The sequence below is a fragment of the Chenopodium album genome, chromosome 18 (assembly GCF_948465745.1).
Source record: "Chenopodium album chromosome 18, dcCheAlbu1.1, whole genome shotgun sequence".
Classification (NCBI taxonomy): domain Eukaryota; kingdom Viridiplantae; phylum Streptophyta; class Magnoliopsida; order Caryophyllales; family Amaranthaceae; genus Chenopodium; species Chenopodium album.
Genome location: NC_137851.1, coordinates 12,293,350 through 12,354,297, shown reverse-complemented (window position 1 = coordinate 12,354,297; position 60,948 = coordinate 12,293,350). Strand labels below are relative to the sequence as shown.

Genomic DNA, 60,948 nt, shown 5'->3' with positions numbered 1-60,948 from the left:
GGAGGTGGCGCTGAGTTTGGCCTTAGTGTCGACCGGGGTGGAGGATGGCTTGCAAGATGACATATTTGCTCGGGCAATGATGTCTTGAGCATATGATTTCTGTGAAAGAAATAGGCCATTGGCGTGATGAGAGACAGAGATGCCGAGGAAGGAGCTTAATTTTCCAAGGTCTTTCATTGCGAACTCCGAACTTAATTTGTGCATGATTGATTTTCGAAGTTTGTCGGAGGAGGCAGTGAGAATGATATCGTCCACATACAAGAGAATATATGCAATTTCCTTCCCATGGCAATAAATAAAGAGAGAGTGATCGGCCTTGCTATGAATAAACCCAATTTTAGACACAAATGTAGCAAACCGATGGTACCATGCTCGTGGTGCTTGTTTTAGCCCGTACAAGGCTTTGTTGAGACGGCAAACATGACCCGGGTTGTTTTTATCACGAAATCCGGGTGGCCGGTGAATGTAAACAGTTTCCTCAATGTCACCATTCAAAAAAGCATTCTTGACATCCATTAGATGAATGGACCAAGATTTGGAGAGAGCAAGAGTGAGGACGGTGCGAATGGTTGCCGGTTTGACCACCGGGCTAAAAGTCTCATCGCAATCGACTCCAACCTGTTGATTTCTGCCATTAACAACGAGTCGGGCTTTATACCGCTCAAAAACACCATTAGCATCTTTCTTGTGGCGAAAGAGCCACATACATGGAATAATATTGACATTAGAAGGACGAGGCACCAACTCCCAAGTCTTATTTTTAATTAGGGCATTGTATTCATCAAGCATGGCATTTTTCCAATTAGGATCATCTAAGGCGATGATGGGGTTGCGAGGTAGAGGAGAAGGTGATGTGGAGGCATGAAGGTTAAATAACCTTTTAGGCTTGAAAATGCCATGAGAGCTACGAGTGGACATTTGTGGGGAGAAATTGGGGTTTGGATTTGGGGATTGGGCTGAAATGGGCGGCCCAGTAGGAGGTGGGGGTTGGAGCTGAGTTGAGGCGAAAGTGGGCTGGGCCACGGTTTGGGAGGGGGGAGTGCGTGAGAAAGGGGTATGAGTGGGGGGGGAGAGTGGGCCGGAGGGGAAGGGGGGATTGGAGAGCCCACATTATTGGGCTGGGCCGTGGGGGGGTTTTGCTTTGTGAGGATTTGATGCAGAATGGTGGGGGAAATGTTAGGATCCAAGAATTCATATGTAGTGGAGGTTGGGGTGTGAATTTTAGAGAAGGGAAAAATAGTTTCATCGAAGATGACATGGCGAGAGGTGAAAATTTTGTTGGTGGACATGTCGTAACACTTGTAACCACGATGATCGGATGAGTATCCTAAGAAGGCACATGGGGTGGAACGTGCTTGAAGTTTGTTTATGGTAGTAGAGGGAAAGAGGGGGTAGCAAAGGCAACCGAAGACTCGAAGATGGGAGTAAGAGGGGTCCTTTTTGTAGAGGATTTTTGTCGGTGAGTTGTGAGCAATTGTTTTATATGGGAGGATGTTGTGTAAGTAGGTGGCCATTTGTAAGGCATGGTGCCAAAAGGAGGGAGGCATGGAGGAGTGAGCGAGAAGAGTGCGAATCATATTATTTATGGTACGGATTTTTCGTTCGGCCTTACCATTTTGAGAGGAGGTGTGAGGGCAAGAAAACCGGAAAAGCATACCATTTTGTTCAAAGAATTGTCGAAAAGGACCATTATTATACTCTTTCCCATTATCACATTGGAAGCATTTGATGTCACATTCAAATTGAGTTTTAGCATAAGCACGAAATTGAAGAAAATATGAGTGAACTTGGGATTTTTTGCAAATAGGGAAAGTCCATAAAAAATTACTAAAATCATCCAAGAACAACACATAATAAAGATGGCCCGCCGAACTCATTTTAGGTGATGTCCAAAGGTCACTATGAACAATGTCAAAAGGCATGCAAGTACTAGTAGTAGAGGGATAAAAGGGGAGTTTAACATGCTTTCCTAGGGGGCAAGACGAGCATAAAGAAGAGTTTAAAGTTCTATTACATTTAACAAAATGATTCCCCACAAGAGAGCGCAAAACATTGGCGCCGGGGTGGCCTAGTCTATCATGCCATAAAGAAGAAGATAAAGTAGCAAAAGAGGAGGGGGGAGATGCTTGAAATGTGGCGGTGGAGAGAGGGTAAAGATCACCGGAGCTATCACATCGCATACGAGTTGTCCCCGTCGAAAGGTCCTTCACAGAAAAACCAAACGGGTCAAACTCTATAGAAACCCAATTATCACATGTGAATTTTCGGACAGAAATCAGATTTTTAATTATTTTGGGAGCATGTAGAACATGATTGAGGGAGAAGGGAGGGTGGGGGGAAGGTAAAGAAGTACGACCAACACCACTAATTGGAATGCCATGCCCGTTTCCAACAATTATATTGTGATTATTCCCCAATTTAAAATAAGAAGAGAGAGTACCTTGGTTTGCCGTCATGTGGGATGTAGCACCGGTATCCATGTACCATCCATCGTCCGGTGGGGTGAGAGATAGAGTATGCATAGCCTCATTGATGTCCGTCGGAGCATACGAAGTAGAAGGAGCAGTAGCATTGAAGGCTTGTTGTTGTTGATGAGGTCTCGGGCCTAGGATGCCTTGCTGCTGCCGTGGTCCATGTTGGCGAGCCCAACCAGAAGTAGGGTAAGGGCAGGGGGGGTAGCCCAAGTATGTTGGGCCCAAGGAGGGTATTGGGGCCATGGTGTCCAAGGAGCCCAAGGTTGAAATTGTTGCTGTTGCTGTCGATTTTGTTGATGCTGGTGGTTGTTGTTGTTTCGGCCGTTGTTGTTGTGGTTGCGCCCCCGGCCACGACCACCACCTCCACGGTGGCGACCACCGCCGCGAGAATTGTTGCGGTTGTGTGGTCGATTTTCATCAGAAACAGAGGAGGGACTGTCAAGGTAATGAGAGGAGTCGTTGTTGGTGGCGACAAGGGCGGAGCCGGCGGTGATTGACTCATTTTCGGCCTGATTTGCAAGTCTTGATTCCTCTAATGTTAACATGGACCGTGCTTTGTAAAAGGAGGGCATGGGGTCCGATTGTTGAAGGATTGCCGCAACCCCATCAAATGATTTTGGTAGACCACGAATGAGAGTGAGGACGAGACACCGGAGCACCAACGTTAACAAGTTGATCGGCGATCATCTTCACATGTTGACAATAAGCAGAGATGTTGGGAAAATTTTTCATCTCAACATTAGAAAATTGGCTTTCCAATTGAACGGCACGAGAGTGTTTGTTGTCTTGAAAGATATCTTTCAAGCGTTCCCAAGCTTGTTGAGCGGATGAATCGGGTTCAAGAATTGTGGTGAGGAGGTCATGAGAAATGGTTCCGTAGATCCAACCAAGCACAATAGCATCGAGACGTGACCATAGAAGGGGGTCAGCGGGTTCGTCCTTCTCTGCAGGAGGTAAGATATGGTGGAGAAGGTCATATGCACGAGTATGCACCTTGAAGAGCTCTGCCCATGAAGAATAAAGACCCTTGTTTATCTCCAAGGTGATAGGGATAATGCTTTTAATATTGTTAACTGCAATTGCAGGGTGAAAAGGGGAAGATTTTGGCAGAGGTTGGTCTTCAGCCATGGCTGCTGCCGTGGAGGGAAGAAGAAGACAAGAGAAGATGAAAAGGCAAAGAGAATAGGGGGGGACCTAACCTAGGCTGATACCATGTAGGAATTTAATCCGTGAGTAGTATTATTGCTTTGCATTGTTTATATACAGAGTATAAGCTTCCTAGGTAATACATCAAGTCCTAGGGAATGAATACATGTTTAATTACATTAACCTAATATAGACAAACATTGGATATAGTCTAATACGCTTAACAACAGATAATTATGACTCTTGGGCTGCCGACATTCAAACGGCGTTAGAAGCTCAGAGGAAATTTGAGTTTTTGGATGGCACGATCACTAAACCATCCCCTCCTTGCACGAAGTCTGATTGGACGGCGATAAATGCAATGCTTATTTCTTGGATTTCTAATACAATTGACCCTGATTTAAGAACATCCCTGACAAAATTTAGAGAAGCAAAATCCTTTTGGGATCATCTTAAACAACGCTTTGCTCAAACAAACGGACCTCGCATTCAACAATTGCGTTCCTCGATTGCAAAGTGTGAGCAAACTAAGTTAATGCCGGTCTCTGTGTATTATGGCAAACTACATACTTTGTGGTAGGAATTAGATAGACACGAGCCTTTGATTTCTTGTTCCTGTTGTGCTTCGTGTACAGCCGGAAAATTGCATGAAGAGCGACGAGCACAAGCCCGGTTACACGATTTTTTAATGGGTTTATTCCCAGATTATTACTCTGCCTTGCGTACACAAATTTTATCTCAGGATCCGCTTCCGAGTCTTGACAGAGCCTACCAGTTGGTAACTCAAGAGGAGCGTGTTCGATCAACAAAGCAGGAAGTCGAATCCACACCACCTGAGCCCGTTGGGTTTGCTGTTCGTGCAGGCAATGAAGTGGCAGCGGCGGCTCGTGGTAGAGGCAGGGGCAATGATAAGCCTTTATGTTCTAAGTGCCGCAGGACTGACCATGAAACTTCGAGTTGTTGGGCAGACATTGTGTGTGGATATTGTAAGAAGAAAGGCCATCCCGAAACCCACTGCTATGAGCTTGTGGGAAGGCCAGACAATAGAAGGCAAGGGCAAGGTCGTGGACAGCCATGTGCTAATGCAACAACCAGCGGCAGTCAATCTTTATTTACCCCCGAACAATGGAAGGCTATTGCGGGTGTTATTGGTAATGCTCAAATTCCGGACAATAGATTGACCGGTAAGTTTGATGTTTCATCTTGGATCATTGATACCGGGGCGACTCATCACGTCACCGGAAATAGCTCTTGGCTAGTTGATACGAAAAGTATCGAATGCCCTGTTGGGTTGCCGTATGGTGCAAAAGTAATTGCTACTTTGATGGGATCCGTCTGTTTATCGGATAAAATTACTCTAATTGGAGTCCTTTATGTACCAAATTTGAGTTGCAATTTACTTTCTGTTTCTCAACTTAATGATGATTCTCACACTACTGTCCAATTTGATTCTCATGTTTGTGCTATACAGGACCAAGCGAAGGAGCTGATTGGAACGGGAATTAGGAGGGACGGACTATACTATTTTACCAAACCGAAATTTGTGTCTACTATTGACGCTACATCAAAGTTGGAGTTGTGGCATCGTCGTCTTGGACATCCTTCCGAAAAAGTAGTTAAGTTAATTCCTCAAGTTAGTAGAAGTAAAGATCATCTAGACATAGGATGTGAGGTGTGTATGCATGCTAAACATCCGAGAGATAAATATCCTTTGAGTGATAATAAAGCTTCTCGTATATTTGAGAAAGTACATTGTGATTTGTGGGGTCCATATCGACATACTTCGTCATGTGGAGCTCGTTATTTTTTTACTATTGTTGATGATTTTTCAAGAGCAGTTTGGATTTATTTATTAGTTGATAAATTAGAAGTTTTTCAAATGTTTATGGCGTTTGTTGCAATGGTTGAGAGACAATTCTCTCAAACAATTAAAGTTGTTCAAAGTGATAATGGGACTGAGTTTAACTATTTGCTTGACTATTTTCGAGCCACTGGAATTTTGTTTCAAACATCTTGTGTAGGTACTCCTCAACAAAATGGGCGTGTTGAGAGAAAACATAAACATATTTTGAATGTTAGTCGAGCTTTGAGGTTTCAAGCAAAATTGCCCATCTATTTTTGGGGTGAATGTGTTCTCACAGCCGCTCATTTGATAAATCGTACTCCATCTCCCCTTTTAAAAAAAAAACACCCTTTGAAATTCTCTTTGACAAACCACCCTCTTTTGATGCCATTCGAATCTTTGGGCGTTTATGCTTTGCTCATAATCAGAAATCAAAGGGAGACAAATTTGTTAGTCGCAGTAGAAAGTGTGTGTTTGTGGGATATCCGTTTGGTAAAAAGGGGTGGAGGTTGTTTGATTTGACAACGAAAGAATTTTTTGTTTCAAGGGATGTCAAATTTGTTGAAGAGGTTTTTCCTTTTGAGAGTCCTGAAGCTACGAACATTTCACATAGTGAGTATGATGCTCAAGAAATTCATGAGGATTTTTCTGAATTTATTTTTGAGGAGGAATTAGATGTTGGAGGTAATTTGGAAGAGCAGATCGTCCAACTGGGCCCAAGATATGACCCAGCGACAGGTCCAACATCGCCACCGCCCAATGGGGCCGCTGGAAACCCATCGCCAGTTGGGCCTTCCAATACACAACCCAATGCTGCTTCTACTCCAATCGCTGGAAAACCAGTGCCAATTGGGCCTATGAACATGCAGCCCACTTCAGCATCTTCTAATGAGGCCTACAATGAAACACATACCGGTAACAATGAAGATATGGCCGGTTCTAGTGATCAAGAAATGGGTCGTGGATTTCGACAAAAGTTTCCAAATGTTAAGCATCGTGACTTTGTGACACATACGGTTTTTGGTAATAGTCCGCTCTCCCCCCCTTCCGATCGCTCCTCAGGTACTCCTTATCCTTTAGCACATTACATAAATTGTGACAATTTTTCTAGCAATTATCAGAGATTTCTTGCAGCTATTATCAAGGGTAAAGACCCAAAATCTTTCAAGGAAGCCATGAAACATGATGAGTGGCGACAATCTATGAAGGAAGAAATTCGTGCTCTAGAAAATAATGGTACATGGACTTTGGAACGTCTTCCTCCCGGGAAACGTGCTCTCGGTAGTCAATGGGTCTATAAGACCAAGTATTTATCTAATGGAGATATTGAGTGTCTCAAATCAAGATAAGTGGTGTTCGGTAATCATCAACAAGCCGGCATTGACTATGAAGAAACTTTTGCTCCAGTTGCCAAAATGACTACCGTTCGTGCCTTTCTCGCAATAGCGGCTTGCAAAAATTGGGAGATACATCAAATGGATGTTCAGAATGCCTTTCTACATGGTGACCTAAAAGAAGAGGTTTACATGAAGCTTCCACCCGGGTTTGAAAGCCCGGATCCTTCTTTGGTGTGTAGGTTGCGAAAGTCTTTATATGGCTTGAAACAAGCTCCTTGGTGTTGGTATGCAAAATTGGCGTCGGCTTTGAAACGGTATGGATTTCTTCAAGCCTATTCTGATTATTCTTTATTCACATATACTAATGGCAAAACTCAAATAAATGTCTTAGTTTATGTGGATGATCTTATTATTTCTGGGAACGATTCCGCTGCACTAAAGGTTTTCAAGGCATATCTTAGTGATTGTTTTAAAATGAAAGATCTTGGCCCTCTTAAATATTTTTTGGGCATTGAGGTGGCTCGTAGCACATCCGGGTTATTTTTGTGCCAACGAAAGTATACTTTGGATATTATGTCTGAAACAGGTTTATTAGGAGCAAAGCCAAGTGGGTTTCCCATGGAACAAAATCACAGACTTGCTCATGCTAGTGGCGAATTGTTGAACAATCCCGAAGCATATCGTCGTCTTGTGGGACGGCTCATATACCTTGCGGTTACTCGGCCCGACCTTGCTTACGCTGTTCACATTCTATCACAGTTCATGCAAGAACCTCGCATTGAACATTGGGAGGCTGCTTTGAGGGTCGTTCGTTATCTAAAAGGAACACCCGGTCAAGGAATATTGTTGCGTTCAGATAGTAAGCTCACTTTAGAGGGATGGTGTGACTCGGATTGGGCGGCGTGTCCTCTCACACGACGCTCGTTGACTGGATGGTTAGTGTTTCTAGGAAAATCTCCGATTTCATGGAAAACTAAAAAACAGCCTACAGTTTCTTTTTCCTTTGCAGAGGCGGAATACAGGTCTATGTCTGGGGCCACTTGTGAATTAAAGTGGCTCAAAGGTTTATTGTTGAGTATGGGCATTCAACACCCAAAAGCAATCAAGTTGTTTTGTGATAGTCAGTCTGCGTTACATATCGTAAGGAACCCTGTTTTTCATGAGCGTACGAAACATATAGAGGTCGATTGTCATTTTGTTCGTGATGCGATCAATGAAGGTTTAATTTCACCATCACATGTGTCTACTAAGGGTCAATTGGCGGATATATTCACAAAAGCACTCGGGAAGGCTCAATTTGACTATCTTCTTTCCAAGTTGGGCATTTTCGATCCTAATGCTCCAACTTGAGGGGGGTATTAAGATATATTTAGGAAATATCATAAGATTTAGTGAATATATTTAGATTTACTAGGATAATATTTGATTCCTTGTTTATGTTTATTTCCCTAAGCTAGCAGGACATGTTTCCGTATAGGAATAGGATTCTTCTGCCTTGTATTATAAATATGCTACTTATGATTTCAATAAGATCAAGCCAAAGTTTACGGTTTTACACACAATCCTCTAAGTTGAAGAGCCTGGACTTTGTGAATTGTTATTATCAAAGGATTCAGATCTCATCACCAAATCTCATGTATTTGCGATACAGTAGTGGTTTTGAGGAATGCCTTGAACTAGATTATATTCCCCTTTTATCTCAACTTTCTATAGGCTCTTTATACTCCCGAAGCTTCCTAAGAAATGGTGGGGGGCTTTTATCAATTACATCTCTCAACTCAAGAGGCTTAAGCTGGATATCAATTCTTGCACAGCAAAAAAACTCCGTAGATTACCTGCTGGAATTTCCTAAACTCGTAAGGCTTGAGCAGTTAATAGTTGAAGTGGTACCAGATCGGTGGAGTTCTCACCCTTACCTTTGGCTAATCATGCTGATAAATGCTGCTCCATCCCTGCAGAAATTTTCAATAAAGGTAAAATTAAAGCATTCCTTGTGATTCTTAGTTAAGATTATCTATCTCATGTTCAGAAAAGTGAGGGTTAGAGAATTTACTGGACCTATCACCCACCTATGCATTGGCATCTCTGTTCAGTGTCCACACCTACACTTCCTTGATCACTCTTTCGAATTTCATGTACTACTTCCATTTCATATTAGTTGCAACTTTGGAATATTTTATATCTCACAAATAGTATCCAAAGTTGTAACTAATTCTAACTCCTTTGATCTGATTTTATAGTTGTATATATTCATACTAATTCTGTTACGTATTTTTGGTAGCTGAACAGGGTGGAGGTGGATCCTGATCCTGATGAGGTGATCTATCTATATTCTTGGTAATAAATATACATTTGTGTTTCAATTACTATTATGTGCTAAACTGAATTTGTATTTGTGTAGGATTATTATCACAAAAACTTACTTAACATTATTGGGAAAGTACGTCATCCAAGCCTCAAGTTCATTGAGATGCTGAAATTTAGTGGAGGTTCCTTTGAAATGGAACTTGGTCAGCACTTGCTCAGTATTTCTCCATTGCTTGAGCAGCTTGTCGTTAGCGGGTTTTACAGAACAAGTAAGAAGAAACCTTGTGCTCTTTATGATAGTGTTGAAGAATATAGAATGAAAGCTCAAAAGTTCAATAAGTGGCTACCTCCGACTGCTAAATTAGTTATACTCTAACTATTATATTTAATATCTGTAATTCTTTATCAAAGAGTTGACGCTTGATTTTTAGTTGATACTGGATCTTTCACGATAGCTACTTGTATTTATGTAGCTAACTAGCTACCGGGCCATTCACGGTGATCTATTGTTATATGTAGAATATTGACAAAAGACCCACACTTTTTGTCAAAAGAGACCAAAAGTTGAGTATTTAAACTTAACAACTTTCTTTTAGAGTTGCTAAGTTTAGATACCAACTTATTGGTATACGTTGTAAAAAATAATCTCTCTCATAAAAATACTCACTTGAGTCTCCTAATTGGAGAAGGTCTAAAACCATTAAAGTTATGTTTTCTCAAACTCTTAATAGTACTATTATATCTTTATTATATGGTATAATATTTAATGCACCTTTTACATTTATAAAAAAAAAAAAAAAACAAAGTAAGATTCGAACCTACATCTTTTGTGCCAATGAAAATATACGGGGTTTGACCAATTGAGCTAATAGGCTAGAATAGGTTTAAGAAATTCAACTATAAGATTCTCCAAATCCCACCCATTTTTAAGCACATATAAAATATCACCTTTTCTTTTATACATGGTTACTCTTGAACGAGATCAGATATTATTGAGTTAAATGTGCTAAACATCAGAGCATAATCATGGGGTAATGCATCCCTTTAAACCCTCTTCATGCAAATGAAAATTTTAAATATCTTAGTTTCTTAGAAGGAAAGCAGGGAAGGAACCACAACTGCCTCCAAGAAAACCAGTTTCCATCCTCAATATGCCAATACAATATAAGAAACTCAAAATAGGCCACAGCATTACATAAAATCATACTCAATGTGACATATACTGACCATATTGGTAAAGTTGCAATTACCAATTCATATAGTGTCAAAACTCAAAAGGGAGCCAATTAAACATACTTAACTCGTAGTTTTAATGCCTACTAGCTATTACATTCAAACAATGCAGCAACTCTCCATGAATCCATAGTAAAATTTACACAACCAATAACAGTGGCTAAATGTTATTGTTGCAGTTTGAAAATCATACCTATGGGTATATTGGTATCTATATATATTAATCCATCACCGGACCTAAGATATACTAAACAACACCATAAATTAAACATAATTCTACACAAACACCAATAAATTTACATTATTAACATCAAACCAAATTAATCTGAAAAAAAATCCTATGCAAAAAGTAAACTAAAATAAAGGAAAATTTGAGTCATAAAGTCATAATTACAATGCACTAAGGAATTGCATGATAAACACTAAATGAAAATTTAGCCGCTACAACTCTGGGTAGCAAATAATTCTACATCATATCATTGAATCATATTGAATCATACTCAAAAGTAAAAACAGTGTGTCTTGTGTGCGGCTGGTCACACCATGTGACCATTTGTAAAAAGAACAAAGTAACCCTATAACACTGACCTAGTAATCCCTGTAATACTGACTAAGTAACTCCTAAGTAACCCCTATAACACTGACAAAGTAACCCCTGTAAAGTTGAACAAGTAACCCTTGTAACACTATCAAAGTAACCCTTACGGTGGATGGTCACACCGTGTGGCCAACCACATATAAGACTTTGTGAAGGAAAAATAGACTTTAATAATTTCAACTATTGCTGGTTTACTTCTAATAACTAGTTGTTGGCCCGTGCGCGTAGCGCGCGGTCCCCCAATAGTGATTTCGCTTCGGTGATTAGTGTGTAATTAGTTGTTGTTTATGTGTACTTGTAATTGGTCTCATTTTGATTGTTGATTTTTCTTTGCTTTGATTGGTTAGTGTATAATGATCACTTTAGCTATAGTTAATAAATAAGTGCACAAAACTAATGCTGCAACTAAAATTGAAGCAGTTTATAACGTAATGTCAAAGAATTGTGTTTAAATTATATGAACTGTATTAAACCAAATTAAGTAATGATGGAAAATTGAGAAGTAATACACATAAATTTATTATAAGTAAACAAATAAGTAATGTTACGGAGGGAAAAGATGAGTTGTTGGCCCGCGAGTGGTCCCCTTATTTGGTGATCTATACTCGATACGCGCGTGGTCCCCCAATTTGGTGATCTGTGCTCGGTATTAATGTGTAATTAGTCGTTAATGTATGTGTAGATTATTTTAATTTTGTCTTGGTAACGAAGTCAGGTATACCTGTTACCGTTGAATAAAGATGAAATTTGATGGAATAGATTGTTTTGCTAGTGAATTAATCACTTTGCTTTAAACAAAAAATTAATCACTTGGGGCATCAAATGTTAAAAGGATACTTTTAACTCAAATGGAAAAGCTATATGCATACAAAATGTTTTTGTTAACAATTTGCATCATCATTAATATGGTGTGTGATCCCCCAATTTGGCGATATTTGATTGGTTTTTATCATCTAATTAGCTTATGTTTTATGTTAATCACTACTTTATCAGTTTACTTGTAATAAAGTTATGTGTATTTATAAGTGTTAAACATTTTTGAAAAATCATCGAACATGTAATTCTTTATAATGTGTATATATATCCAATTTCTCTAAACAATTTGATTTAGTAAATTATACGATTATAAATTACAGTTTTGTAGACAGAGGCTTCATTGTGTATATATATATATTGTGAACAATTAGTATTGTTTGGAAACATGTTATTTTGGGGCGTGTTTATTAATTTGAATGAATTCAATTTCTTATTATGCAACAAATTTATTGATGTTTCAATTTACATGTTGCAGTTGCACTTCCAGTCAACATTTACTTAATACAATACCAACCTGGGTTAGTTAAGAGTCAATGAAATAGTCATTAAGAATATTAATAGTGATTGTAAGTCTGTGACTAAAACTGATTGATTAATGTTGAATGTTATAAATTGTTTATTTATATAGCAGGTTGAGCTATGTTGAGCATGACTTATTCATCTAAGCATTAGTGATTGATAATTCTGAGTTGCCATATGAAATATATTCAGGAGTCAAATATCTAAGACCTTTCAGCTTTAGGAATCAAATATCAAAAGGGTTTTATTCTTTTGTAACACTATACATACATTCTTCTCATAAATTTTAATTGGTTGTTATGATTAAGGAGATTAGAAGATTGGAAAACTGGGTGTTATGATCATAGTGTTTGGAGGATTGGAAAATTGGGTGGTGCAATAATGGGGATGTGAGGATTGGCAAACTATGTGGTACAATCAAGGCAATTGGAGGATTTGTAAACTAAATGTTGAGATCAAGGCCATTATAGGATTGACAAACTGGGTGGTGTAATCAAGGTGATTGGAGGATTGAAAAACTGGTGCGATCAGGGAGATTGGAGAATTAGCAAACTAAGTGGTGCGATCAAGGCAATTAGAGGAATGACTTTAAAAGTTGAGTAGTGCGATTAGGGAGATTGGAGGATTGTAAGCTGAGTGTTGCGATTAAGGAGATTAGAAGATTGGCAACATCCAATTTGCCAAATTAAAATTGAAATTCAATGATTGAAAAATAAACTTCAATTATCGATTAACCTTATAACTTTGAAAGTTTTACCAATTGTTTGTGTTGACTGAATTAAATGAATTCAATTTCTTATTGTGCAACAAATCTATTGGTGTTTCAATTTTCATGTAACAGTTACACTTTGAGTCAACATTCACTTAATACAATACCAACCTTGGTTAGTAAAGTGTCAATGAAATAGTCAATAGGAATATTAATGGAGACTATGAATAAAATTGATTGATTAACGTTAAATGTTATAGATTGTTTATTTATATAGTAGGTTGAGCTATGTTGAGGCTTACATGACTTATTCATCTAAGCATTAGTGGTTGATAATTCCGAGTTGCTAAATGAAATATATTCAAGAGTCACGACATTTCAGCTTTATGAGTCAAATATCACGGGTTATATTCTTTTGTAACACTATACATACATTCACCTCGTAAATTTAAACTGGGTATTGTGATCAGGGTGATTAGAAGATTGACAAATTGGGTGTTACGATAAGAACGTTTGGAGGATTGGAAAATTAGGTGGTGCGATAAAAAGGATGTGAGGATTGGCAAATTGGGTGGTACAATCAAGGCAATTGGAGAATTTTGGTAAACTGGGTGTTGAGATCAGGGCGATTGGAGGATTTCCAAACTGGGTGGTGCAATCAAGGTGATTGGAGTATTAACAAACTGGGTGGTGGAATTAGGGCGATTGGAGGATTGACAAGCTAAGTAGTGCGATCAAGGCAATTAGAGGAATGACAAATTGGGTGGTGCGATCAAGGCCATTGGAGGATTAGCGAACTGAGTAGTGCGATTAGGGCGATAAGAAGATTGCAGACCGGGTGTTTCGATTAGGGAGATTGGAAGATTGGCAACATCCAATTTGCCAAATTAAAATTGAAATTCAATTATTAAAAAATAAACATCAATTATTGATTAACCTTATAACTTTTAAAGTTTTATCAATTGTTGTTACCTTATGTCACTTTTGTTGTAGTGTACACTTGCTCCCTTTTTTCCCCTGATTTTTCCTTCTCTCAAGTTCCCTCTATTTCTCCCGGCTTCTCTCTATCTCCCTTTTTCTTTTGTTCTCTCAATCTCTTTCTCTCGGGCCTTCTCTCTTTCTACCGACCTATCTTTCTTTCTCAACCCTTATCTTCCTGTATTGCTTTAGTTCTTTCTCTTTTGATTTCTCATGGTCGTCACTCTCCTAGTCTCTTAATTTTGCTCTCCTTTTCTCCCAACTCCTCAACTTTCTTTGTCTCTTTTTTGTAGCTTTTCACTTTGGGTCTTTTTTCTCACTCCCTATCTCTCTCATGTCCGCTCTCTCGTCTTTCTCTCTTTCTTGACTCCTCACTTCTCCCAACATGCCTTCTCCTTTCCTCTCCTCTCCTGGCCTACCCTTTTTACGTTAGCCCTTTTCTTTCTCCTGACCCCTTTTCTTTCTCTCGGCCCCTCTCTCTTCCACATCCCTTCTCTAACTTGGATTCTTCTCCAACAACACATACCTCTATTCCTGCTCCTCTCTTGCTCTCTCGCATGTCCCTTAATTTTCTCTCCTTCTCCCTCATCACCCCCCCCCGCCCCCCCTCTCTATCTCTCCCCCTCTATCACAATTTTACATTAAGGTTGATTTTTTTTCCTAATTATATTATTATTGATCAATTTTCTTTCTATACAAAGTATCAAATATTGAGTTTGAGCACATAAAATTGGCAATTAAGTGACCACATCTCTCTTCCTCACTCCTTCCTTCCATCACTCCATCCTTACTTTATAATTTTACAAAATTCATAAAGTTAATCTTTACTTGCGTTCAATTCAAACCACTTCTCCAACCCTCACTTGTTCTCCTCTCCTTTTCCATATTCCTTTACATTTTTACACTTAACCTGTATGGTTTTTAAAATTTTAGAATCTTTTAAAAAAGTAATTTTTATCACTTCTTTGATTACAATCTATAAAAATAGTCATTGAACCACCTCCTTGTTTTTCTTTTTTTCATTTTCACATTCCTAATTTCTCTCATTTATCTATCTCCTTTGTGACAGTTGTATCTTAATTTTAAATACTAAAAATGATCTCTTAAAGTGCTTTGTTCTCACCTACTCTTTCTATTGTCCCAAAGCTCTCCTCTCTTTCTCTGTTTCTCTTCCCCTGACCTTGTCTACTTACTCTTTCTTTGAAAATTATTGATATACACTTGCTTACCTCTCACAATTCCTTCCTTTATTTAACCAAACTCCCTCTTTTTTTTTTACTAATTATTCTTCTCGTAGTTCCCTCTCTCCTTTTTTTTTTATTTAAAAAATTGGATATAAAATAAAATTATAGGTAGTACTTGTTCACCCTTCTCTTGATCCCCCCCCTTCACCCCCCAATCTAGCACAAAATCTTTGTTAAAAATGCTTATAATTCATGTTGGTTACGAGCTATTCAATAAGTGTATCATAATTATAAGTTTTAATTGTTGAACAATTATCTTAAAGGTCTTTATGTTATTATAACATAAATAGCTTGTTCTTGTGTTATTTTACGAAAGAGGTCTAAGGGCTATAATATCAATAGAGTAAAAATCTTCTATTCATCTTACTTACTTACTTGTATCCTATTTATTTTCTCTAGTAATCTCTTTCATTTAGGAATCTCTTTTTAAGTGGTTTATATTCCATCCTCTATTCTCTTTTTATTTGTTAACAGTTTGCAGAGTTTATAGTTAAGTGCTACTTGCATATGTACTTTCTTCATTGGGTTTCACATTTATAAGAATATTTATCCATTTCAATCTTATTATTAGAGTTTGTACTTTCTTCCCCTCTATCTTCCTCTGTCTCTCTTCTAAAAAGCACATATGTATAAATCCAGCATAATTCTACTATAAACTCTCATTATTATTGGTGTCTTCTAACCCCACCTTACCTCATCGCTATCTTGTTTCATTGCTTACCTTCTCCTTTAACTTCACCCCGTCTTCTAAGGTTTTACAACAAATACTCTTTTTCAATTTGTTTGTTTTTTTTTTCATTCCCCATATTAAGTACTTAAGTACTTTCCTTACTTACTCGTCTCTTATGATTTTGCATATTTCATTGTTGATTTTCTATTTGCTTTGTTTTTCCATAAAATAAAGCATACAGTAAACACTAATGATGTTCTTTTTTAAAAAAATGATCAATATACCCAAATTGGAGGTACCGGTCATTTTACCTCCAATTAAGTCATTAGCCACCGGCTATCATAATAGTTTTTTCATTTTACTTGCAAGAAAAATGGACATATGAATGAGTTTAATTAAGATATAATGAAGATGGATGGGAGTCAAGTGGAAAATCAAGGTTAAAAAAATAAATAAATAAATAACCCAATACGAAGTATTTTACAAGAAAAAATTTATTCTTAATCAGAAAATGAGTGGAATTCTGTTGTAATAGTGTAATAGCAAGTTACACTTAATATATTTATACGAAAAAACTTATTCTTAATCAGAAAATGAGTGGAACTCTGTTGTAATAGTGTAATAGCAAGTTACACTTATTATATTTAACATAACCAACATTAACCAAAAACAAATACATTAAGTTCCAAAATAATCAAAGCTACCTCTGCATGTTAAACACAAACAATTAAGCCCTAAGAAAGTAAAGAGCCACAAGCTGATATTTCACATTTTGAAGATCAAGTATGGGCTCCCTTGCGTGATCCTGCTTTTTTAAATCAACAATAACACATCAATGAGGGCTCAAATATAATTCTAATTCAATGTAATTCTTCACCAAACTAACAAAAAATGTGGGCTTTTTTCACATTGAGCTATAATCCAACAAAATCTAGATTCAATGGAGCTATAAACAATTCATATAAAGAGATAATCAAAAAATTAGCTGCTATTTTCCAAAACTTTAAGATATTAATGACAATATAACAACAATAATTATGAAATCAAATTATACCAAATTCCAATTAATTAAACAAAAATAAAACAAAATAATCAATTTAATTGCAAAAAATACAGAAAATCTCACCCATATCCATACCCATACGCCATGATCGCAAGATTTGATAAAGAATCAATACTTTTAAATCAGGTATTAACACTCAGCCAATTATTTAACAATGCAGGGGTCGTGAGCACTATGGCTGCTCTTATGTGGGCTGCGTGGAGAGGGAGGAACCTAAAGCTCTTCCAAGGTGAGAACCCAAATGCTGTAATGTTGGCTGCTGGCTATGTGCGATTGGTGTCTGATTACAATATATATGCTAAAAAGGTTCTGCCTAGCCCTCCTTCTAGTGGGCAGATTTCTTTGAGTGCTGCATTACAGTGGCAGAAACCTAGTCTCGGATGGGTCAAGGTAAACTCAGATGCACATGTGCTAGGGGGAAGCAAGGTGTGGCTTGGTGTTGTCATTCGCAATGAGGAGGGCCAAATCCTAGCTGCTGCTGCCAGGGTATCACATTATACTTCCTCAGAGGTGGCTGAAGCTATAGCAATAAGGTATGCGCTGCAGGTGGCTAGAAGGTTTGGGTATGATCGAATTGAGGTAGAAAGTGATGCTCTGAATGCCATTCAAGCTGTGAAGTCTGTTGCTGGTGGGATGTCTCCTATTCACTTGGTCTATGAAGATATTAGAAAAGATAGCTTGCTGTTTGTTGGATGTAATTTTGCTCACATTAAAAGATCTTGTAATACGGTTGCTCACCTCGTTGCAAGGTGGGATACCGGTACTAACTCTGAGCTTGTTCATTTAGGTCCGTTCCCTCAAAGTATTATCACTTTGGCGGAATTGGACCTCGGTTAATCTTTAATATATGGCTATCTTTTCTTTCAAAAAAAAAAAAAATAATTAACAATGATAACAAAAATTTATCTGATATGCACTTCAAAAGTGAACAGTCAAAATCAAACAGCTAAACAGGGGAAAACCACATAAAGATTACTTTTTATTTAAGAACTCACCTCTCAATATATGTTGGCAATTGCACATCATTGTTTTTCTCAGCAACTTAAAAATAGAGAGTTAGTTGTCAGCAAGACCTATTGGTAATTTCACCCCTCAACCCTTTCACACATTATTTAACAGGCTTGAGTTTATATTACCCAATGACATTCTTTTCATAATCAGAACCAGTGAAGCGAAACCAAAAAAAATAAAATAAAATCAAAACCGATGACTAAATTACTTCAAAGATCTCAATTTGATTGTAAATTTCCAGTCCAAATTCTAGGGCATTGATTGAAAACCTAATTAACATCAACACATTTTAAAATCCCGTGAAAATAAACCAAAAATTACTCCTTCCTTATTCAACCGAGGACCAAAACAACTTTCTCCATTGAAAAGGCATATTTGTAAACTTAATCGACAACATTCAGTGAAATCTCAGTTTAATTAAGCAATTACACTTTGCTCGGTTCAACTCTATGCACAACCTTTTAAAAACATACTTTTAATCATTTTAGTAGTTACCGTTACACCATTCATAAGTAAGGCATAAGCACATATGAATCTTACTCATAGACCATAAGAATTCAATCGGCGACAATTAACAGTAGAAACAGAGAGTGTAAAACACACATATTGTCATGGAAATATTCATACCACGTCATGAGGAGTGCACCATAAGAAATAAACCCAAAACCAATTCATAAAACCCACTATTCATTCAACATCATTATTCTAAATTAGGAAAGAAAAGGAGATGAGAGTTGAATCAAATTACCTCATCAAGTCGACTTGAGAGGTTGTGGCAGTAGACGATAGAGGTGTCGGCAACAATGGGAGCAATTCTGCCCATCAGATCAGAAAGAATGGAAGCCAAAGTGAGAAGAAAAAAGGGGAAACAAACGGAGGTTTGTGGGTCTTCAATTACAGTAAAGACCCTAAATTGACTCAATAATCAAATTAGGTTCCAAAATTCATATAAATTCTCTTCACTTTACAAAACCAATAAGATTATTTGTATGATCTTTTATACTTTCACCAAATATATAACTGTTTGTTCAATACTCCAGCTTTACAAAACTGAAAATTGTCTACACTAACAAATATATATGAACGATAAACAGTATTTTGGCACATGATGTCCATACCCAAAATAGCTCGTTGAATACACTCGTGCTGCACTGAGGAGATACCAAAATATTGGTGCAAGGGGACCCGTAGTGAGTAAAATATGACCTGCTGGTCCTTGAAATTGAAATGATTACCAGACCATTATTCATCTCCAAGCTGAGTGAGTAAGGCAATAACCTGGAAAAGCATAACATCAATTTTAGTATCATCCTCAAAATGAGCTATAAGTTAAATTATTGTTCTCACTAACAGTAAGGAGTTTAACAATATGCAGTAAGGTGTCTAAGTCCAAAATTCAAAGTGAAGCTTGACAAAATATGTGATTATCCTTCATGCCTTTGATTGAAAGAGGAAATGAAAACAAATAATATATTGTAATAGAAAAAAAAAAAAAAAAAAAAAAAAAACTCTTTCTGAATTTTTACCTTACTATTTTGGTTATTAGAAGCTGAAGCCTCTTTCTGTGCCCTGGATGGCTTCCTGGCTCCACTGGTCAAGCCTTCATCAGCACTTGGCTTGACATACGCCTGTAATTTGGAAGTAGAAGCACGAACTGCTACAAGTGATGGTGAGTAGCCCCTTCGTCTCAAGTATTCTTGTATGGCAGTTTTGCCTGCTTCCTCACCAACGATATTCTGAAGTCATCACAAAATGAAAAACATTAAGTGAGAAGCTTAAGCATTTGCTACTACCAATCTATTTCTTTCAACATTAGAAATCCCCAGCAATCAACAAATTAAGAATAATAATTCACTCTCTATTTTATCAGAAAATTCAAAGCTCTCTACACAATTGCTTCCATGAGCTTTCCCGACATCTGATAGCTTAGATATTTGGAAAAAACAACAATGCAGGTACAACGTATATCAGTATATGTCCAATGTTTCTAAAAGGATTGCATTCCCAGCAATCTATTTTTGGTGACCATTCAACTACATGAGTTAAGACGAGGGATTTAAGATTCGAATTTAGTTCATTTGTGCCAACGCATTCTAGACAAAACTAACAATCTAAACCCCCAAATTCTGATAATTTTACCATTACAGGCCATTAATGGGTCCTCACCAATGCTCAAAGAAATTCAAGCCTAAATGAATAAGTAATACAAACACACAATCTGGAATTCACTTCATATGTTCTAATGCATTCTTTTCCTCAATCACATTGGCTTCAGTCCCAAAGGAAGCTAAGGATCAATCTGATATTACAATCTTTAAAGAAAGAACAAATCTTATATTTCCTCAAAACACAAAAGAAATCTTTCACCAAACACTTGCTATTTCTTCTACTTCCCTAAACTAACTCTCATAATGCTGCACTCAAAATCTCGAAAATATCAATCAAATTCAAACACCATTCATCACTAATTTTCCCATTATTAACAACACAAGGTCCAGTAAGTATGATTGCAGATAAAAGCTCAAAAACCCAAAAGTACTACCACCTCATTCCCCTTATAAAAGCTCAAGCTAAACCAACCCACATTCAAAAAGTAAAAAAATCCATCAAATCACCCAACTAAAACAATAAACAACCACATTTCACAAAAACAACAAGCACCCAAAAACAAAAATCACACAAAATAACGAATTAATACAAAACCATTAATTAATACAAAGTACTTTTTTATAATTTAATAAAAATTAAGAACAAAAATTACCTGAAAAAATGCAATTGCAGAAATAGCCGCAACAACACAAGCAAGGGTAGCATAAACAACAACAACAAAAGGTGGGAAGCAAGTGTAATCTCTCAATTCCAACATTCTTACTCCCCCTTTTTCTCCCACAATATAAATTCGAACCAAATTTTTTTAAAAAAAAATCCTCTACTTTTCTGGGAATTTGAGATGAAAAGAAGGGTGAAATTGAATAGGTTTTACAAAAAAAAAAAAAAAAAAAAAAAAGGGGAAAAAATTACTACTTACTTGAGCAAACACTTCAATGGCTGAGGGAAAGCTCGGAAACTGCTTCAATGAACTAAAAACCCTAGCGTCAGCCATGGAAAGAGGGAAAGGGGATGGTAATGGGGGTAGGTTAAATAGTACCCATTATAACAAAACCCTAAAAGCCAAATTAAATAAATTATGAGTGTATTTCAAAAGCTGCTTCAAAGAAAGAAAGAGAGCTAAGAAGGAGCTCCAATGGAGGATTCAGAATGTGCGCTTCAATCGAGGGGAGAGATGGAAGATGGAATAAAGCAGAATAGGAAAGTCCAATGGCACCATTACAAAGAACAGGTAGGATGCCAAAACAAAAAGACCAAACTACCCCTGGAAATATGGGCAATCAGGGAAGGGGGCTAAGGGCAGGGGCGTAATTTGGTGCTAAGGGCAGGGAAGGGCAGTAGCGTCAATTTCCTGTTCATAAGGAACAGGAATACCACAGTTCAAAGTTACACATACAACTAAACACACTGCAAGATTAACAATCTTAATAGATCTCATATGTCATATCCCATCAGATAAAGATCTAAAAAAAATAAATAAAAGTTACTTTTTGCAAATATTGCAATGGGCAAATCAACCCCCCTCAAAAAATACAGAAATCAAGTATTTCATTAATGCCAAAAGATATGATTTCAATCTATACTAAAAAAATTGCACTGACCCCTAATTATAAGCATAAATCTATAAAATAGATTGAATATTGAAAGCCAAGATTAGTGATAGCCTAATAGTCTTGGGCAGACCTCAAAGTTCCTAAATACTAATTAATCAGGCAAAGTACCTTAATACTTCGTATGATAATATTTTCTTTTTCCGAGAACTGGCATAGAAATCAAACAGAGCCTCCCTAATGAAATTTAATGACCTATATTAGAACTGCTTAAGCTTAACAACATCTACACAACATCTTCCTCAAACATACCTCATGATAACTTCATCTTAGATAAAAGTTTGAACAAATTGTCAATCATTTGAACCTTAGGAGACTGAGTCGTTACTAATGCCCTTTATCATGAAATCAACGGCCATTCCGTGGAGTTAACAACCTAAAGAGCATAAAAACACAGTTAACAAACAACATCAGGTAATGTTGATAGCAAATTTTCCTTAGTCAATTTTTTGGAAATGATGAGGAAGGGTCAGTGTAGAAAGTTACAGCAGCAATTGATGGCACATCAGAATGATCTGGTGATCCATGAGATACATCCATCCCAAGAATTATTGTGGCCATTTTGGAAATCAAAGGTATAGAAGGAGTATGCTCAACAGCGAACATGGAGTTCAACCCACCAAGCTACATAAAGAATAGAAAAATATGAGAAGCCACCCACATTTAAAAGAAATAAGACCATTTAGATTATAGAATAATTGCCATTTACTTCACACTTTCCACTAAGCATCTTGAGACATTAAACCTCACACCTGCATTAATCTCCTAGTAAAATAAACCCTAGCCTCATTATAATGGTTATACCAACTAAAGGAAAATTATTTATGTCGGAATTCACTGCAATTGAAGGAATGTTATTTATTTCTGAATCATTGGACATTTAACACTCCATTTTCTCCTTCTTCTCTATCAGGTACATTTCTCCATATTGCCATGAGATGCTGCTCAATTCATTGTGCACCTGAAAATTCTATGGCAGCTCAAATATGGAGTATACACCAACTGAACAGCAAATATATTTTCAGAGAGTGCCAACTTGCACTATCTTAAGAGTTCATCATCCCAAAGTTATATAACCCCCAAAAGCATCTTGCCTCAAACACACTACTTAATCAATGGGCTAAATTTTCAATCTTTGAAAAAATAATACCACTGGTAATCAGTTAGGCCATTGCATCAAGCACATTGAAGAGTTAGAATGCCTCAAAGGTAGTGACATTTTATTATCAACTGCTTTAATATGATATAATACATTCTTATTCAATACATCATTGGCAAACTATATTGCTATTAGAAGATAGACAATTATAATTAAAGTTCAATTTTCTATCATAAAAGATAATTAAATTAGTGCATCAAAAAGATTCCCATTTAAGACAAATCAACATAGATTTTTGAAGATACAAACGATGTTCACTCATAATCTACAGTGATTCGAAGTTCTAGCACAAACAAGATAATAGGATAACATAGGAGTAGTGGTGCATAAACAAATATGAACCTGACATTAATCTTTCAATGCTGCATATTAGCATAAAACTAAAAAACCATCTTTCACCTAAGAAGGCACCACAAGGATTAAGTGGATACCATTCCTAAGTAGTCAAATTCTAGAGACTTCAATAAAATCCAAATTGGTATATAGTTTTGAACAGATGAATATGTGATAATTACACTATTTTGGTTTATACATAAGCAAAGTGCCCTAATGCAATGAAGAAATAAACAATATAAGCAAGCTAATTCTTGTCACAAAGAATACCAACTTAAAATACCATGAGAATATAAGATATTGTAAAAAAAAATAAAAAGAATATACCTTTAGCAATATTATGAACTACTACCATCTTGATACATATGTGCAAAGCATTGTCAAAAGAAGATAATACAGCTCATTAGCAAGGGAAATACCAATATGTCCAAAACAAGCATAATTGGTTAACATCCAACTCAAAGTATATTTCTTGCCATCACAGGATAAAAGGGAAATACAACAATATCAAATTTTATTAAAATGAAGAACAAAAATCAAAACTTTAACAACTGAATAATTCAAAAGGCCTCGGAATTGCAGAATTTTGTCAACAAAGCCTTTGGGCTAATCAGTCCAGAAAGATAGTGTTTATAACTGATTTCATCATTGGCTATTTAATTAAAAAAAAAACAATATGAAATCATATTCAACAATGCCATACAACCCATAAAGACATCAGTCCACAAACACTAATCATGTTCAAAGGATTAAGGATGCCTATTGCATTTTATTGAAATGCGTCTGTTGGCTATAAAAGTTTTATTGAAAAACCTCGTTCAAGTCTATCAAAGTTCAGGTGGATACGGACATAATGTTAGCTGTCTGATTCTATAGTTTATAGACATATGATCCAAGATCCTACCCATTCAATCATCATATCTCCAGCAATACAAATTTAAAGCCAAATTCCGACTCATAAACCAAGAACATCAACAAGAAGCATTCAACATTTTCCCCAAACACCCATAATTCTATCATTTTATGCAACCATATATTGCAATTGGCAAAATCATGTATTTTTAGCACAAAGCAATGTTCATTGAAAGAAATCAACATTCAATTAGCAATCGCAATTACTAACAACTGAAAATAAAGCCAAAAAATAAAAGAAATAAATAAAAACCCAAAAAACCTTAATCCTAAACTTGGTTTTTGGAGCATCTGTAATTTCAAGTCCGACTTCATAGTAATAATCTGCATGTTGCTCGGGATCCCTCCACTTCATCAACAATCAAATCAAGATTTTATATATAATGATAATAATAATAAAAAATTTGATCTTCAACACCCAAAATCCAGAAAGTTATTATCCTTTACACCCAAAATCAGAAATTCTGCTGAAACAAATTTTAATGGACGCAACAACACCCCGAGCTTGGAATCCCCAACAATCAGAAGCAAAAAAAACTTCAAATGGGAACCCAGAATCCCAAGAGTTAAGTTATAGCAAAAACTGAAAATAATAACAATCAATAAACAACGAAAAAATTGTTCTGTGGTCCATGAACAAACTATATTGAAAAAAAAAAAATCATCAATCTTCGTATATAATCAATTAAAATCGAAAAATATTTTAAAAACCCTAGATTGTGAAATTGATATCCGATTATTACACAAAGAAAACATCCTTACCTCAGAAAGTTGATTCAATGGAAGATAGATAGAAATCAGAAGCCGCTTCAATGGAGATGAAGGGAACCTGTTGTTGCAGAGATGAAGGGAAAACGGAATGGACGAGAAAGAAAGCAAAACAATCAGAAAAAAAGGACGAGAAAAAAATAAATAAAAGGAGAATAAAAAAGACAAAACTAACCTAGGTGAAATGGGTTGTTCAGCAAGGAGAGAAGAGGGCAAAATGGGTAATTCACTATTCATAAGGAACAGTAAATTGGGAATAGTTCTGGTGCTTGGGGCTTTTATAAGGGTTATAGATTCCAACTAAGATTCATTTTTAATAATCCTAAGTATGTCTTCCCCCTCCAAAGTTTGTATAAAGCGGACATATAAGTTGTAGGTATATAATCTTGTTTAAAGCGTACACCTTTCAAAGTTTGTATTATTTAGAAATAATCAAACGATTGACTTGTTTCTGGTTGTCAGCTCAAAGTTTGTATTATTTTTGACAATTTTTCCTTTTCTAATTATTATTTAAATAGCTAATTAAAAAGTGACATGTGTTATTAAGTCACCTCCTAAGCGGTTGTCAACTTATCAAAAACAGGTCATGGTCTGTTAAAAGAAGATTGGTGTTAAAGATGGGATTATCTCTAGAATAATTAAAGGTGGGATTGTTTCCGAAAGACCGACCAAAGATAGGATTATTATTCTTTTTCATTTTTTTTAATGTACCAGGCCACTATGTAGGTATATATCTAAAGATGGTATTATATGGTTTGATATTTAATGTACCATTTATACATTTATTTATTTCTTTAGAAAACTACATCTACCATTACACCATCTAATGGTACCATTAACCTATTTGATGGTATATTACAAACGTGTCAATATTTACAATATTGCCATTCTATTTATTCCATAACACATATGCCTTATTTGCTAGTTAGGACTTCGTTTAGTATAAACCTGTGACCCCAAGTTCCCAACATAGACTTGACAACCGGGTCATTCAGTAGGGTATGAGTTAGGTCATTTGGGCCCATTCTATTGTTAGGTCGTCTCAATTTAGGTTTCAGGTATATTTGGGTCAACAAATAATAAGGTCTGGTCGAGTTGAATTTAATGTGGAGACTTCAGGTCATTCGACTTAGGTCAAATTTGTAGTTGAGCCTTAGGGTCTAGTTTGAATCTGGTCATCAATTGTCGAATCAATCTTTGAATTACACATTCGGGGATTTCAAATTTAAAATTATTAGATTAGGTCATTTTGAAATTAGACTTGACCGTACCAATGAAAAAAAATACTTAAAATATGCACTTTTAACACTTACATATTATTATGTACAAAATAAAAAAATATAAAAAAAATATAATTAAATTATTTTAGGTTGTATTCAATTCAAGTTTTTTTTTGGCTCACTTAACTTAAATTGAAACCAGTTCAGGTTATTTTCGATGACGGAAAGTTTTTTTAAGATCATTTCGAGTATTGAGCAATATCACTTCGAGTATCGGGCCAGGTCATTAAATAGGCTAAAACCAGGTCTAGTCACTTTGGGCGTTAGGTAAATTTTTGGGCTTAAGTTTGGTCACTTTAGATATTGAGTCAAAATTGGATCAGCTTCACTTTAGGTTTGGATTAAAAACATTGTAGAAAAACACAATATATGAACAATGTGGAATGCCAAAACATCAATTTGTCAAAGTATTATAAGTTTGTGTTTTGTTTTTTGTTGGAGCACTTGCTTAATTAGAACTTGTGAAATTTAATTAATGAAAATTCTATCATTGTCACACTTTTTTTTTTTTTTTTTTTTTTTTTTTTTTTTTTTTTTTACCGACTATCATTGTTATACTTAATCTAAAAAATTAATCCTTTTTTTAGAGTAAATAAATTTAAAAAAATCTTTATTAATACAATTATTGTAGGAATAATATTAAAATGAAACCATTCTATCTTGTAATCTTGTTGATCAAGGATTCAAGATACCTTCGCCCTTTTGACTTAAAAAATAAAAAATAAAAAAAATATTCAAGATATTTTGTTACGCGCCTCAACCCTCAAGCCGTCATATCCTCATATACTACCCTCTCACTCTCATCCCTTATTGAAGCGCACTCCACCTTCTTAATTCATAGTTCAATCTTCCATTGAAGTAGCTTTTGAGGTAATATATTGTTTCTTTTTCTAATCATCAAATATTAATTAATTTAACAATCTTAGGGTTTATCTTATATTCAAGAATCGTATATTGCCACTTTTTACTTTAATTCTAATTTTTTGTTCTAGAAATTGTAAATAATAATCCCAACTTTGCTCCATTTTCTTTAAATAATCCCAATTTAGATTATTCTAAAATAATCCCAACTTTGGGGGTTGTTCACTTTCTTCAATCCCTTTAACTGGTTACCGGTTGAAGAGGTTAATTTCTTTTTTTCTTTTTGCATAAATGCCACGTGTCGAGTATTAATTAGCTTAAAAAATTTTAAAAAAGAAAGAAAAAAAATCAGAAAACCCAGCCCCACCGCCATCGGAATACCAAATCCAGCCACCCCAATCCCTCCTTACCCCACTGGAATACCCACCCAAATCCTCCTACCGACGAGCCACCCCTTCCCTTGTCCCGTCGCCCCTCCCCATCCTTCCCCTTGAACCACCATCCCCATCCCCATCACCGTAAACCCCATCTCTCTCCTCAAAATTAAAATCAGAAGATTCCGACTCAAAAGTTCGGTCAATCTCGAAGCCGCCGAACCGAGTCGGCGAGGAGATTACTCAGTCAGCGCCGTGTAGTATTGGAAGTTTCAACACTTTTCTCTGGTGAATGTGCCGTCGCTGATGAGGAAACCGAAGAGTATAAGGAAATCTGAGGGGGTTCGGTCAATTGGACGGGTTTCAGAGGAGAGAGAAAACGAAGAAGATGAGGAAATCTAAGGGGGGTTTACGGAAGGGAGGAGATGGTGGCTGGCCGGCGTAAAGGTTGGGGTGCGTTTGCTGGTGGGGTAGAGGGGATCGGGGTAGGTTTACGGTGGGGTTAGGGGTATTGGAGCGGCTGAGGGTTTAGAATTCCGGTGGCCGGTGGTGGAGGGGCTATGTGGGGATTTCATTTTTTAAAAAAGTTTTTATTTATTTATTTATTTTAAATTTTTTGGACCAATCACAATGTGACACGTGTCACATAACTTGTGATAATAGGTCATTGACTTTTGTTGACCACTTTGGGATTGAAGAAAGTAAACAACTCCCAAGGTTGGGATTATTCCAGAATAATCCAAAGTTGGGATTATTAAAAGAAAATGGAGCAAAGTTAGGATTATTATTTACAATTTTTCCTTATATATATATATATATATATATATATATATATATATATATATATATATATATATATATATATATATATTTTGAGTAAAGTTAAAGGAGGGAAATTTTGACTTTTACCACCTCCAAAAAACGATTTATTTACTTTTACCACCTACATAATTTAAAGTTTTATTTTACCACCACATTAAAAAAAAAAAAAAAGTTGGCCTTTTCCCACTAAAACCCAACTCCGGTGACGGAAAAGGGATGTGGGGCCCACAATAACGGCTATTTTTTTATTTTCCCCCAAATTCTCTCGATTTCCTTGTTTATTTAAACCCATCTTCTTCATTTCTCCAAAAAATCATTGAATTGAGCTTAAACTTTGTGAATTTCATCCCAAATCCTCAAATTTGCTTTGCCCTAACAATCCTAGCATCCAATTGTTCCAGTTCTATTGAGCGATTTTGCAGTGTCGCCATATGCACTTTATGCTTGGTGTTCTCAAGAAAAAATAATTTTTTTCGAGTCTAAGATGATAATTGAGTGTTACTAATGTGTTTGACTCTATTGAAGCTGGGGGATGATGAGCTTGAATTTTGAGGCTTTGTTGATCTTTGATTTATTAGCACTCCTTTTGAAGTATACCTTTGTTTTGTTGGTTTCTTATGTTGAAAATACTATAATTCCTAAAATGGAGTGGGGGTTGCAGGAGAAGTGGTGGGGCCACCGAGAAGAGCTGGGGATTTGGATGGGCGGCTGCTATGAAGGGGTGGGGGTTTATGTCAGAGCTTTGTGGAGAGAAAAGAAGAAAGTAATTAAGTGGGTCCCACAAACGGAAATTGTCAAGTGACTTGGTAGCCAAACCTACAATTTTTGTTTTTGGGGTTGTAAAATAAAATAAAAATTTAAATGGGTAGCAAAAATCAAAGTATTGTATTTTAGTGGTAGCAAAAGTCAAGATTGTTTTTATTTAACACTTTTTTTTTCTTTCAAGTTATACCTCTTGGAAGTAGGAACTATCCTAATCATAGTTATTAGAATTGGGATTCTATCTTGGATCGGTGAGTGGGGTAGAATCGAATCGTTAAATTATACGATTTTACAAAATTGAAAATTTTGGCTTCAAAATGTAACTAATGACTACACACATAACTTTCAAGCAATGAGAATAATAATATAAATTGTAGATAACATAATATCGACTATACAAACATAAAATAATTTTAGAAGCAATTTTGCACTCGCATAACTCAAACACTAAACTACAAAGTTAGAATATTGGTACACATTCTTAATCACTTGTAGGGGTGAAAGTTCGGTTTTCGATTTGGTTTTTTGCCCAAACCGAAACCAAACCACCATATTTCAGTTTCTTGATTTTGTAAACCACACTGCACTATTTTAGCTTTGAAACCGAACCAAATCAAACCACTTAAAATTTGGTTTTCTTAAAAAAAATCGAATCGCACCGAATTTTCCTATCAAGCATTATAAACATCAAATTTTGCAAAAAAACCGAACTAAACCACACCAATCAAAACTAAAACAAACAACCAAACCTAACCAATCTATACAAACATAATTAAACAAGCTTTAACCTTATTTCACCACCCCTAAGCTAGATCCGCACCCACCACAACCAACAACGACCCACATCAACCCACCTTATTTCACCACCCTTCATCCCTTCCACCCAAACCATAACCCTAGATCGGCCCAAAAGGGCCAAAACAACCTACCACCACCGCAATTCAATCACACACCACCATAAAAACAAAGTAGAAAAAAAAAACTCAAACCAAATTAAAAGAAAGAAAAAGAGGACATACCTGACATTCCACCAAAAACGTTGAATTTGGGTTTTAAAGGCCAAATTCGACCATGAAAACTCTAGATCTAGAGTTTTCATGGTCAAATTTGACATGAAAAACCATTAGTTGATGGTGTTTGAAATCAAAGCCTCAAATTTAATTGATGGTATTCGTTAATGGTGAAGCGGGCGAAGGAGAAAGACAAGAAAGAGGAAAAGAAAAGAGGAGATCGAAGAAGAGAGAGAAAGAGGAGATCGAAGAAGAGAGAGAAAGAAGAGATTGAAGAGGAGAGAGAATGATAGGTTGTCGTACACCTGTCAAAAATAAATTCCTAACGAATCCAACTAACAATGTAGTAGGGCAAGTAGGGTCGAATCCACAGAGAGATGGTATTCAATCTACCTTCTAAGAAATTGGTGAAACTAAACAAGTCACGAAATTGGGATTAAGAATAGATCTAAAATAAAATAGGAATAAAACAAATAATAAAAAGGACATAGGGTTATGGTTCACCATGCTTATAGTTCCAAACCTATCAAAATACCAATAACAATTCAATAAATCAATTAACTAGAGCAATTGCTAAGCCTACGGTCGGGTCTTAACGCTCTCAATTCAACATATGTAGTTCGGTCGCTAACATAATCAGAATTTTTAATTGTAGGTAAGCCTCTAAAAGTAAGATCTTTCGATTCAAACTCTTATTAACAATAATTAATCAAACAATTGATCAGGTTGCAAGATTAACAATAAAACACTATCAATTAGAGAAATCAATAATCAAAATATTAAAAACATCTATCTGCATTCATAGTATAAACATGGATTCACAAACCCTAGAAATAAACTACTCAAGCATGAAATAAATAAATAAAACTAGAAAGGAATAAAACATAATTAAAAGAGAGAAGTAAATTACCTTAATGAATTAAAGTAACAAATTCAAGGACAAATCCATGGAGGAATCCATGGAGTTGTCCATGAACAACTAGGGCTAAAGAGAAATCTAAAAAGAACGTAAAACAATAATCAAAAGCGTCCGGAGAAAATAAGTCTCCTTGAGTATTTATAATTCCCTCACATTCTAATCTAAAAATAAATAAAGAAAAGAAATAAGAAAACATAAATTACACAAGTTGTCAAACGACTGGACGATATAAGATGACGTAGCACGAAGATGCTCGATGAAGACGGCCAACCGACCCAAGAACCAAGCCTTAACGAGCAGCCATGATGGTCCATATATGTTGGCACGTTGTTGGACTTCAATAAGGCATCGCTGCACCAGCGAGCTATAGCTCACTAGTGAGCGAGCTATCGCTCGGTGCTTGCGTGAAGGAGAGAAGGGGCGAGCTATAGCTCCTTGGCGAGTGAGCTCTCGCTCAGGGCTGCTGTTGGTCTCGGCATATGCGAGCTAGCCCGCGTGCTCTCGCTCGGAGCTGCTGTGGGCATTGTGTCAACTTCACAGGCTTGTAACTTCTTATTCATAAGTCATATATAGGTGTGTGACCTATCGTTGGAAATCTCTTTAAGTCTAGTTTCCAACGCAACTTGAATCACTTCAATCCAATTTGTAGAACTCAAGTTATGATGAAAAGAGTGAACAAAGGTCAGTTTTGCCACTTCGTTCATCATCGTATTCCTTCGTTTCTAACTCAAATTCATTTCCGAAAGATGCTTAGCGACCCTTGTGAATGCTATATTCATTCCTCATGCATATAAATCTCAAAATCAACATTCACGAACATGGTATCTTCGATTAATAAACTCGATTCATCGGCTTCCACCTAAATATCATCCAAATCAACTCCAAACACTTCGAAAGTGTCCAAATGACTATAAAATCACCTGAAACATTAAGAAAAACACAAACGGGGCATAATAGAGTAGAAAACAAACAACTTATGCATTTACGTCCTTAAAAGCAACAAAAACACCTAAAAAGCTACTATAAACTTAGCATAAACGTGCCTATAAATCCTATATAAATGTGATTCATCAGAGAAATAGCAAAGAAGAGAAGAGGAAAGGAGAGAGAAAGGGCGGAAAGAGGCTGAGACTCTGAGAGAAAGAGGCTGAGAGAAAGATTAGGGTTGTTTTTTTTGCTTTATATATATACATAGCGTTGGACTAGGGTTTTTTGGAGTTGGGCCGAAAATTCGGTTCGGTCACAGTTTTTCGATTTTTCATTTTCCAAAACCAAAACTGAACCATATAATTTTGGTTTCTTGATTTTGCAACCGAAACCGAACCACTTTTGAAAAAAACCGAACCATATATGTTATTCGGTTCGATTTTAAACTGAGTTTGTTTCACCTCTAATCACTTGAGTACGAGACAATTGTTGTTAAATTATGAAAAAAAAAATAACGTTGTTGACTCCTTAAACTGTTCTCCCTAATAAAAGATCCGTTGATAATAGAATACGAAGTGTCAAGTTGATAGCTAAAGAGTGACAACTAAAACAAATTCATGTTATAAAAGTGTTTTTTATATGCCAAAATTGAGTGCATAAGACTCATGATTTTATTCTTTTGCCCGAAAAATTTAAATGGTTAAATGAAATTTTAAAAGTTCTTTAAATTGATGTTTCATAAGCTTAAAATATGATTTATATTATTGAATAATATATTAGTCACTGACTAATGTTAGACTCAACTATGACACCCTTACATTCTTTAGTGTATAACATAAAATATATAAATGATATGGTTACAGAACTAATTCTATTTGAAAGTAGACCTCAAGAGATTTCCAACGATATATTATAAGCTCAATTTTCACTTCGCAATCAGAAGTTATGGATTTCGGAAATCAGACTTTTTGCGGGAGTGAAATCGTGAGAATCGATATAGAATTGTAGAATTGATCCGATTCCACCGATTCTACCGCACAACAATTCTATCGACGAATTACATCATTTGGGCGGATAGGGTACTATTCTACGATCTGAATCACGATTTTAATAACATTGATCCTAATGTTTAATAGGTAAAATTGTCATAATACATAACTCATACTTTCATTTAATCTCATTCAAAAATTTGTTGGTCACAAGGAACTAACTTTCCTCCTTTCTCACATAACCCTTGCTCGTTAATTGGGCTAACCACGGTTCCATAACTATACCTCAATGGCATTCTACCTAAAACCTTATGAAATTCTCTTATACACTCTCCTCTTCTCTTTCGATGTTCTCCAAGACCTCTCTTCACGCCGCTCAATCCAACACCGACCTCTTTCTCTCGTTTCCCAATAACCATCTCGTTTCTCGCGTCCCCCCAATCTCTAACACGCTCGGCCCCCACTAGGAGCGGGCCCCGCTCCGTCACATCGGCAACCACAAAATTCATCAATATGTCCTCACAATTACACATTTTATCAACTACACCCCTCAACTTTCTAAACTTTCCCTCCAACCCCTCCCTCCCACAACTATACAAATACAAAAAGTCAACATTCAACATCAAAAACTTAGTCAACACGATCGAGTATCTATCTTGTTGAACGGTGTAGATCCATTCCTTCCTCCTTAAATCCAAACCGTGCGATCTCGCAAACAACCCAATCAAACGGTCCTGATTCACCTGCCAAACCTTGAACGCAAACTCAATCGATTTGGGGTCCACCTCAACATCATCGTCACATATAAGCACGCCACGTGTCCTAATCCAACGGCGTGGAAGAAACCTCGAATTTAAACTGTTGGATTTTTGACGGACCACGGTAACAGGTGCACCCGCGGAGTAGAGGAGAGAGAAATTCGAGGAGAGAGAATCTAGGGTTTCCGACGGCGTCGATGTATTCCCCCAAAGTACGACGACGGCGGCGATCACCGGCGACGCTGCGTAAACTCCGGCGATCGTACTCAGGAGTGAGATTCGGAGCTCCGAATACCCGTTTATGAGGACCGTTAGTTGATCGGATCGTAGTGATTGTGGATTTGGTAGGGTTTTTCGATCGCACCATGGGTTAGGGTTTGAGGAGAGTGAACGATGAGAGAGAGTTGAAAGTGGAAGATGAAGAATGATGATGAATTTGAGGAGAGAGAAAATGTATTTTCTTCGAACTTCCATGGGACAGGAGAAGAGTTGAAAATGATGTGGGATGAGTTTTGAGTTAGAGTCGTAGAGGTATCGAGTCAGCGGTTTATTGTTCGTGTGTGTCAGATTGACTAATCTCGGATATTAACCTTAATTTTCTCGGCTTCTAACGAGTTTTATAATTCGTGGTTGGGAAATTGTGGGTTTAGAGTGGCGGTTTAGTGTCTATATGTGTGTGAAATTGATCAATATCGGAATAATTTGTGTGGTGGGAAATTGTGGGTTCGGAGTGGCTATGTGGTGAGCGAATAATGGTGAGCTTTATTGTTCATGTGTGTGGGATTGATGAATGTCGGATGTGAATAATATTTCTCGACTTTTCGTGAGTTTTGTGTGGTGGGATCGGAGTGGCAATGTTGTGAATATGGTGAAGATGAAGGGTGATTTTTGGCAGGGGTTTTATGTGAACGTTAGCAGTTAGTATTGGTTGGTATTTGATGATTTTGAAGGAATTGATGGGAGTAACAATGGCAGCTCTTTTGCCAACTATGAAGCTCAATTTCTTGCCAAAAGTTCCATCACCTTCAAATTCATCTATAAAGAGAGTGGTGGGATTAAAGCCTGTGTTTTGCTCAGCTGTTCAGGAAGTGGAACAACAGGTATATCTCTCTTCTTTCTCTCTCTAACTTTATCTAATTGAAGCATTGAAACTATACATGTTGCACCAAGAATTATGGTTAAGCATGTGAAATTTGCTTTGGTTGCTTATGAATGAAGGTTTTGATCTTTTGAAATTAGGATTAATGTATTATTTCTAATTGTACTAGCTATTTGTTTAAATTTTGTAAGTACAGTGCTTCATTGCTTGACACAACATTGTTGGGTGGTGGTGGTGGTGGTGTTCTAGTGAGCGGCTTGAAATATATGTAGAGGATTAAAGTAAATTTAATTTTGAGGGCTTGTTTAAATAGAAGGAATATTGTACTTATACTGTTGAATTTTATATAAGATAGGATTAATGTGTAAATTGTTAGGGGCCTAAAGAATGGGTTTCTGTGGCCTTATGCATACTTGAGTTCATCTTCTTTTTTTCACTGGAAGTGCTTTGCTCAAGGGAATTGCAATTGTTCGTGGATTTCTGTAAAATTAAGCTGTGCTTTGTATGCATCGTGATATGTGGGTTTGATTCACTGGTTTGGATAAAATGTACTTATATTTTCTAAGATATACTGCAATTAATTACAATGTAAGTGAATTTTTTGCTTGGGGAAGTAATGGCTCTCAAGTACTTACTGTTGCTGGTTTTAATCATTATCAGCTAATTGTTCTTGTGAAATGCTTGAATGAACCACCATGATTAAGAGTAACTTGATAAAAGTTACAACTGAAAACTTCAAAGGCAAAAAGGACATTATTCAATGATGTAGAGATAAGGTTTTTTCATTTGAAAAAGGAAGAAATTGTTTTTTCATTTGTCATTTTATCAATTTCATGGCATCATTTTGGTTTGTGGATATGTCATTTTATCAATCACGGGGAAGGAATGCATTCTACGAGTTTTTACACTGATCAGCACTTTAGTTGGATGATTTGATGGAATGAGAATAGTTTGATACTCTGAACGAAAATAAGTCTAAAAATGGTGTTAACATCACCAGTTTATTGGCTGTTTTTTTATCATCTTTGGAGAGCCAGGAATGATGCTTTGTGGAATCAAAAGGTTTCTAGAATTGATAAACTTGTAAAGCAGACTATAAATGGTGGTGAATAGTCTTATAGGTCCTAAGATCACAGAAAATGATAAATTCTGGTTTGATACTTTGTATTGCAAACGAATTGTTGGCTGGTAGCCTGGTTTGTTTTGGATTTACTGTATCAATAAAGTCCTTGCTAGAAGTTTTTTTAGCAGCATAACTCAGGTTGTGAATTGAGAAGTTTCTGTGGTAAAAATAATACTTTCTCTGTATTATTCAAATGCATCACTTTTAAAAAGAACGGACTCCTAAACAATTTTTGGAGATGAGAAAGATAGAGAGAGAAAAAACAGGGCCCATGCGAAATGAGAGAGAGAATTCATTAACTAAAGAGGAAAGTTATGTATTTAAATTGCAACTTCCATATGATGCATTAAAAAATAACGGAGGAAGTAGATTACTCTTGCTTACTAGGGTTAAAAAAAAAAAAGGAATAAAAAAAATTCTATGATGAATTTTTATTGACAAGCTTCTTTTATTCGAAATTTGAACCTTGTTTCTATAGGAGTAGGGCTGGATTGGGTGGAGGACAAGCATATGCTTTAAAAAGATGGGTAAATCTCAGACCCTTCTGTGTGCCATCTTTGTGAATGAAATTTGACTTTTTATTCAGAAATCATTGAACTACTATCTACACCTCATTGCTCTGTGTTGTACTGTACACTATATGACTATATCTGTTATATGGCTTCAAAGTGGGTTTTTAAATTTACTCATTTAGAAAAATATTAGAGGTTCTTTGAGGATGAAACTATTGTAGGCTTATATCAGTGCTGTTTTCAAAGTTTATTATCTACTTTATAAGATAACAAATCATTTTACTCCAAATTATTGATGCCAAAGGAAGAGTGATCACTCTACGGAACTCTCATCTTATCTACAATAGATAAAAATAAATAAAATTGAGATAAAGACCAAAACCTATTGGTCTCATACTCTCATTCAACATCTGTAACAAAAACAGAATGTAAACATTCTAGTTACTGCACTTTGTTACATTATAAGGAAGCAGGTTGGCTCTGTTGAGCTGTGTACCTGTTGTCTCTTTGATTAATTTGTTTTTCTCTATACTGCCACCTTGTTCTTTAAGTCCTACCTTCTAGTTTAAATGTTGCTGAACTGATCCTTATTATTAATCTAACTTCAACTGTTTAGGAATCAGAGGTAGGAATTTTGTGTGAACCTTGCAACGGAACAGGATGGCTACTTTGTGATTTCTGCAATGGACAAAAAACTAATGTGAAGTCTCAAACAAATAAGATCTACCGTCGATGTCCATCATGTAAAGCGGTAAGTGATTTATATTTCTATATCACCACGTTGGAAAAACTCGAGATGTTTTTAGCTGATTACAGCATACATAATCCATGATGTCTAGCTATTGATTAGTATCTCATACAAAGTATATGAGAAGGTAAAATGGAGACTATAGTGATGCCATTAGTGGAGGATTGCCCAATATCTTACATGCTGACCTCAAAGCAAAGTATCAGCTGCAAAATTGCCCATCAAACAATATAACATCAGTCATCACTTCCTCCCCCACCTCTTTGTATCTACCACTTTTCTCGCGGTATCTTTAGAGGTCAACTCAGTTTATAAGTAGATAAAAATTCTCTTACAAAATTACACTGTTTATTTTTAATTTGATGCCTTTCTTTTGGTCTATTTTTCTATGCTCAGTTTGGAGGATGAGAAAGGGAAGGTAAGGAAGAGCAGGGAGATGAGACATGGAAGGTAAGGAAGAGTAGGGAGAGTGATGGAACTAGTTCCTATTTAGGTAATATTTAGGCTGGACTGGGGAAGGGAAGGAAGTAGTTTCTTGCCTCTAGATGGACTCCCAAGTTGTATTGATTCAGATACAAAATTAAATCTGATTTTCTTTCCTCTTCATCTTTATGTTAAAAAAAAAATACAGTGATCTATATTTCTTTTCCTCTCCGATATACCATGGAGGTGACAGGCAGAGGGGTTGAGTAGGGGCAGGTTAAGGTGGTGTAAGGAGGAAGGAGGGTAGTTCAGGAACACTGAAAGGAAGTGGTCTTAGTAAAGAAGAAAGCAGTATGTTGGTATTAAGTTATTCTTGAATTGTTACGAGAATATATAGAGTGCTTGGAATATTAGCCTTTGTTTTCACAAAATTTTAGTTCAAGGGGTTTTTTTCCTCAATACTTTCCTCCTTTTGGCCGAGAGTCTCCCAAGGCCATGATTTCAATTAACTATCATATATTGTTCAGATTAACTTGTTTTTGTCTTCTTCCTCCCTTAGACTCTATTTCCCACTTAGGAATTAAGATGATGACTGTCTTTTAATTCTTCAGAGGCAGTCTGCCTGAAACGTAAATAGTAATTTTTGACGTGAAATACGTCCTGGTGAAGGGTGCCATAGCTGTTGTGTTGCCTAGTATACATTTTATAGCTTTGAATATATGTTGTACTTGGTAATGTTTTTTTTGGGGATTTCCATTTGACTGTTCGATCAAATTTTATTTGCAGACTGGATACATATTGTGTGCGAAGTGTAAAGTCTTCAAATGTGTTACCTTCCCAGATCAGAGTGATGGTGAGCAGCTTTCATTTTGAGGATCGAACTCTTATGCAAAACTAGCTTGTACTTGATGGCACAAAGGCTGATGATAATCTTGAGGCAATATAATTCTTAGTTTATAATGTTCGGGTTGGAGAGGGGGAAGGGGGCCAGAAAAATATGTTCTGTTTACTCTCCTCCTATTTTTCCCTTTTGACCAGCAATGCAGAATATAAATAGTATCTCATTTCAGAATTAGCTACTCATTTTTTTTTCTTTGGTCTATGTCTGTAGGGACTTGCCACACCCATTGTTTTGTTGTGGATTTTGTTGTTATATACGCATTTTTTTTGTACAGAAGCACGACGCTGTTTATTTTTCATTGACAATTAATCACTGCGATAAGTTTGTCTGAGAAGAGTGAGAACAACATACTGTTTTCTTTTGGTATTGCTTACTGTTCTTTTGTTGATTAGTTATCTTTCATTAATCGTTTTAGAGGAGACATTTTTACCTTTCTGTGTAGTGAAGATAACTGAAATTAGTGGAATGTAATGATAAGAAAACAAATCACCTGTGATCAATTGTTTGGGTTCAATTAACTATTAGCTTGGCTATGGCTCAACAAAGAAGAAACAATGTCAGAACACACTTGGAACAACCCAAAAGCATAAGGTAAATGGCTGAATAAAGATGTTTCCAGCGTTTGATATTTCAGTTTATTATGGATGCCTTAGTGGACAAAAGCGTACAAATAAATCAATCCAGTCGAAACTTACTGTGTTTTACTTGTGCTAGCTTTGTTAGTCCATCAGTGGGGAGTATTTTTATTATCTTTGATGACAAGGTATTGAGTATTGTGACTGAAAATGATCACAGCAATGGTCAGGCAAAGTCTTTTCAGTGATATTAGAACCTCAGTAACTAATTTGGGAATTCCATTAAGATGAAAAAAATGAGTTATGGAATAAAGGTCCTGTTAGGACTGTGCGTCTGTGCCATTGAATAAGTTGTGGCATAAGGGCTTAGTGAATTATACATTGACAAGGAACATAATTTTTTGCTCAGGTGCTTACTTTGTGTAGTTTATTACAGTCAATCATATTCCTAGTAAATTTGATTTTGTTACAGAAAACTTAGGAAAGCCTCTGTCCTGAGCAGCTGTGCAATTTATGCAGTAGTTATTAGAAAAATTAATTCATATAGTATGATGGGAACTGTTCTATTTGTTCGAAGCGTTATTTGTTGGACTGCTTGGACATATAGAATACTCAACCTCACTCACATGTTTGATCCATGTAGCTTCTTTCTAACGAAGTTTGATGTGTTAGTTTGTAATTTAGGCTTTAAAGAGTCATTTTATGTTTCTTGATTTACCATCTTTATGCTAAAGACCACAATTGCAGAACCAGTTTGGTGAAACTCTTACTACAAATCCTTTCTGGATTGACAATTGTTATCCTTCATGTTGTTAAGGAATTTGTAGGAGTGTTTTCAAAAAAAAAAAAAAAAAAAAAAAAAGGAATTTGTAGGAGTATGAACACCATGGGTGATAAATTTAGTAGTCTGTTCCTCCCTCCAGTTATATCTAAATACGTTTTTGATGCAAATTTATGTGTATATATATAGTATATGACATTAATTCTAGAAATTATGCTCAGTTCATCCGCATGTCTATAGCACTGCGATGATGAGATTGTTTACGGAACAGAGTGGAGTAGTCTTTTTGTATTTTTTAGGTGAAGAAAAGAAAAACTATGTTGATGAACGCAGATGGGATTCTAAGACAGGTCTCTAGCACAACTCCCTGGAGCCTGGACATAACAGATAAGCTAGCAGACATCACTTGGCCATTATGAAGACAAAAAAAAAAATGTTATCAAGGAATATACTTATAATTCTACTGTTTGTTTTATTCTATGTATCTTCCATTTCTTTGTATATTCATCTTTATATCATTGGATGTTGCATGGTACACTCTTCAGGGACTTGTTTCGGAAAGTCTGCACGACTCTACATGCCTATGCCTCTTCATGTCAACTAAAGACTTCACATGGACCAAAGGTAAAATTACTTACCATGTGCTCTGTTGCTTAGTTTTGATTGGACAATAATGTTAATTATTCTGCACGAAAGCAGATGAATATATTTATCATTTCATAGATCTGAAGTCAAACAGAAGCTTATAGCCTTGCATATTTATTTACATTTTTTCTATATTTTGCCAGCACATGTGCATCAATAAAGAGAACATGCTATGGTTGCTCTGTTTACACTGGTTTATGGGAACTTGTAGAATGCAATATGCTATTATAGTATTGTCCTACTTGTTAGATCTGCATTGGATACGATTCCTTCATGTTTGTATAGTTTGCTTCTATGCCTGATTTTTTGGTCCTGTTGTACGGTAGTTTTTTTTGTTAAAAAGGGAGATCCTAATAGCTGTTAACTAATTATAGTTTGGACAACTGTAACAGATGCTAGTGCTAGATCATATCTTTTTTAGAACCCTATGCAGGTGTAACTGTTAGCATATCTCTTTCTTTCAGAATATATTGCTGTGATTTGAATAAATTATGTACGGTCTTCAATTTCCAAGAAGTTGCTAAATTCTGATGTTGTAGTATGTACCAGAGGTGAATCTATCTAATGACAATTCATGCTTGCATCAAAGCTATTGGCTTCGAAGGAGTTGGGTAGCTTGATTTAGCTCCACACATTTTGTAACACTCCTCCTAAATCTCGAGTCACTTTAAATTGCTCCTAGCACTTGTCCAAAAAAAAAAAAAAAAAAAACACACTGTACCATGGGTCAATATTTATGTAAAAATTTAGAATTGTAAGGGCTATGTTTGAAGCATGTTTAAGCCTTTGGGACCGGGCTTAGTTATGCTTGATTCATTACATTCTCGAGCAGGACTTGGTTAATTTGCAAGCCATTTAGGCTCATTCCTTATCACTGACAATTAATTGGAGCTTTTCTCTAGAATATGACTCTGTGGAATCAATTTTGTCTACATACGTTAAATTTGCATATGATAGTTAGATGAGTTACTAAAATTTTTGGATGTAGTACCTCAGAGGCTCATACTGTAGATGGAATTTTGAGTCTGTTGTCTTAATGGCTTCCTTTGAACAGATCAAAATCTTCTGAGATATTGATGTCTAAAATTTTAAATACCAACATTACCAGACTTTCACCTTTAGGCACCTTATTGTTTCCTTAGCATAGAAAGTCTTCCCTGTTAATGAGTTTAACATAGTAACTGAATTTACAATTGTCAACAGGGTGGTCAGAGTGGCTTCAGATCAAATTTTATCTAAAGACTATCGTGAATAGGACCTTGTTCTGGTACGTTAGTGATGAATTATATTGTTGGACTGTCATTATTTTGTGACTCTTGCTTCATGCTTCTGATAATATAGCAAGTCGGATGGCTCTATTCTGTGTGCTTTGGTTTTGCAGTCGATTGAGGTTGTCTTAGTGCATTGTGAAAGGGATTGCTACTATATGATTATACAATATACATACAGACATACAGCTTATACGTGTTGAGTTTACTAACATGTTTATTATCTAACTCTTCGTAAAATGAACAAGTGTCCTCAAAGTAGGTGCAAAAGATTGATTTAAGGTAAGAAGAAAGAAGAAGATAAAAAACCTACTTTTTGATAGTTTTTATGAGGTAATACTTTCTAGATAATAAACATGTTAGCAATCTTTACATGGTAAACAGTTTTTTTAGTCATTGACCTCATTGTTGCTGTTGGTGTTGGCTGTTGGGGAATCTATTTTTAAGAACTTGTACTTTAATATGTTCTACTTCTTTTGATTTAATAACCCATTTCTTGTTACTTTGGTAGGCTGCAATGTTTATACAGGGGAGAAATTTTTTCCAAACATTTCATATTCAATTGCATTTCTGGAGCAAAACAAGAATACAAAGGTAATATGGACTCTGGAGGATAACAAACGTATAAGATATGGTGACTTCGGTTACTATAACCGATAACTCGGAAGTCAAATTACAATGGTATTTAAACTCGTCAAATTACATGAGCTTCGGACATGATGCTATTAGTCAGCATGCTTTCTCTCACATTTTCTATATATCAACTTTCTTCCTGCTCCTGCTCCTAATGAGGTATAAAAAAAGGGGGAGAAAGGAATTAGATTGATGTATATTATCTGCACATTGGGGTTGGGGGATGTTGAGCTTGTGAGAGGCTCTGACTATCTGATGAACCACATACAATCCCATCATTTCTGCTGAACTTGAGACCTTGTTTAGCCTGTGAGCTGTTTTTTTCCTCGACCGCCTTCAAGATGTTCTCGAACACTTCTACTTCACAGGGAATCCTCAGAACACCTTCCTTCTGGTAACCAAACTCCTCCTCAGCTTCTTTCAGCAGGACGCTAAATGCTTGGTGACTCAAGTACTTTGTCGGGATGACAAAGCGCTTCATCTCCTCACCGACTTGAACAGCCAAGAAACCTTTGGGGACAGCATTGTTGCTTGGCACCCCATTGTTGGCTGAGAGGTCGGTGAAGGAGAGAGTCCTCTTCAGGAAATTGATGCCTTTGATGCTGTTGCTCCTAGTCAATGAACCCTTTTTAGTACTGCTGCTGCTGCTGCTGCTGCTGCTGCTGCTGTTGCTGCCGGAGTTGCTGATATTGGCCTTAGCATCATCAAGGGGCAGGAAGCCTTTGCTTGACATCCCGTTGTTGGCTGCTAAGTCCGTGAAAGAGAGCGTCCTCCTCTTTGTAAAGGTATTGCCTTTGCTATTGCTCCTGTTTAAGGAACCCTTTTTAGCATTGTTGCTGCTGTTGTTGCTACCATCGTTGTCGTCGGTGTTGCCACCATTGACCTTAGCCTCATGTGCTTGTATCCTCCATTTCTTAAGCTTCTGCTTGAGCCTCACAATGTCACTAATTCTGTTGGATGGTTTGGATGAGTCCATTTTAGGTTTTTTAAATTTAGAAGAAGACAAGCTTATCTCTCAATAAAAATGCTTACTATTTATGGTGTTTATGAAAGTTGCTAATCCAAAGTTCAAAAATAGGCTATTTATAGAGGATACTGTCACTGAAAAATTAATTCTTCTGACAGTATTTAATGCTAATTATTGTACTATTTGTTCTTGGTTGAAGATAAAGGACAGTTTAGATCAGCAATTCTATATATCAAGAAGCTGGCCTTTATTGGTTTTCGTAATCTTGATGCTTAATCACAAGTCTTAAGTTCACTCTCAAAGCCCCATTTTTTACTCTTCATCCCCCCTCACATTCTCTTCCTATTTTCAAGCTTACAAAGTCACATGGGTTACTGTTTGTATCATTGATGAAAATGGAGTGATTCTAGGAGTTAATCAAGTCCCTCTTGCTGGGCATGATGGCCCGAGACTAGGCCCGAACAACGGGAAGAGAACCTACTTTGTCTTGAGTTTAGAATGTCTCCCCTTCCCTGTATTCAGCTTTTATCCGATCTTATGTTATTTTTTTTTGTTAATGAGTGATTCAAGTGATACCTTTTACTGTTCATGTCCTAAATTTGATGAGTAAATGACAATTGTTGTGAAATTATGATTCATTCATTATCGATTCAATTTTAAATCTATGTGAATGCGGTCAACAACATAAAAGCTTAAAATTGATGTATATTCAATTCGTATTATTCGAAACGTATTATTCGAATCATAGGAGCTAACGTTAGTTGATAGGCATGTAAAGAAGATATTTATGCCTTATCAATGATTGATATACAATGAGTCAATTAGTATGATAACTTATTGAGGTGATTTTTATGGGATTTTTGGGTGATGTGTCATAGTTTTACACCAACACACATTAACACATCTATTATATGATCTTCATCTACCAATAAAATTGATGAAATGAAAATTGCATTTTCTGTTAATGATTTGTTGTTGATAATTGAGATTTGACTTTTGTGATATGAATAATTGGAAGGTTTTTTAGGTGGCTTGAGTCATAGAAATGGTAGTTACATTTTGGTGTAGATCATTATTGGTTAGTTGGTTGCACTATGAGGAAAAATGAAGATAATGATCAATTATTTCCTACCTACTGAGGAAGTTTTATAAATATTCATACTTCCAACTTCCTATGTTCATTTTTAATCTTCTTACTTCTCATTGACTTGATCTAATTTTTTTTTTTTATTTATTTTATGGAAAATAAAATTATCTATTATACCACTCCCTGTTATCTGTGCAGAAATTTTTTGTACACCAAAAGAAAAATCCTTTTCTTTTCTACACAATTAATTCAAGCAAAGAACGAATATACTTTCTACATATTATCTAATTTTTGGTGATTTTCATTGTAAAATATACCTCACGTAATAAAGGATATAATAAAAAGCAAATGGAGTACAAATCAACTTCTTTTTTTTTTTTTTTTTTTTTTTTTTTGAGTAATAGGAATATAGGATTAATTTTCTACAAGAGCATTGATTTTAAAGTAATTGAATATAAAATAAAATAATTTTAAAAAGTTTATTGGGTTGCTTAATCATTATGAATCCTAGTGATTAACCGACTAAACTGTCAATCTCCATGTGAACTGAGGTACTACCCCATTGTACGTTCAAGTTTGACTCAAAATTTTATTGCCACTTGGCTTTGATTAACTAACTTTTCCTTTTTATTTTTAATCTTTGGTATCTCGATCATAGATAAATGTTGTACGGACTAAAAATTTAGAACATGGTTTCAAATTTCAAGCAACCAATTATATTTACATGATGAATTATATGATTGTTTGTTGTTTGTTTCTCTTAAAAAGTAATTAACCAATCGAGCAGCTGCATAATTGTGCCAGAGTTTTTGTTTGACTAATTCATGGAATTAGTACCATTTTCATTTTAATGCAAGTATACTAAAATATTGTATTTGTAATAATTACTTCCCATATGATTTAACACATGCATCTATGTCTAAAAAAGAATCAACTTTAATGAGAAGGTAATGTGTAATGTGCTAATATTAGTACCAACTAGTGCTTAGTTTAGCCAATAAGGGAGTTGTTTTAGCTTAATCAAGGTCTCTGGTTCGAGACTTGGGAACGCATCACTTCTTGGGAGAGTTTCCCTCACAATAGGAATCTGACCTAACTTGAATCTAGATTAGTCAAAGTCTAATACGCACTGGATTACAGATTTTCATGAGACATGAGAAAAAGTTCTCAACTTCTCGTATATATGTAATAAAAATGCAACTCTCTCATTGTTTATTTTTTATTTTTTTTGAATTTAGACTTACAAAATAACTCAACTTTGATATAAGGATAAATCAAACATTTTTGTATTACTCTGTAATATTTTTAAGTGAATGTAAAAAAATAAAAAATAAAAAAAATTAAAAAATTGTTGAGCAAAAGCACAAGAACCAATAAGAGCAATGCAAAGTACCAAACCTTCATTTGATAATTGTATCCAAGGGATCACCACTGCACACACATACAGTTGCTTAATTGTATGATGGAAGGGTTTATTTTAAATGCAACATGTAAATTTACTTGGTTGATAAAGGAATCTCTGATCTAAGTCTTTAGTCAAACAATGGATGCTTGCTTTCAAGGTTTCATTTTTGTATTATAAATCTCTTTTTCTAGTGTGTGATTGCTTCTTCTACTGCTTTGCCTTTTTATGCTTTCTTGTTAAATTTCTCTCTCTCTTCTTTTATTTGTTTAAATCTTTTGTATCATTGTATAATTGTATACTAACTTGACTATTATTTTAAACTACTATGTATGGTTTTTCATTAAAAAATATACTTGTATAATAGTAATATATACAAACAAGTGTTCGTTGTTTATGATTAATTTCTATAAAGTACTTTATGTTTTGTAATAACTAAAATTTTAATAAGATTAATGATATGTGTTATGGTGTATGCGTAAAAGTCAAACTATTGCAAGTAAAAGTATTCTAGATATTGATTTGAGTGATACACAATATGTAAAGATCCACTTGCAAATCAATATTACTACTCCATACTTGCGTATATTACTCTAGTATCAAACTATCAACTTTAGCAAAACAATAAGTTAAGCCAATTCAACAGGGAAGCCTCATGAAAAAAAAAAAAAAAAGTTTGATTTTTCTACACAGTACCCCTAAGGTATTCACTTTTCTAAGTTGTGCCCACCCATTTTCAAAATTCCACACTGTAACCCCAAGGTACATTTAGTGTGTACGATGTAACCCCCCACTAATCCTAAAGTTAACACCGTTAACTTTTGTTAAAAAATCTGTTTTAATTTATTAAAAAAAAAACCCTCCCTCCTGCAAAACCACCCACGTACCACCAACCCTTCCCTCCTCCAAACTCACCCGCCTAGCGAACCACCCACCGGACTTCACCCAAGCCACCGCACCCACCATATGAACCGCACCCACCCCTGCGAACCGCAGCCAGCCCAACGCACCGCCGAAACAACAAAAGCAATTCGCCGCCGATTCGACCACCAAAAATCTGATGCTTGAACCCTAAAGGACGAAAAAATCCAATCCTTTACCCTTTCACCCTCAAATTGACCGGAATCGACCATTGAAACCCCGAATGGTCGATTTGGCCGTTTAAAGGGTGAGGGAAAGGGGGGGGTGATTTTGCGCGGTAGTGGTTGGGCCTGAGGTGTTTTGGGTTGGGCTAGGGTGGTGCGTCAGCTGCTGAGTTTGGGGTTGGGCTAAGGTGGTGCATCGGCTGGGGTAGGTGGGGATGGGAGTGCCGGTAGCTGTTGCCGGCAGTGGCAGTGGCAGTGGTGGGGCTAGTTAGGGTTAGGGTTGGGTTCAATTTTCTTCATGGTGGTTGGTGTGTGGCGGTTGTGCTAGGTGTGGTGGTTGTTGGTGTGTGGTTGTTGCTGGGTGTGGCGGTGGCTGGGTGGTTAGGGCTGGGTCGTGAGGGCTGGGTTTTGGTGGTGAGGCAACATAAAACTAATGACAATAGCTAACAGCAACTTAACGACAGGATTACATTGTACACACTAAACGTACCTTGGGGTTACAACGTGGAATTTTGAAAATGGGTGGGCACAGCTTAGAAAGGTGAATACCTTAGGGGTACTGTGTAGAAAAACCCAAAATAGTTTGTTGAATTACTACAGATTATTACTAATGGACATAATTTATTCTAGCTATTCCACTATCTTTCATTTATTGCCTTGTTAGCTTTTTAAGAGGGTTACAACAGGTCAGCTATAGTCAGTAAAACTTTGTGACATCGCTTGACATAAGCGACAAGGATGGAGAGTAGTGCAAGGATGGGTGACCTCCTGGGAAGACCTCATGTTAGTTTATGTAGCTGATCCCACTTATGAGATTAAGACGTTCAATTAGAAGAAGAAAAAAAATGATGATGATGATGAGTTGGCTTTGTAGCTATGTGCATTTGATAAATATTATTTTGGTTGGAATGTAAATTGCTAATTTTTTTGATAATTTGTGTTTAATTTCCGGTTTCACACAAACAAATCATATTTTTAATAATAAATTTTAATAACTAAACTAATTGAAAATCCACATGAAGAACTTACAATAATATTATTTTAAAAAAAAAAAATAAGAACTCAAAATAATTTTGAATAGCAATTTAATAAGCTCTATAAAATAAGGAATCATTTATTCCCTGGAAAAAAATAATTTATCTTCCACTAAATTTAATTAAAACTATAATTTCATATTATCAAACTACATGCAAGTATTTCTTAAAAAAAAAAAAAAAAACATGCAAGTATGTAACAGCCCATAAGTCGCTCTTTATGTGCGTCCATATTATCAAATTCAAGCCCAAAAAAGAGCAGCTTCTTTAATATTAGCCCACTGACAATTTATGTGCGTCTATAATGTCTTCGGCCCATATCCTACATGAGCATTAAATCTATGTTCTTTGCCTAATAATTGTTGCTTTTTTATAAGGAGTATTCATTATTCTTAAAGGTGTGTTTGTTTCATCTTTATTTAACTTATTTTATATGAAGTACTCTGTATTGTTTTAGAAAAAGTAATTTTGGATAAAATAAGTTTAAACAAAATAATTTTAGAAAAAAAAAATAAGATAAGTAAAATCTAAATAAAATAAATAAGTTGATACAAAATACAATAATCTCATATTAAATCAGATGAACTAAACAAAACCTAAAAGTCATATATCATAAATAAATTAAATAATAGTTTTTCTAAATAGATTATGAGAAACTTTTGTATATATCCAGTGTACATTAATTTATTGTACATCGGAGGTCACTTTTATCAAATTTAGGGTCACTTTTACAATTTTTTGGTTTATTATTATGAATAAAGTATAAATATTTCGTAACTTTTATTTATGTCAGGGTAACTTTTATTAATATTAGGGTAACTTTTGTTCATTTCAGGATAAATTTATAACGGATGTACAATATTTATTGTACATCTGATTTATTTAAAAGTTTGTCATAGATTATTTATTGCAGAGTATTAACCATAGTATTGAACTAATTTTTTAATTTTTATGCATGTATTGATATTATGTTAGGATAAAGGAAGGGGAGGAGGGTGGGGAGGGATGGTAGGAAATGATGATGAGTTTTTCATTCAAATCTCTTTATTGTAGGAGAAATTAATTTCTTACAATTTAATCCGTCCCCCCTCCCCCCAACTTTTTTTTTTTTTTTTTTTTTTTTTTTTTTTTGCTCTAATACCATTCTTTCTTCAAATGTTATCCAAATGAAAAATACTCCATTCCTCTATTGTCCTTCCCTCCATTTCCTTCAATCCAAACACACTAGGTTCTACATAAATTACAAACTAAGATATATTAATGTTATTACTTGTATAATTTTACACATTATTTCTTTGTATCATGTATAACGGGTTACTAGATCGAGCTACGTTTAATATAAATTTACAATATATGATGTGTGACATCCACTTCACTAACTTGTGACTTGTGGAGATGTCTCATTTAAAACTCTTGTTCAATTGTGAGTGTCATTAAGAATTTAAGCACTAAGTTAAAAGTATACCTTTGATGGGCTTAGGTGGCTCCCTAAAATAGTAAGCACCTGAAAATTCTAAGTGTTTAATGTCATACGAGTACTTATTAATTAGGTCACTTGAAACAACAATATAAATTGGTCAGATGTGGTGTCCACCAATCAAAATGGACCTATGCACCCAAATACCAATTAAAGTTAGACCCAAATAAATATATATATGGTTATAACTGTTTCCCATGCTCTTTAATTGGCTTATCTACACTATAAATTATTAACGATGAGCCAATTTGTTTTAAGCTTAAAACAACCCTTGACTCTTGTTTACTAGCTAAATTTTACTTTAGATGGCCTACTAAAAAAATTTAGGTATTGTTTAGGTGGTGATATGGTGGTGTGGTCGACTGTGGCGGGTTCAAAAATTACATTTAGTGGGTGCAATTTAGAAATAATAATTTTTTATTGGGGTCGATCAAATATTTAGTTTTATGAAAAAAAAAAAAAAAATCTATAAACTTAAATATATTTATGAAAAATACCAAAATCTTCATAATTAAGTGGAGTTAATTAATTGACTCCGTATATGTCTAGCTTAGCTTGTTTCGGTATAGTATCACAAATAATAATACTCATGTAGACGTGTTAAACCTTATATATGTGGAATATGAATTATTTTGTTTGTATAACCAAATATATTAGAGAGATTTTTTTTTTTTTTTTTTTTTTGAAAGAATATATTGAAGAGATGTTAACAAATATATTTATAAAAGTAGACAAGTTCATATAAGTTCAAATAAGCTTAAAATAAAGTTTACATGATTAATGTTCGTACTTTCTTCTCCATTGCAACTACGGAGAATTTGAGAGTTGCACTAAATAGATATACATAATGTATTAATGTCTATCTATTGACATAATGGATGAATTTGTTTTCTCTTATTCTCTATCCTCATCACATCAAATTTATAATATTTTTTTTTTTCCGACTTTCCCATTTGTAATCATTAGAAAACAAATGAGCAAATGTTTATTATCAATATATCCAACTAAGGAAAGTGTAACAAGAATATATACATTCTAAAACTAGTTGTTTCCTAAAAAACAACTCTCCCAAAACAAAAGGAGTAATGCTAATTATGGGACTTAAAAACTCGAAATGTCATAGTAGCTTCTATCTTGTCAACTAACTTACCCTTTAAAACAAATGTAATTAATAATTGAATTCAAGTATTATATTGCATGGCTTAACTTAATACACATAAATTATTCAATTTAATTTATAATATAAAAACAATGATATAATATAGAGTATAAGTTAGTGTATTGGTAAGGCAATCTAGAGATGAGTTATAAGTGTACTCCACTAAAGAAGAGACAGCTATCCCCATTAACGCAACCTCCTTAAATTTGGAACACTAACAACCCACACATAGGTGCTTTGCCTTGTCATTTTCTTATTTCCTCATTCCTTTCCACTTGATTTGACTTTCCTTTCCTCTCCTTTTTATTTTTTAAAAAAATAAATAAAATTCTCATTTCCTAATTTTTAAGGGGGTGATTACTTCAATTATATATCATGGCTGGTGTAGATAATTTTTTATCTGGAGTAGAGGGAGAGTTACAAAGGCAAACAATAAATGCGGAATTTGAATTCTAAATATTATTTGAGTTTATAATATTCCCTAATAATGTAATTAAACTAGTTGACATTCATTGCATAACATCAAATGTCCTCGTATATTCTGTTGTTAGTACGAGTATTAAATGTTATCTTATGGATTCATATCCATTCTGAGTACAATTTTTACCTCAAATAATTTTTTTTTTTGGTAGGAAGGAATGATTAGATTAAAATACTACTGTAAAATAGGGTGGCACATAGTAAAGTATCATTACAATCACCCATATATAGATGTTGGTGATAATGAAGTTCGATATGACACAGCATTAAAATCATGCAAAACATACCGAAAGTAGAATTGCAGAATTTTTGCATAAAACAATAAGTAGTCGCCCTAGATGGTGTTAGAACTTAGAACCCTTCTAGCTTCCATTATCTGAAAGTTTGCGTCCATATATATATACTACCTCCGTTTTATAAAATTTGTAACAATTTCCCAAAACGGAAACTACACATTATGTGCAACAAATCAAAAGTTACCTCTTTTAGTAAATTTTTTTGTGTAAAATTACCACCATACCCTTACTAAATTTTACTTAACTTCAATAAACAACATATTAACTCTTTAACCCAAATTAATTTATCTCCAATTAAAACCCTAACCTACATTCTCTCTCCTCCCTCACAACCATATCCACCACCAACACCACCAATTTTTCATTCTCCTCCCTCTCAACCACCACCAGCACCATCTCTATCCTCTTTTCTCTCTCTTCTCTCACCGCACCACCACCACTCAGATTCACCGCACCATCTCTTCTCTATCTTCTCTCTTCTCTTGTGGTTGGGGGCGCATTTCAGATCATGGTGGCGATATGGGGTTTCGATTCTTGATGGTAGTGAGGTCGGGTTTCAATTTGATGGTGGTGGTGAGGTAGGTCGGGTTTCAATTACCCTCGATTGTCGCGCGACCCTCATACTCGTGATAGTCGTCGATTTCTCCAACTCCAGTTCGCCGCCCCTTTAACCCTTTTCAAAGCCGTGTGATTTGGTTGAGTGGGTTTTGGGTAATTGTGGTGGGTTGGTTTGGTGGTCGTGCGATTTGGTTGGGTGGGTTCGTTGGTGGTGGTAAGTGGGGGCTTTGGTTCTTTGGTGGTGAGTTTGGGGTTTTGGTTCGTTGGTGGTTGGGTGGGGATTTAGTGGTGGTGCGAGTTGGTTGGATGGGTTTTGGGTGGTGGTGAGGTGGGGCTTCGTTCGTTGTTGGTCTGGTTGAGGTGTTGGTGGTCTGGTGGTGTTGGTAGTCTGATGGTGGTGGTGGTCTGGTGGTGGTGCGAGTAGGCTGGCTGGGTTTTGGGTGGTTGTGGTGGTGTTGTTTTCTCTCTCATCCAATTAATCACATGCCCTTTTGTTTACTAATCTATACTTAAGAAATTTTGCCTTAGGAATTGTGCAAGCCCCTTTGTTGCACATTTTATGAAACGGAGGTAGTATATTATATATATATATAGGAAGGTTCATGTAAGAGCCCTCCTCTATATAAGAACCCAATCTTATATAAGAACCCATCTCAGCCGTTCATTGGTTTTGATCTAACCATCTAAAATACTCCTTTAGTAATGGCATTTCTGTAATTCTTTACAATTCTTTTTTTATACTTTTAACAAAATACCCTAAATCTTTAATGTTATTCTTTCTCTCACCTCAACACTTTCTCTCTCCTCAGCACTTTCTCTCTCCTCTACATCAACGAAAATTACTTGGTAAGTTTATCAATTGTTAAAAAATTCTGATTTAATTTTATTACTTGATTGCTTTGATGTATTTCCAGATTTTTTGTTTGATTTTTCATTAGATTTTTGTGCCTTTTTTTTTGCGATTTTTTAGTTTGATTTTTTTGATCTTTTTGGTTCGATTATGCTGTTTTGTTTTCTGATTTTATTGTTTTTTTTTTTGCGATTTTTTTCTCTTCTTTTTTTGATTTTGCAGAATTTATTTTTCGATTTTTCAGTTTTTTTTTTCGATTTTCCAGTTTTTTTTTCGATTTTTTATTTCCAAGTTTTTATTTTTCAATTTTTTATTTTCAATTTTTTTTTGTTTAATTTTTTTTTTCGTTTTTTTTTCTAGTTTTTTTTTTCGATTTCTAGTTTTTATTTTTCGTTTTTTTTCGAATTTTTTTTTCCAGTTTTTCGTTTTCATTTTCAATTTTTTTTTTCTAGATTTTTTTCTAGCTTGAGTTTTTCTATTTGCTTGAATTTTATTGGATTTTAATTTCAGATTGTTTTTTAGCTACAATTTGTATTTTTGATAATTAGGTTTTTGCATATTCATGGATTTAGATGATTTGAAGATAATTCTGCTTCTTCCGCTGTTACTCATTCAGGTAATTTTCATTGTTTTAATACTTTAATTTCAATTTACTTACATGTTCTAAACTTTACTTAGTTGCATGTTTTATAGTAATTTTGTGAATTTGTGGATTATGTTCAAAAGTTGTTTTAATGTTCTAAATTATTTCTGGTTATGTTCTAAAGTAATTCATTATGTTCTAAACTTTTCCACTTTATTCTATTTCAATTTACTTACATGTTCTAAACTTTACTTTCATGTTTTAAAGTAATTTTGTGAATTTGTTGATTATGTTTAAAAGTTATTTAATATTCAAAATTTTTCTGGTTATGTTCTAAAGTAATTCATTATATTCTAAATTTTTTCACTTTATCCTAAATTTTATTATGTATGTTATAAAGTAATTCATTATGTTCTAAAGTTTATTCTTAATGTTCTAAACTTTTTTCTGTATGTTCTAAAGTTTTCTATGTATGTTTCTCTTTCTCTTTATGTTTTAAAGTTTATTTTTATGTTCTAATATTTTCTTCATATTCTATGACTTTTATTGTAAGTTCTAAAGTTTACCTTCTAGTTTTAAATTTTACTTTTTATGTTCTAATGCAGTTGGTGTTATTTATCGTACTCCTGAGGTTGTTGGATCATTTAGCCCTGGTGGTACCACTAAGGAATGGATTCCAAGTATTCCCGAGGAGTTAAATCCCGTTTGGGGATGATATTCAAAGACCCCGAAGGGGGTCTTAGTTTTTACAAAGCACATGCAAATGCCGTTGGGTTTACTTCTAGGAAATCTACTACTTCAAGGAAGAAGAATAATTTTCAATATGGAGTTTGCAATAAGGAAGGTTTTAGGGCAATAAAAAAACCTATTGCTCAACAAACCGTTGATAAAGAAGGAAAAGTTCGTATTACTAGGAAACGTTTAGTCACTCGTATAGGATGCAATGCTCACATATGTATGAGATATGATGCCGGAAAGTATGTTGTGTCATTTCAAAGAAGAACATAATCATCCTTTATATACTCCAAGTTGTGCAAAATTTCAGAAGGATAGTAGAAAAATGCATATTATGCATAAAAAGTTGATTGTTGATAATTCAAAGGTGATTTATTTTTATGTACTAAATATTTTTTTTCTTTGTTATGATTTACTATGTTCTAAAGTTGATTCTTAATCATAGTAATTTTTTTTTTTTACTTTTTTTTTTTTTTTTTTGTAAACAGGTAAATGTTGGTCCTATGAGGTCTTATACTATGGTGAAAGAATTAGCTGAATCACATGATAATGTTGGTGCATCTAAACAAGATTTCAAAAATTTATATAGAGATTTGAAGGCTTATATTGCTGGATCAGATGCACAAATGTTTGTGGATAATTTTCAAAATAAGAAATTGCTTTGGAGTGCATTTTTTTTTTACTATGATGTTGATGAAGAAGGTGGACTTTGTAGAGCTTATGGGCTGATCCTATTTGTCGAAAAAATTATGCACTTTTTGGTGATATAGTTTCTTTTGATACCACATTCAAAACAAACAGGTGATGTTCTAAATGTAGATTTCTTTATGTTCCTAAACAAATATCTATCATATTTTGATATTCTAAACATATATTTTTTATGTTCTAAACTATGTATGTGTGATGTTATAAACATAGATTGCTGATGTTCTAAACATAGATTAGTGATGTTCTAAACATAGATGTCGTCATATGTTCTAAAATATATCCATCATGCTTTCATGTATTAAACATTATGCTTTTGTGTTTTACACTTTATGCCTTATTTTCTAAACTAATTTCCATCATATTTTGATGTTCTAAACATTATATCTTGTGTTCTAAACATTATGTCTATACGTTCTAGAGTTTACTTATGAAGTTTTAAAGCTTCATTTTATATTCTAAGTTTATTATTTATGTTTTAGGTAATTCATTATGTTTTAAGACAATTATATTATTGGCAAACTTAATAATTAAAATAAATTATGTGCTCTAAAGTTTATCTTTAATGTTCTAATGTATACCTTTATGTTCTACAATTTACCTCTATGCTCTAAAGTTTACCCTTATGTTCTAATATTTGCTGCATATATAATTTGTGTATGTTACAGATATAATATGATCTTTGGTCCATTTACTGGTGTTGATCATCATAAAAAATGTGTTACTTTTGCGACTTCTTTTGTAGCTCATGAAGATATCTCATCTTTTGAATGGGTTTTCAAAACTTTTCTTAAAACAATAGGAAATAACGAGCCTGTGTGTTTGATTACCGATCAAGACCCTGCAATGAAAGTTGTTGTTCGTAATGTTTTTCAAACTACAGAACATAGGTTTTGTATGTGGCATATTATGAAAAAGGTGCCTGAAAAAGTAGGTTGGGCAATTGCCCAAGATACTGATTTTTTGAAAAAAAAATTGTGCATGTGTTTGGCATTTAGAGATTGAGCCGGCAGAATTTGAAGAAAAGTGGAACAAAGTTATTTCAGAATTCAATTTGAACGATCATGAATGGTTGGAACACATGTACAACATACGTGATATGTGGATTCCAGCGTATTTCAGAGATTTATTTTTGGGTGGCATCATGAGGACCACATCTAGATCAGAAAAGTGAAAATAATTTTTTCACTATTTTCACAAATCCCCATCTCACTTTGATTGAGTTCTACATGAGGTAATACGTAGTTGTTTGAATATGTTCTAAAGCTAATCTCTATGTTCAAAAGTTTTTCTTCTATGCTTTAAATTTTCTTTTTATGTTTTATAGTTTTACTATTTATTTTATAATTCTCTTTTATGTTCTAAATTTTGTCTTACATGTCAAAAAGTTTTTGTATAATCTTTTAATAGTATTTAGATCATAATAAGCATGTCATGTGTATTATTTTAAAATGTTCTAATGTAATTCACTTTATGTTCTAAAGTTATTTTCTATATTCTAAAGTTAATTTCTATTTTCTGTAGGTTTGAATGTGCATTGGATGCTCAAAGGCACACTCAAAATAAAATGGATAGTAATTCGAAGAATAAGCGTCCGGAGTGCAAGACTCCAATTCCTTTAGAAAAAGATGCTTCAGAACTGTTTACAACAACCATTTTCTGTGAATTTCAATATGAGCTTGAAATTAGATGTTTTAATTGTGGTGTTGAGGAGATGAAGAAGGATAATGAGATTTACATTTTTACACTAAGGGAAGGATCTAGGAGGAGGACTTTTGATGTTGTTTTTGATCCAACTACCTTAGATACCAAGTGTTTTTATAAAAAATTTGAACGTGATGGTGTGCCTTGTAGGCATATGATTTGGGTATGGAAGGCAAGGATGTTAGAAAAAATTCCCAAGACCTACGTTCTAAATAGATAGTGTAAAATGGCTTATAAGAAGCCCAGTTTTTATTTAGAGGGTAATGTGTTGGAGGAATGTCTTAATGCAGTAGATAAGAAGATGCTATTAAATGATTTGTGGTCTGAAATTCATGCTTGTGTGAGTTTAGTGCAAAACAATGAAGATGATCTTAGTGATCTTGTCAAAAAACTTCAAGCCATGAGGATAGATTTGGAACAGAAGAAAACAACAAATGGAAGCAACAATGTTTCTAGTAAAGTTAAAGACATTGAAATGCTTATTGGAGCTAGTTTACCTTCTGAAGTTTTGATAAAACCTCCTAAAATTTCAAAAAAAAGAGGTACAGGGGTTCATGTTCCAAATCAGGTTAATGTTCCAAATGATACCCGTGTTCCAAATAGTAACAAGAGAATGAAGAGTGTCAGAGAAAAAGTCGTTGAACAAAGTCAAAAGAAGAAAAGATTATGTAGAGCATGTGGAGAGCTTGGCCATCATGATAGTCGTAATTGTCCAGGGAAAGATAAGTAATATTGTAAGTAAACATTTTTTAACTTTCTTATGTTCTAATTAGTGATAAATTAAATTATTATTATTATATAAATACTTTGAGTTTTTAATTTAATAAATGTCTCTTCATATCATTTTGTATATGTTTTAAAATGCATCAAATATGTTCTAAAATTTATCATATATTATAATATGTTTATGTTCTAATTATTTTTTTTTTCAGGTTGATGGATATGTTATTAGTACAACCGCATGTGACATTTTATTTTTAGGAAATAATCTCATTTACTTGCACATGGAAAAAAATTTGTGTAAATTTTTTATATTTTTTTTGTATTCTTTTTATTATATTGAGAACATAATAGCATATTATTTTTTGTCCAATTATTCTCTATATTCTTATGTTTACAATTATATTAGAACATAATTATGTTATTACTCTTATTCTTTTATTTTTTTTCCTTTTTGTAAAAACCATGACTTCTATCACCACCAAACTCCACTCGAAACAAAAATGGGTATTGCTGAAACTAAGATGTTAAGCATGATTATTGAAAAATAAAGGTAAATAGTTAACTATTAAGCCAACCAACCACTAGCAACTATATTGAAACCACCCATCACCGCCAATAGCAGAATAGAAACCATCCACCACCACCACCACCACCACCACCACCCCACCACCACTATTGCAACTTACCCTCACTTACCCTAGCAACCTAGCAACCTCAATTAACACATAAACCAACCAAAAACCTATAGATCGATCCACAAACCACCGACAAACCAACCGATTTGAATCCACCAACCACAACAACGGAATTTCCCATGAGAATGGGGTTGGATGTGGAGGATAGAAAGCAATTTTTTGCGAGTAATGTGAACCATTTATTTTTGTCTAAGCATAATAAAAAACTTAAGCTTATTCTTTTGTCTAAGCATAATCAAAATTACTTTAGAACACGGACAAATAATTTAGAACATAATCAAATACTTTAGAACATAAACTTAAATACTTTAAAATATAATCAGAAATATTTTAGAACATTATAAAAATAAATTAGAACATAATTAGAAATACTTTATAACATTGACATGTAATTTAGAACTCAATCAGAATTACTTTAAAACATAGATATATAATTTAGAACATCATTAGAAATACTTTTGAACATAGATATGTAATTTATAACATAATCTGATTGACTTTAGAACATATACATGTAATTTAGAACATAGACATGTAATTTAGAACATAATCAGAATTACTTTAGAACATTGACATGTAATTAGAACCTAATCATATATGTCTTGTTCTACACTTACATTGTCCTTCTCTAGCCCCAAATTCCATTGTTTTTGACATTGACCTTCATAGGTTTCCATGTGCTTCAACAGAAATACTCCACAATCATGTTTGTTTGCATTTCTCTTCCATTTCATCTCAACGTTTCTTGTTTCATAAATGGAGATAATGACACTCTTGTTATCAGTTTCTTCATAGAATTCACCAAATGCCTTCAACTAAAAAATTAATAATATAATTAGAACATAATCAGAATTAGAACATAGACATGTAATTTAGAACATAATTAAAAATACTTTAAAACATTGACATGTAATTTAGAACTCAATTAGAATTACTTTAGAACATAGATATATAATTTAGAACATCATTAGAAATACTTTAGAACATTGATATGTAAATTAGAACATAGATATATAATTTAGAACATCATTAGAAATACTTTAGAACATAGACATGTAACTTAGAACATAATCAGAATTACTTTAGACCATAGACAAGTAATTTAGAACATAAATATATACATTAGAACATAACCAGAATAACTTAAAATTAGGTTAATGTTCCAAATGATATCAATGTTCCAAATGTTCCAAAATTTCTTTATAGCATAATAACAAAATAATAATTAACCAAGTCAAAACTCTACACCTTACCATCTTTGTAAAGTCATCTCCATATTTATCTTCAACAGAAAGATTTGCTAGAAGAATTCTATTATCAATGACTTCGAGAGTTCCTTCCAAAAAGTTGAAGCACAACAAATAATAGTGATCCGGCAAAACAGCCGGAAAGAAAACTTACGTTTAGAACATAAATAAAAATAAATTGAACACAATAAAAAGAAAAAAAAATATGTTACCAATTGAAAGTTGTTAAATGTTGTTACTTCGGCAGTTGTCATTTCGTTTCTCATTTGATGAAACAAAGCTTTCTTTCTATCTTCCAAACTTTCTGTATTTTTGATGTATTTTTCAGTGCAAAGAATAAGCTGGAAAAAAAAAAAGAAATTAAAACTTAAGTAATTACAACATTGACATATAATTAGAACATAATTAGAAATACTTTATAACATTGACATGTGATTTAGAAGTCAATCAGAACTGCTTTAAAACATCATTAGCAATACTTTAGAACATTGATATGTAAATTAGAACATAATCAGAATTACTTTAGAAAATAGACATATAAGTTAGAATATAATTAGAAATAAATAGAACTTAAAATTTCTTTATAGCATGATAAGAAAATAATAATTAACCAAGTCAAAACTCTACACCAAAACCTTTAAAAAAACAAAATAAAAAAAAAAAACCTTTAGAACATAACCAAAATTACCTTAAAAAAATAATTAACTAAGTCAATTCTCAACACCAAAACCTTCTTAAACTAATAAAACGACAAAAAACTAATCATATATGTCTTGTATAATCTATATGGTAAGATATTTAGAACATACATAGCATTCAGTAGAGAAAAAAAAATCTACTTCTCTTGTCTACACCACGCTTGTTGTTTTCATAATTTAATATGAAAACAAAAGCATCTGCAATGTTGTTGAACATGTGACTATTTCCTGAAAGACTATCCATCTCATCTCTCCTAATCACCATTGCCGCTTTGTCAGCATACAAAATTTCCCTTAAATGAAAACAAAAACTATATTAAATCAAAACAACATTTTGAACATAAGCATAATACTTTAGAACATAAGCACGTAATTTTGAACATAAACATAACACTTTAGAACATAAGCATAGTACTTTAGAACTAAATTTTAGAACATGGACAAGTAATTTAGAACATAACCAGAAATACTTTAGAACATAAACTATATTAAATCAAAACATAATTTTGAACATAAGCATAATACTTTAGAACATAAGCACGTAATTTTGAACATAAACATAGAATTTTAGAACATAAGCATAGTACTTTGGAACATAAGCTTGTAACATTTAGAACATTTATTTAGAAAAAATATATAATTTAGAATTAAAATTATAATTAATAACATAATTTATAGCTTTGAACAAATACTTTAGAATATAAATATCAAATTTAGGGCATGTGCATATAGTTTCAAACATGTACTTTAGAACATAAGCATCTAACTTAGAACATAAGTACAATGTTTAGAACATAAGTATATATTTTATAACATAATCACATACTTTTATTATAAGCATATAAATATAGATTGATGAAATCTTACGCGTTATCTCCTTGAGCAAAAGCATACTCAGCTATCATTTTATGATCTACATTGTTGAAGAGTTTTTCATGATTAACCATAAAAGGCGAACGCAAGTATATTGGAAGCTTATCATTTCCTCTTTTTTTCCTTGTTTCTTCTTGTTTTTCTTCTTGCTTCCTATTCAATTGATTTAAAAAAAAAATCAACAACTAAAATCAAATAATAATCAAACAACCGTCATAGCCTAAACCTAATTTCTAATGTTTTCAAAATAATTACCGTTGCTTATTCTCTTTGTTGTTCTTTCCTTCATCATTCTTCTTCTTTTCTTTTTTGGTTTTGTTGTCCTCTTTTTCTTCATTCAA

General features: G+C 34.5%; 3 protein-coding genes, 1 long non-coding RNA gene, 1 other non-coding gene and 1 pseudogene across 5 annotated transcripts; 3 read left to right on the top strand and 3 right to left on the bottom strand.

Annotated features, from left to right (window-relative positions):
- Positions 1-16,395: 16,395 nt before the first annotated feature.
- LOC145593113 (uncharacterized) lies at positions 16,396-25,053 on the bottom strand. The gene is made up of 8 exons (XR_014102553.1): positions 24,834-25,053; positions 23,487-24,420; positions 22,154-22,291; positions 21,920-22,043; positions 19,475-19,684; positions 19,067-19,226; positions 18,697-18,763; positions 16,396-16,679 (listed from the first exon to the last, which is right to left on the bottom strand). It is a non-coding gene; the product is annotated as an uncharacterized LOC145593113 (long non-coding RNA).
- LOC145593384 (small nucleolar RNA SNORD96 family) lies at positions 23,725-23,814 on the bottom strand. Its single transcript, XR_014102716.1, has one exon. It is a non-coding gene; the product is annotated as a small nucleolar RNA SNORD96 family (small nucleolar RNA).
- A 7,781-nt stretch (positions 25,054-32,834) lies between the features above and the next one.
- LOC145591507 (glycosyltransferase family protein 64 C3 pseudogene) lies at positions 32,835-34,334 on the bottom strand (annotated as a pseudogene).
- A 5-nt stretch (positions 34,335-34,339) lies between these two features.
- Positions 34,340-38,681, top strand: LOC145591508 (uncharacterized). Its single transcript, XM_081647982.1, has 3 exons — positions 34,340-34,641; positions 36,892-37,026; positions 38,233-38,681. The coding sequence occupies exons 1-3, from the start codon at positions 34,480-34,482 to the stop codon at positions 38,317-38,319; spliced, it is 384 nt and encodes a 127-aa protein (XP_081504108.1). The 5' UTR covers positions 34,340-34,479; the 3' UTR covers positions 38,320-38,681.
- A 15,215-nt stretch (positions 38,682-53,896) lies between these two features.
- On the top strand, positions 53,897-56,591 carry LOC145591830 (protein FAR1-RELATED SEQUENCE 5-like). The gene is made up of 4 exons (XM_081648323.1): positions 53,897-54,127; positions 54,451-54,590; positions 55,336-55,557; positions 56,192-56,591. Exons 1-4 carry the CDS (start codon positions 53,897-53,899, stop codon positions 56,589-56,591), a joined length of 993 nt encoding a protein of 330 aa, XP_081504449.1.
- A 6-nt stretch (positions 56,592-56,597) lies between these two features.
- Positions 56,598-57,101, top strand: LOC145591829 (uncharacterized). Its single transcript, XM_081648322.1, has one exon. The coding sequence runs from the start codon at positions 56,598-56,600 to the stop codon at positions 57,099-57,101; it is 504 nt and encodes a 167-aa protein (XP_081504448.1).
- Positions 57,102-60,948: the final 3,847 nt, after the last annotated feature.

Bases quoted from the DNA above. Each gene is read 5' to 3' on its own strand.
- LOC145591508 (XM_081647982.1), top strand. From the start codon at position 34,480: ATGATTTTGAAGGAATTGATGGGAGTAACAATGGCAGCTCTTTTGCCA. The intron at 34,642-36,891 runs GTATATCTCTCT...TCAACTGTTTAG, and splicing joins TTCAGGAAGTGGAACAACAG to GAATCAGAGGTAGGAATTTT. The intron at 37,027-38,232 runs GTAAGTGATTTA...TTTTATTTGCAG, and splicing joins GATGTCCATCATGTAAAGCG to ACTGGATACATATTGTGTGC.
- LOC145591830 (XM_081648323.1), top strand. From the start codon at position 53,897: ATGGATTCCAAGTATTCCCGAGGAGTTAAATCCCGTTTGGGGATGATA. The intron at 54,591-55,335 runs GTTTGTGGATAA...TGTATGTTACAG, and splicing joins GCTGGATCAGATGCACAAAT to ATATAATATGATCTTTGGTC. The intron at 55,558-56,191 runs GTTTTGTATGTG...TATTTTCTGTAG, and splicing joins TTTCAAACTACAGAACATAG to GTTTGAATGTGCATTGGATG.
- LOC145591829 (XM_081648322.1), top strand. From the start codon at position 56,598: ATGGCTTATAAGAAGCCCAGTTTTTATTTAGAGGGTAATGTGTTGGAG.